Source organism: Nicotiana attenuata, unplaced genomic scaffold (assembly GCF_001879085.1).
Source record: "Nicotiana attenuata strain UT unplaced genomic scaffold, NIATTr2, whole genome shotgun sequence".
Taxonomy (NCBI): domain Eukaryota; kingdom Viridiplantae; phylum Streptophyta; class Magnoliopsida; order Solanales; family Solanaceae; genus Nicotiana; species Nicotiana attenuata.
The window spans coordinates 17,826-89,914 of record NW_017671972.1 but is presented as its reverse complement, the minus strand read 5'-3'; positions in this window follow the sequence as shown (position 1 = coordinate 89,914).

Genomic DNA, 72,089 nt, shown 5'->3' with positions numbered 1-72,089 from the left:
AAGTGTCGCTAATGGCCATTGGCCTTATTACATTTTAAAGCGAAAAAGAAAAGAGACTCCTAACTACTTGGTCCCAGAAGGACCTTCCCCAGACTCGGCATCTTTAGCTCCATCGAACAGCTTCACCAGCTCACGCAGTCCCAGCAACAGATAAGCCCTAGCCAAATGTCCTCCTTCATTTCCCTCAGCATTTTGGCAATTCTCGATCCTCTGGATGAATTTCCCTTCCAACTCTACCAAACCTCGCTCCAAATACCCTAGTTGCTTGTTGGCGCTGACAGCCATATCCTTCCATTCCTTGATCAACTTTTGATTTGCCTCTTGAATTTCCTGATGTTCACTCTCGCACTCCCTGATTCTCTTGCGTAGTTGGTTGTACTTAACCTGTATTTCAGCCCTCTCATCGATGACCCTGTGACCTCGAACAGACCCGGGCTGTCCTAACCCAGCATGATCTTCTTCTAGCCAACTTGGATAGTATGGGGTGTAACCGGCATGGTATCTGTCAGGCTCTATGGAATCCTTTTTCAGGATGATCTTGTTATTCCACATGTGTTGAGCTTGACATTTGTATGGGCTATCGTCGTCTTGGAAATCGGCCCTGAAATGACTCATCTTTTTGACCTTTGGTATGACCTTCTTCCTCCCCGCCTGCCTCGTGACTCGGAGAGGAACATAGGGATAAGTTCCCCTCAGACCAATGAGTATAAGGAATGGAGCGTCCCGAGAGCGGATGATGAACTCTCCAGTGGGGAACCATTCGAACATCCACTGCACCTTGTCTTCTTTCAGATTTTCAAACAACTCTACCCATCCTCGAGTGTCTCCAGGCTGAGCAATTATGTTGGGCATATAGTTCATTCTCTTTGGATGGTGAAAGGCTATATGATCGTTCCACGACCTTCGTGGAAGCTCTTGATGGTATTGACCCCTTTGAAGATGTTCTATAAGCCAGAGTTGGAGTAGTAAGTTGCAACCCTTGAAGTGACTGGCCCCACGTCGACAGTTCTCCAAGGCTCGGTAGATCTCAGCAACAATCATGGGCACTATGCTGAAAGGATGCCCTCCAATCCCTTCCATTAATGTCTTGGTGACCATGGCTAGTCTGGTATGGATCCTAGCCTTCTTCATAGGAAACACTATCATTCCCAAAAAGCAGAACATAAAGATGAAGACCCTCCTATGGATATGCCCCAATGATGTGAGGGCGAATTCGTCTGGGTAGGTGTGGTAGGATTTACTATGGCCATACCTCTCGTATAGAAAGTGGAAAGGGATATAAGAATCCTTCAAACAAGTCAATTCTGGGTTTTTCTTCAGTCCCATCATCTTGAGGAAACCCCTACCCTTGCGGTTTTCTGGCATAAGCAAACCCGGAGTCTCCCAAGGGATACCAGCTAACCCTCCTATTTCTTCGAGCAATGGGGTCATTTCCAGGTCCCCAAATCGAAATACTGATCTATCACTGTCCCAGAATAAGGTCACAGCCTCTATGATTTTGTTGTCAGGCTGGATTTCCAAAAGAGAGGGTAAGTTCCCTAAATATTTGTGGACGAGAGTCCGGTCACTGAAATGAAGGTCTTATCACTAACTTAACAACCTTGGGTGAATCTGGGGATTTCGTGCCTCATTTTCTGCAAAACAAAGTGTTAGACCCTTACCCCACCGGACTCGACTATTTAAACCAATAATTAGCAGAATGACATTTAGTTCTCCAGATAAATGCACAGAATATGGTGTTGTCCGTTTGGGTTCCAAGGAAACCCAGTGGACTTTGAACAAGGCTATCTTAAAGAGTCATTATGTGGACAACATAACTGACTCGACTAGGTTTGACAGTGATGCATGCACGGTTAAATAGAATAAGGTTTCTATGGGGTATTAGACCGGTACCCTTGAGCGGACAACTCAAGAGGGAAAGGCACGAAACCGTCGACTGCATCGCTGATCGACTGATTTTACCGCAAATATGCCTTTGCCAAATTTAGGGGGTGATAATATTGGAAGAGCGCAACAACTCATTATAAGCGTTGCAATGATATTTGTTTGGAACGAGTGGAATATGAGGTTGAAGATGCAATTACAAAAAATGAAACAAATTGTCACGTATTTTCACGTTCATAATGATTACAATAATTGCTCAAAAATAGCAACGGTGTTGAAGGAAAACAGTAAATGAAAGCGTTAAAGAAAGAAAAAGAAAAAAAAAAGGCAAGTCAGTTCCGAATAAAGACGTTAAACAAAGCAATAAAAGAAAACAATAAAGTCACATATAACATGAAGTGGTAAAAGCCTAAAGAATCCCCAGCAGAGTCGCCATGCTGTCGACGCCCCCTTTTTCTCGTGAAATCGTGTCTATGACATTTGGGAAGACAACTCTATTCCCGTTTGGGAATTGGGTTTTTGGATTTGAAGAGTCGCCACCTAATGATTAAGTACATTAGTACACCACAAGTTTTGAGTTGTAAAACCAGAGTTCGGGTAAGGGCTAGAAATTATCTCGAGGGGAAGGTGTTAGGCACCCCTCAAGATCCACTAGTGTGGTTCCCGGCCATGCTATGTTGTGACTTTAAATACAAACGAGCATACAAATAATTCCACGTAAAGATTGCAAGTAGGTATGTATAATGGTTGACAAGCATGCTTGACATTAAGATCTAGGTGGTCTCACAACTTACTTAAAGGAATGTCCAAGTGCAGAAAATTAAAAAAAAGAAGTGAGTGAACATAAATTTTAAAAGAATAGTGGAGGAAGTTGAGGAATAATTGGGTGACTGAAACGAAAGACAGAGTTTTATTGATAATAACAAAGTTATATAAAGGAAAGGGGTCCTAGGTTTGTAAAACACATGGATCATCCAGACAACACCGATGGCCAATCGTACGTTTGGTGTTATCGCGTGATCATCATCTCCATGTCTACCCTTCCCACCCCGTTATGGTGTTAAGCGCGGAATGGTATCGTTACCTACTACATGCTATTACCCGTCCCACCTATCAGTCCCGGAGGCATTTGGGACTACTAATCCTAAAGGGGAGGGAGCTTGGCTTTTTAGAGTTTAAAAGAATAAAAAACTAGGGCGACAGTCAAAACACATAATGCAATAAAAGGGGAACAAGTAGCAATTAAGGGCTCAAACAGGCCTCCTCATTATAAGAAACAAATTGTTTAGCATGTCTTACACATACTTGATTTGGTCTGAACTAAATTAAAGCGTAGGATAGGTTGATTTACCACATATTTCCCAGATAGGGAGTCTGCATTAGTCCTGCTTAGATGTAGTTGTCGAAGACTGACACAGTTGATTAATTACTTAACCTTTTGCCTATGTGTTAAACGGGACCTATAGGCATGATATCAATTAATTCAGGGACGGAGGAATAAACTGATTGCAAAAAAAGAATTGTTGGTTGTAAGCTCCGCGAGTGTTTAAACAAATTAACACTGATTTTAGACTTAGGAGCGAGTGGGCGATTCAGATTTAGTTGATAGCTCCTATAGGCATGCTTTCTAGGTGTTACTGATTTTACCGATGTTATTGTCATGCAGAGATCCTATGGGCAGGTCATCTATATGCAATTGGTTATTTTAAATCCTATAAGCACATTTGCCTAGTTACAGATGCATATGCAAAATGCAGGAAGTCCTATAGGCATATTATCTATATGATATGCAGAGTTTCAGCAACGATTTATGGGCATGGTATTTATACGAAATGCAGAAAACCTATAAGCATGGTATCTATGTGAGATGCAGAGGTTTGAAATTAGTAAGTTCTACAAACATACCATCTATATGAGATGCTGAATTTTGAAAGTAAATACCCTAAAACATGGTATCTATATGAGATGCTGAATTTTGAAAGTAAATATCCCTAAAACATGGTATCTACATGAGATGCTGAATTTTTTAAAGTAAATATCCTAAAACATGGTATCTACCCCTTTGCATGCATTCAATCCCATCCCTTTCACTATACACCCCAGTAGTTATTACAAAAATTATTAGAGAACAAATGGATCAGAGGAAAGAATAAAAATTACCTCAGTGATTACATCTACATCTAATCAGCCTAATCCTGACTCAGAGTCTAATAATATGAGATAAACCAACTTCCAGGATCGGATTTTCCAAAGCCTTCTCTTATTTGGGACGTGTCAAACTTCCAGGGAACTCCAAGAGTTCCAGGCAATGCTCACACCCTAACTATCATTGCAGAAATCAGATTATAATGCAGTGTGGAAGGGCCAGCACTCAAATGTCCAAGTTCAGAGGGAACTCAAGGTCCCAAGGCAAGGCTCGTAGGAGGGGGCAGAACTTAGAGACTAAGAGTGAGTGTAAGTACAATTGAAGTGCAGGAAAAAGCATGTAGGTACTTCAAAATTAACTTTGCAGAGGATTGAAAGCAGGCATGGATACAGGGACTGTAAACAAACAGATTAGAAAGATACTGAAATTAATTTTAGGACATACCAGTTCAAAGAAGCAAGAAAGGAGAAACAGTAGCCTTATGAAAGCCAAAGTGCAGTCAAGAAGCCAGAGTATAAGTTTAGAAGAGAGTTATGATTTTTGTGTGCTTAATCATGTGTGGAGGATTATTCCCATCGTGTGTGCTTTGTGTTAAAGAGTCATGTATTTATAATGCAGAAAAGAAGCAGAAATAGGTAAGAAAATAGTTTGAAAATCAATCACACAAGGTTTACCTTTGAAGGGATTCTGATTTCAAACGGGCAAAGTAAACAAGGATAGAGGTTAATTAAACACTTTTCAAAGTAGTGCAAGAAGGGTAAATACATACTAGATATCTAAGGAAAGGGTTTGACAGTACGCGGTTGTGCAAATTAAGGAAAGGAAATCAATTGACAGCAAAGTAATCATGAGTCAAAAATTTTGCATGAATGAACCAAGTCAGAAAAAAGGTAAAGAGAGGATCTTAATTAAAAAGAAGCAGTAACAATCAATTAACCCCCAAAAAAAAGGATTCTGATTCAACCACAAGTCGGAAAGCCTTTTGAAGAAAGGTTCATCACGTATAAAAACAAGCAGACACGTTTAAACATTGAAAGAACTGTCATGCTATCCAGAAAAAGTCTAGTATAGAAGAGTCCAGAGTCATACACAAAAGGGTTCGAACTCAATACATGGATCCAAAGTGAGTTTGAGAGAGTTTAAGTCTCAAACAGAACCCTAGTCTAAACACACAAGACCAAACTCGCCAAAACCCCAAAATCCTAGGGTTTTGACTTGAATCAGATGCAAAGAAGATAAAATGAGGGAACAAGCAAATACAGTAGAAAGTTCAAAGTAAACAGAGTAAAGAACGTAATTCGAAACATAATGAGAGCAAAAGAAACAGTAGAGGAAAACATGTTTTTGCAGGTATTCTAGAGGAACTTAAAAAAAACAACACTTAATGAACACTGTAGGAAAATACAGTAGGCGAGATCATAGTGGAAGGCAAATAGCCGAACATAGTGGGAAAACATGTGAAAACATAGCATAGAAACATGGTAGAAGGAAGAACAAAATACAGCAAACATAGTAGAAGAACATGTGTAAAAAAAAGAACATAAGAACATAGTAGAGACAAACATACACAAAGAAAGGGAAAAGAAAAGTCGGAAAAACACTGAAGCATTTTTCAGAAACCATAAATCAGAAAGAAGTGACTTTGAAAGTAAAAAAAATTTAAAAGAAAAGTTGGGGAAATCCTTCAAGAACTCAAAATAGAGCATGAATACACACAGATCTGAGGAGAATCGGAGAAAAACCTCGAACAGCTAGGGTTTCAGGTGAACCCTAGAATGAGAAAGGCTTGGAAAAGGTCCGATCTAAGTCGGATAAGGCTGGACACAGGCTCAAGAGGCTATGATATGACGGAGCCAGGCCGGAGATGGCCAAAAATCTCAAGTCGGCGGAGATCTGAGTGGAGACCTTTGAGGTCTAGCCTCAAACCTTCGAGTCCCAGGCATACAGGAGCAATGGGGGGGGGTGAGTATGAGGCTTCCATGGCCTGAGAAGCCATGGATTCGAACGAGAATCGAAGGGATTAGGGTTAGTTTGGGTGGCGGCGACTAGGGTTTGAAGAGAGAATCGGAGAGGAAGGGGATTCAAGGGCGGCGGGTGAGGGAAATGAATTTAGGGTTGGGGTGTTGGTAGATTAAAAATGGAAAGGGTGCGTGTGAGTCATTGATCTTTTAGATCAACGGCTATGATTAAAATAGAATCTGGTCGGGTGCTTTAAACAGGTTAGGGGATTGGGTTGGACTGGTCCGGAATTGGGCCTGGAATTGGGTCAATTAAGGGGATTAATATGGCTATAATTGAAATGCAGATGGGCTATATATTAAATAGCCAATTTTCCCTTTTTAATTTAATTAAAATGGTTAAAATGATTTTAAAAATAAATTGAAAGCACTGAACTAATTTATAATATATAAACATTAATCTAAAAAATACTGGGAGTAATTTATAGTTGTAAAATGCTATTAATCGTAATATAGGCTATAATTGCAATTTTATGCCATTTAGCTTAAAAAATATCAAATAAATTTATAAAAATATGATAAAATCACCTTAATTATATTTTGGTGTAAATATGAGGATGGAAATAAATTACTCACCAAAATAATAGTTTTGGGAATAATTATTGGATTTTGTACAGCTAAAACAAATAATAAAATGATTTTAAAAAGCTTTAAAAATTAGAAAAAATTTCAAATTCTTGGGCATACTTATATATGCATGTATATGCTAGTTTGAGAATATTTTGAGTATAAAAATAGATAGAGAAAAATGGGTATCAACAATCACGCGGGCAAGAAGATCACTGGTAAGAACCATGATTAGAACAGGCTACAATTGGCCAGAAATGGAAAAAGAAGAAGAGAATTTCATGCTAAATGTGATAAGTGCCAATGATATGGAAACAACATGCATAGACCTGGCGAACTATTACATCGGGACATTGCACCATGGCCCTTTATGAAGTGGGGATGATATCGTAGGACCACTACTACAAGCAAAGGGATAGGTAAAATTTCTATTGGTGCTCACTGATTACTTTACTAAATGGGTAGAAGCAGGTGCATTTAAACAGTACGGGAAAAAGAGGCCAGATATTTCATTTGCCGAAATATCATATGTCAGTTCGGTTGTACCAAAAGAAATCGTCTGTGATAACGGCACCACAATTTATAGGCGCTCAAATCAAAGAATTTTTTACAAAGTTGGCAAATCAAAAGATCACGTCCACGCCTTACATCTAGTAGGTAATGGACGGGCTGTCAACAAATAAAGTCATTATCAACAATTTGAAAAAAACGGTTAGAAGTACTAAAGGTAATTGGCCAGAATACTACCTAGTGTTTTATGGACAATCACACAACAACAAAAATAAGCACAGTGAAACACCATTTTCAATTGGTGTACGGGGCTGAAGCTTTAATTCCAGTTGAAATAGGGGAATCAAGCACGAGGTATACGCAGGTGTCGGAAGAAATTAATGAAGAAGAAATGCGCATAAACCTTGACCTACTTGAAGGAAGAAAGAAACTGCATTAATAAGAATAGAAGCACAAAAACAAGTAATTGAACGATATTACAATCGAAAGGCACGATTAAGATACTTCAAGATTGGGGACTTCGTGCTCAAGAACGTCTTTTAATCCACGAAGACGGCCAATACCGGAAAATTATGTCCAACTTGGGAAGGACCTTACAGGATTCATGGTATTGCGGGCAAAGGAGCATACGAGCTAGAGACTATGGACGGTAAGATATTACCTTCACATTGGAATGCCGTTCACCTGAAGAGATACATTTCTAAAAGAAATACCCACGGTCAGGTATCTTCATTTTAAAATTATGTTTTTAATTGTTAAAATTTTTCTAACGATTTTAGATGCTAGGCAAAAAGCTAGCCCGTACTAAATGATGAATCACGCCTTGCAAGGCACATGGAATAAATTGAAATTCCCGGTCTAGGGTTACAACTATTCTAATAGAAATTCAGACGGGTTAGCAGTCTTCATCTAAAAATCGCCTCCGAGTTCCGTGTGTTTTTCCTTTTCAGGGAAAGGACAAATGAGAGGGAACAGTCAAGTGGCTCGATATTTATGTTTTCAATGACTCAAACACGTTGGGGGACTATGTGATATATATATATATATATATATATGTAAAGAAATGCATAAAGAAGACAAAGAAGATTGAGAAGCAATCAAAAATTCAAGAAATCAGCTAGTTCAAAATCACATCACTAAAAGAGTCAAGTGCAGAGCAAAAGCTAATGAAAGATAGCCACGAGCCAAGGCCAGGACAAAACCTTACTATAGTTAGGTTAAAAGCAATGTACCAAAACAGGTTATAAATAAAAACCTTGTATTTAAAGTACATACACTAAAATGGGTTATTACATAAAAATCTGTATTTTGATTCCTTCTTCTAAAAATCTATTATGAGAAAAACAGTTACGAAAAAGTTATAGATGTTATTTAAATACATGTAAAGTGTTGCTTAAAACATGGCAAAGTTCAAATAAAAACTTGTCAAATTATTTCAAGAAACATGTGTATTCCTATTTCTTTAATCGTATGTTAACACCATTATGAAGTTGAGACGTCTTCTTCATTAAGTGTAGAATATAAAAGGGCCCTCTTTTATAATTCATGATTGATTTAAGATATTCATGAGAAAAAGAAAGCATTTTACAAAATAAAAATGCAAGATATTCAGTAAGTCCTTAAAAATAAAGGCGAGAATAAACAAAATAGAAGTTTAGACAGCAACGGAAACTTCATAATATTAAAACAGTTTTGACTAAGTATGGACTTAGTCATAAAACAAAAAGTTGTTTAAACAAAATGCCCCATGAAAGGTCTGGGGACTTAACGTTTTCCACAAAACCCTTAAAAAGACCAAGGGCTACAACCAACCATAAAAATAAAAAGGCAACAAAGGTATTCAAACTTTTCACTGAGAACTTGAAGGAACTGAAACAGGGACATCAACAGTAGCGGGCGGCTCAGCTTGACTCGAAGGAGTGGGGATACCTGTATCATCTTCAACTTGTTCAGAAACTTCAGCCACGGGAGAAGGGAAATCTTGGTTCTGCTGAGTCTTCTCGAGAGCCTCTTTGATGTTGGCTAACTCAGATTCTAAGTTAAAATTCTCCTGGCTAACTTGAACGAGGGTATCATGGCGAGAATCTTAAAACGCCCAACTCACTTCAATGGCAGATTTCTCTTCAAGGACCTCATAGTCTCTTTCCCAATTAGCAACTTCATTTCTTAATTTTTCATTTTCAGCTAAGGCAGATTCCTGAGAAGCTTGGAGAGCAGCTTGAGAACTCTCTAAAAAGCGAACCTTATCAGAAGATTCCCGGAGGTCTTCTTGAGTTTGTGTCAGTGTTTGCACAAGTTCTCCAGCATATGCTTCTTTCTCAGCCAAGAGAGCCTTCAACTCTCTAATCTCCTCACTAGCCTTGGAAAGTTGCTGACAAAAAGAGGTTTCAAGACGTAACTATTCTATACTTGCTTGACTTAAAGAAGCTTTTACAACTGCCAGCTCTGAAGTCAAGACCCTTACCTGCTGCTCCAAGGTGCTTCTACTTTCTTCTAAGGTTTCCACATCAATTCAAAGACTATCACACTGTCCCTTCCAATTATCCGCCTCCATCTGATAGTCACGCATTAATTGCTCTAAAAGGGTAACTCTTTTCATCATCTCTGTGCCAATTAAATTAACCTAAAAGAAAATGGAAGATGAGAATCCTGAAAATAGGAGAAAGATAAAATAAAGTTTGAAAAAGGAGTACCTTAAATGAAGCATGCACTATGTCATTTATCAAGGTCAAAGAACTGTGACTCTCAAGCTTAGCCTTTTCCACTGGACCAATCAAAGGCTTTAGCCACACGTCTGCTTGACCTGATTTCTTTAAAAGGTTACCCTCAGCAGGGACTTCAATGGTGACTTGCTTCGTATCAATATCTCCACTTGAGGAACCAACCTCAGTATGATGAACATGTGGAGGAGGAATCGTTGAAGGAGGAATAGTGGAAGTGGTAAAAACAGCCTGGGGAGGAACAAAAACAACCATGATTGGCAAAGAAGGAGTCATAGGAACGGAAGTGGCAAAAGAAGCCAGGGGTGCTTCATCAGAAACCTGACCAAAATATTCACTACCAAACCCGCAATCAAAAAGCTGCTCCACAGAATCATGAGTAGCAGCGGGAACATCATAAACATCATCATCAGGGATCACCATCTGGGCTTTAATAGACTCGCTGAGAGGAATAGAATGACTGGGGGATGCTTCATCATCAGAGATAATATGTCTACGAGCCCGCGGCCTCGTTATCAATGAACCCTCATCTTCCTCCTCTTTAGAGTCTTAGCCATCAACGACTTTTCTTTTCGATGAAGAACCCAAAATTATTTCCTGGGCCTTTGCCAAAGAGATACGAGAAGCCGCAATCGCCTCGGTAGTAATCCCTCAAATTGTAAATCCTGATAAAAAGAAGGATTAAAATAAGTTCAGGAAAAACAGCAATATGTGAAATAAAAAAAACTCTTACCGTGAGTTTTTACTTTCCAACCAAATCGTTGGGAAAGAGCCTTCCAAGACCTACCTCCATTGGGGTAGCATTCAATATTTTTTCTACCCAAACACGGAAATGGGGAATATCATCCACAATTCCCATGGTTGCTGAAAAGGAAAAGGAAAATTAAAATAAATAGTCATCAAAATTAAAGGGAAAAAAGGTACGAGAAAATTACTCACGTGCAAAATTCCACTTTTCGGAAAAGGGAACGTTTTCCTCACCCACCAAAACAACGGTGGGGGCAGCAACAAACCGGGCATACCAGCCACGGTCTCTGTCATCCTCTGGACTAACCAGAACTCTTTTGCTCCTAGCTACAAAAGTGAAAACGCCATTGCGAAAAAGTCTGGGGGAGTAAAGATGAATTAGATGGGAGAAAGTGAAAGGCACACCAGCCACATTGCTCAAATGCCTCAAACAGGCAATAACCCTCCATACAATAGGGCCTATCTGACCTAAACATATGTCGAAAAAATGACAGAATTCTAGGATGACAGGGTCAATAGCAGGTTTGAATCCCAAGGTAAATAGATATGTATAAACAAAGGAAAATCCCGTCAAATAAGAGGTGATTCTTTGGTCACATTAGGGATTATGATGGGAAAATCCTGACTCCAATGGCAGTCTTTACGAACTAAAGGAATCAGACCTTCAATGATCTGAGTTGGGAAAATATGAGCATGATCTAAGGAAGATACTTGGTTTCTAAGAGACTCTTTATCATTATAGAAGGAAAATTCCGCAAGAACTATCTCCTCCACTAGAGGTTCACGAAGAGGCTCAGGGGATTCCTTACCTCTAGAGGAAGATCTATGTGAAACAGAACCTCTGGTTCTAGAAGAAGGACCAGAACTGGATGAAGACCCTAAATTACGTAGTCTACCACCCCCTCTTCTACTCCTATTAGGAGCAGAAGGAAAGTTGTCAACTATGGAGGCTCTCCTAGGGTTAGGGTTTGGCGAAGCCATGGTAGTACAAGGAAGGTAAAGAACAACAATTGAATATTCTAAGAGTTTTACGAGGAAGATGGAAACAAGAATTGAATATTCTGAAAGCTTTATGAAGAAAAGACAAAGGCACAAAACTAAATTTATACTAGGAAGCAACCGTCATAGGAAAAAGGTACAATGATGGAAAGGTCATAATGAGAAATGTCGCTTCGTGATTAGTGAAGCCGTAAAAAAGCTTTAAAAGGCACTGCAAAGTTGCAGAGCCAATAAGAGGGCGCCACGTGTAACGAGCATTAAATGGAAGTGACAATTGAAGTATCGATTCCATTATAGCATTAATGGCGGTAAATATTCCCGCTTCAATGAAATTCACTTCCCAAATATTCAATTGATGAATAAATGCCAAGTGGGGGGGACTATTTGTATTGGGTAAAACTGAGTTTATGCATATTGAAGTGATGGAAAGATGACATGTCATGACACGTAGGCATGTCAATAAATGGTGATTAAGAAAAGAGGCACGAGTTGCAACAGATACGAGCGGAAGCACAAGAAGAGGCACGAGTTGCAACAGATACGAGCGGAAGCACAAGAAGAGGCAGGAACGAAGATTCAAAAGACTCGTTGCTCGTACCTATTTAAATTTAAAAGCTGAGAAGAATGAACCTGACAACACATGAGAGCCCAGACACAGTATTTAATAAGCATTAAATACTAAAAAACCTTAGAGGATCTGTATTAAATTGCAATGATTATGTAACCTAGCATTTAATGCCTTTAATCGTCCATAATGACCTTATTATGACAAAGGCAAAACGTATAACTTAAAAATAGTTATAAAAGGGAGAAGACTGATCATTGGTAGACACACAGTATCATCTGAATATATTGGTTTACTTTGTTTTCTGCTATCTATTGGTTATCAAAATTCATTTCTTTTATTTATTTTCGATTATCAGTAACCCGAGTTCTTCTAATAATAAAGCTTTGACTGAAATCCCATTTTTCGGTTAAACATCTAGCAGCAATTCTAGACGTTATTTGAGATCATCCGCAATTAATTTGCCCTCAGCTTTGCCTCTTGTTCGCTCAAAAAATGTTACACATCTTACGAGTACAAAACAATATAAATAAATCCCGGGATAATCATAGCAAATCGTAATAATCCGTTGGACCAATTGAAAGACATGAAAATAAGAACTCACGATTAGGGGGAGAAGCATTAGAAACCTTTATTGATAATATTTGTTTGGTCTGCCTCTCCATGGAGAGGTTCAGAGCCTTACAATGGTGTTTTCTCTTCCCATAAGAGGGGTATCTTTTCTCGTTTCTCTCTCCTCTCACTAGTGGTCGAGAAGCAACCCCCTTTCTGGGGTTTCCTCTCTTGGTATTTATAGCTGTGAGCTTCGTGAGCTGGCGATAAGTGGACGTAACCACGTTGAGATCTCGCCTTTTGTATTGGCGCGTAGGCCAAGGCCTTGTCGACCGAGCTAGAGGCGGGTTGAACGTTGTCAATCCTGAGTGTTCGTGCCGTTAATTAATCATGAATTAACTTAAAACGGGATTAGCCTCGTTAATTATCGTGGGATCAGATTTTGACCCATACAGTATATAGACCAAGTCGAACTTAGTATATGCGAACTCAGATTTTGGTTCAACCGTAGTTGAACTTTTTGGCGAAGGCACATAGCCTGAGTCCCGGTTCAACCGTAGTTGAATTTGCTAATGGAGGCGCATAGCCTGTCTTGGTTCAACCGTAGTTGAACTTTTTGGTGAAGGCGCATAGCCTGTCTTGGTTCAACCGTAGTTGATTTTGTTGGCGAAGGCGCATAGCGTGACTTGGTTCAACCGTAGTTGAACTTTTTGGCGAAGGCGCATAGCCTGTCTTGGTTCAACCGTAGTTGAACTTTTTGGCGAAGGCACATAGCCTGAGTCCCGGTTCAACCGTAGTTGAACTCATTGGTGAAGGCGTTTAGCCTGAGTCCCGGTTCAACTGCTGTTGAATTTTGTCGGTCTTGATGACGAAGGCAGAGAGCCCGAATCTCATATGATGGGTATCGAGTATTGGAACTCGTTTTGGATTCGATACTTTGAGCGACTTATCCATTGTCTTCCCAACCAGGGTATATAGGCCGTCTTGAGGCGAATCTCGGCTCGAGATATCTCCGTGCCGGTTTCCGACCGGAGCTCGCATGCCTTACAGAGACCTCCCCTTAGGAGAGGAGGGGGACTGCTTCTTCTTGCTTGCACTATCTGAGGTTGGAGAGAGAGTGAGGACTTAGATCTTGATTTGGGATCTTCGAGCTCCCTTTCGAGTTTGGCGCTTCTTTTCTTTTGGTCCAGGGAAGAACTACGCGATTTTGCTATGAAATCCCCACAGACGGCGCCAAATTGTTCACTCAAAAAATGTTACACATCTTACGAGTACAAAACAATATAAATAAATCCCGGGATAATCATAGCAAATCGTAATAATCCGTTGGACCAATTGAAAGACATGAAAATAAGAACTCACGATTAGGGGGAGAAGCATTAGAAACCTTTATTGATAATATTTGTTTAGTCTGCCTCTCCATGGAGAGGTTCAGAGCCTTACAATGGTGTTTTCTCTTCCCATAAGAGGGGTATCTTTTCTCGTTTCTCTCTCCTCTCACTAGTGGTCGAGAAGCAGCCCCCTTTTGGGGTTTCCTCTCTTGGTATTTATAGCTGTGAGCTTTGTGAGCTGGCGATAAGTGGCCGTAACCACGTTGAGATCTCGCCTTTTGTATTGGCGCGTAGGCCAGGGCCTTGTCGACCGAGCTAGAGGCGGGTTGAACGTTGTCAATCCTGAGTGTTCGTGCCGTTAATTAATCATGAATTAACTTAAAACGGAATTAGCCTCATTAATTATCGTGGGATCAGATTTTGACCCATACAGTATATAGACCAAGAAATTTGTTGTTCTAGTCAAGACAAAGTGCTGTTTTGCTTCGCGTTTCCATGCTATACTTCTCTAGCAAGACAAACATGACAACTATGTAACTTCAAAAAAGAAAAAAAAAATCATATATAGTTGTATAGAAATAGAAAAGTACCTCATTCATCCAACAAAGTATAACATTGTTTTATTTGCAGAGCTAAATAATTGTTCTTTCATTATTTATTGGCATGTCGACCACTGCTAACGTATAGATTAATTCCAATAACAACTTATATTACCAAATATTTAATTTTTGAAACGTCATGTCAATCACCGATTACCAATTTGACGAAGAAAAATACCCTTAACTTAGTTACGGTTTTACTGGTAATTCCTACAAGCAATATGTAGTTGTCATGATTCAACATGAGAAGGGGATTCAATGTTACACAAATAGCTGACCAGATTTTGACCCATACACTTCTAAAATCATATCAAAATGTGTAATTAGCCATGCCTACACTAATTTCTAGTTATTGAACTGATTGTTGTATGAATTTCTTAGACGTAAATATATTCAATTTGAAGTATAAAGCAGTTACTCGGGGAAAAAAGAAGAATAGATATGTACATTATCTCGTTGGTAGCGTAGATATCATGGGGATTTGAGTCTATCGTGATGTAGAAATATTTTAAAGGTCAACTTCGAAAGGTGCACCTGGTGGGGCTTAATATGACCACCAAGTCAAATTATAGCTTCCATTAAAGTTATAACATTGATGTCTGATAGCATTGTTATCGAAACTAGTAAACTATAAACCATGTTTTTCTTTTATTAACACATAAAAAATATGTTCTATCTCAAATAAGCCTGTAATACGCCACGTAGAGACAACTGTCTTCTTGATTTAGTCAGTGTAAGGAACTCTTTTTTTCTTTCCTTTTGGTCCTTAGAGGTTGAGTTAATTGATAAATTCACCCCAATTTAAGGGAAAAGTATATAGCCTATAGTACGTCATAAATCAATTAAGCTTAAGTGATTAGCTTACCTCAATAGCGTGATGGTTGAAACTTGAAAGCAGCGCCCTTAGGTTTTGTGCACTCTCGATTGAAGGTAGATTAAACTTGCTAATCATATAAATGTTAGTTTTGACTTTTGATATTTTTGGTTATATATTTTCTTCATTTGGATAAATCATTTTGGACAGTTTGATGCCCATCAGGACAAAAATAAATTATGGCATATACATTTAGTGTGTCAATACAGTTTCACAGTAGCTAGCATCATAAAATTATTGGAATAATAGGTCGGACCTCTCAATTTGGCATCATTTATCCAATGCATATTTTGAAGTATGTTTGAAAAGTTTAGAGGATTAATGTCTATGTATTCTACCATAAATCAAGTAGAATATCTATATGTCATCATCGAGAAATTTAAATAAGTAAACTATCTCAATTCAAATATCAATTTACTTATTTTTGAAAATTAGAAAGTTAAAAAAACATCTGATTACTTTCAAAAAACATATTAGAAGTTAAAAATAATTAAAAGTGTTTCTGGCGAAAGAAATTTATTTTTGTCCCTGCAAGTAGTAAATAAATCGTTTCGTCCAGGGGCGTACGCAGAAATTTTTATAAGCGGTGTCGACATTTAAAGACATGATCAACTGAACGAATTATTGTAATGATATCATATTAAAATTTAAAAACACAAACTATAATATATGAATAAAACACAATTCATGTACATTACTATAATTCTACTTAACAAGTTTTCAATATTTTAAATGTATTATAATAGTCTTGTTAGAATTAATAATAAATACTTTTTTATATAATGCATCAAACATCACTCAAAAACACGCCATTCATTTGATTTTGTAAATAGCATGCCCAATTTTCAAAATCGCAACTTGCACCTAATAGCTAAAATAATTACCTTAAAAATAATTTATTGTGGCTCAAATATTGTAAGGACATCATGATTTATTGGTTTTATTTTCCTTTTATCTTTTTAGCCGTGATAAAAGAATTCTAAAATTACTAAGGACTATCACAACTGGGATTCAAACTCCAGACCTTTCTAACAAAGGAACACCGCTCAACCAACTGAGCTAGGAGCACTTTTTGTTAGGCAGTGTCACTTTATTTATTTGTATGCATTTATCTTTGCGTATCAACTAGTATTCATATATTTAGTGAAATTTTCCGATCATCCGTGATGACACCGCTTGAGTCAAGGTGCGTCCGCCCCTGGTTTCGTCTATAAACTGAATATGATGTCGGTCAATGAACCTGTTGAGTAGAGCTTATATTGGTTTTGATGATTAACAAACAGTTATGAAAGAATTATATTTTTTGAAGTGCATTGGTCGGAAGTTAATGTTTTTCTTAGTGCAAGAAGGTTTAAGCTGGAAAAACTGATTCCTGTTAATAGTGAGATTCCTTGAAAGTTTTTGTTCGTGGGCTATTGGAAAATATTAGCTAAATGAATTTGTGGTCAGCATGAATTTATGAAATACTTGTATGGAAAAGAAAACACGTAAAGGAGTCTTTTAAGGAAATACAAGAGAATCTTTTTAGGATTTGTTTTCCTTATGGGATAAGTGAATTATTTAAGATATTGGAGCTAAAACTGAAAAAGCATTCGACCAACCTCACTCCTACATAAAGCATCACGTTTCTGCTGTTGAAGTAACTGCTATTTTTGCAGAAATAATGGAATTACTCTTGGCAAATAGCAGTCATAGTAACAAGGTGCTTTGAGAGATTCAAGGTTTTCAATTGAAGGACCAGTTCTTGAAGACGAAGCTACTGAAATTCTTTAATTGTTTACGCTTGAGTCAATTGTTCTAAATTGTAACTTGTATTGCTTACTGGGAAGTGTAATTATAGGTGAACAAATCTAAAGAGCTTGTTTGGCTTTCTAAGCTAGAGTTTATAGACTCAAAAAGGGTAGCTATAATTTGGTTGACTATAGGGGTAAGGCAAGAGGGTTAGTTCCTTTGGTTATTGAGTTATAAGCTAAAATCACTCTATGATGTTTGTGAAGTTTTGAGGCAAATCCTACAATGGTAAGTCGTGGTTTTGATCCCTTGAGCAAGGAGATTTTTCATGTAAAATTATTATGTTATTTAACTTTTGCACTTTACTTTCTATTTGTATCTGAAATACCTAGGTTAAAGAATCGGGTTGTTTAACACATGAAATCGAGAGTAATACAATTCACTTATCCCTCTTGTGTCTTGGTGAATCTTAAAATAACAATTAGTGTTGATAACGTCCAAGACACACCTTAAGATGGCATATGGAACGGTCATTTGCAATATATAATACCCAACAAGAGTCAGGGTCGAACCACAAGAAGTTTAATATGGTGTTAAGGTAAACATTTAATTAAGAAACTTAATATATCTTGGATTAATTTTTAATAAAATATGGTTCAGTAACACTATTAATTATACTAAGATGTGTCAAAGAAACTATTAATTATACTAAGATGTGTCAATTGTAGCTCAAACTTTCTCCAAATAGCAGAAACTATCTCCAACTGCTAATATGAAAAGATGCCCTAAAAAACTATAAAATTCTATTTATAGGACTCCTTTATGCAAAAAATGCCCTTCTAAGGGTTTTGCGATTGCAGTATGAAATTTGCGGTCAGCAAGCCTGAAATTCAACAATTATTACTAGAATCAGGCATTAAATAAGTACTTTGGACTAATGACTATAGCAAAAGATACTAATAAGTGGTTAAATTTTTCACTTATTAACTCCCCCAAATTTAAGCCCTTGCTTGTCCTCAAGAAACTAAATTAGCACCCTCTTTCCAACACTCTTTAGTCCAATAAAGGAGTCAGCCACAAGTTATTTATAACTCATTTAGGACCAACAATTACACATAATACTTATGCATTCTAGACATGGTTTTTAATTTTCAAAAAGATATATTTTGCTCATCTCATGCAATTTTAGTGTGACATTTGAGCCTCAAAGGTTAACTTCATTCGTTATGAATCCTTGTTCATTTATGCTCAGCATAGTGGATCCCTGTCATGACCCGAGATTCCCAGCTTCGGGGCCGTGATGGAGCCTAACATTTCACTTGTAGGCAAAGCAAAGTTAGAGAATCTTTAAGCCAATTTCTTTTTAATTTTAATAAATAAAGCCAATTAAGCCAAAATGAACTAAAACAGAGTGCCGAATAACATAAATGACCATAAGATCTACTACAATCCGGATCTGGAGTCACAACTCACGAGCTTCTTGAATTTCTACAAACAGGGTCTGAAATAAATAAAACTATTCTGAACAAAAAGAAACACTAAAATAGGAAAAATGGAAGGGGACGTCAAGGTCTGCGGACGCCAGCAGATCTACCTGGAGTCTTCAATGAGCAAGTCCAAGCTGCTACGCCTCACAAACAGCTGGGGCCAGTACCAAAGTCTGCACAAGAAGTGTAGAGTGCAGTATGAGTACAACCGACCCCATGTACTATGTAAGTGTCGAGCCTAACCTCGACAAGGTAGTGACGAGGCTATGACAAGACACCCACGTAATATATAACAACAAATAAAGGCTAAACATGTACTATTGGGAAGGGACATGCTGAAGCGGGATACAAGATACGAGAAATACAGCAGGAATGATAACTAGGACAGTCAATAAGCCTTTAACCAGTAAAAACGAGTAATCACAATGAAGAAAATTGCACGGCATCACCCTTCGTACTTTTACTCTCAACCTCACAGTGAAATAATAATATTCCACGGCATCACCCTTCGTGCTTTTACTCTCACTTTCAGTATAAATGAATATATATGTCACGACATCACCCTCCGTGCATAAAATCTCAAAACATGGCATGACATCATTCTTCATGCATTAACTCGCACAATATAGCACGACATTACCTTCGTGCATTAACACTCACATACGACACGACATCACCCTTCGTGCATTAACACTCTCCCTTACCGTATAACAATGAACAAGTACAAATAGGGAGACGGAATAAAAAAGAACACGCCTTACGTAAACAATGATTCCACAATACCAATCTCAACTTTAGAAACAATACTCAATTAACACAAAAGCCCATAAACGCGGTAAGAACGATCAATATATTAAGTAACTAGTCTAAGTATGGATAACATGATCAAAGTAAGCATTGAACTACAAAAATCAAGTCTCACCCGCATGCTTTAACCCAACAACAACCCATAAGTACTCGTCACCTACATATATGTTGTTCCCAACATTTAAACAAGTAGCAAGAAGACAAACAAATCCTAATCCCTCAAGTCAAGGTTAACCACGACACTTACCTCACTCCAAAGATTCACTCAAAGCTCAACCACAACTAACAAGCCTCCGAACCAACAAAGTCTAGCAAAATACCAACCAAACGATTCAACTACCCATGTTGCAAAGGATTCAATTTTTGTCATTATTGAAAAAGTCAGCAAAAGTCAACTCCTGGGCCTGCTTGGTCCAACCCCAAAATTCGGACCAAAACCCGATTACCCATTCACCCCCTAGCCCAGTTATGTAATTTGTTTTGAAATCCGACCTCAATTTGAGGTCTAAATCCCAGTTTTACAAAAATCTCTAATTCTACCCAAACCACCAATTTCCACCATGAAAACTCTAGATTTTAGGTTGAAATCTTAGGAAATGTAATGAAAGATTGAAAGAAAATAGAATAGAATCACCTACCAATGATTTGGGGAAGAAGGGTGGGAAAATTGCCTCTAGGGTTTTCTTGTTTTGAAAATTTGAAGAATGAGAGAAAATCCCATTTTTTTATCTATTTGATCAGTTGCAGACGTCGCAATTGTGACATGGGGTTCGCAATTACGGACCATGCAAATGCGAGAAAACCTTCACAATTGCGAAGACTCAACATTTGTGCTATCATCGCATTTGCAATGATTTGTTTGAAAATACGAACAGTGATTACCCACAATTGCGACCCAAAAGATCGCAAATGCGACCAAGCATCCCCCCAGCCCCACTTCGAAATGCGATGTCTTGTTCGCAAATGCGAACTTGAGGTGCCCCAGCTACTCTTCGCAAATGCGAGGAGATGCTCGCAATGCGAACCTAATAGAGGTCGCAAATGCGAAGCCTGACCTCGAAATTGCGAGGTCTGAGACCTGCACCAGAACAGGAACACGCCGGCACTTCTCCTAAGTCCAAAATTCACTTTATAGCCTATTTGAAACTCACCCGAGCCCTCGGGGCTCCAAACCAAACATAGACACAAGTCCAAAAACATCATAGAAACTTGCTCGCGCTATCAAATCGCCAGAATAACACCTAGAACTACGAATTGAGCACAAAATAAAAGGAAATTTTCAAGAAAACGCATGAACTTCTATTTCAACAACCGAACGTTCGAATCACGTCAAACCAACTCCGTTTCTTACCAAATTCAACAAGCAAGTCACAAATTTAGCAATGGACCTTTACCGGGTTACGGAACCAAAATACGGACCTGATATCAATAAAGTCAAACATTGGTCAAACCTTTAGACTCATTAAGCCTTTAAGCTTTCAAATTTCAACAAAACACGATAACTCAAGCTAGGGACCTCTGAATTCAATTCCGGGCATACGCACAAGTCCCAAATCACGATACGGACCCATCGAGACCGTCGAAACACGGATCCGGGTCTGCTTGCTCAAAGCGTTGACCGAAGTCAACTCAAATGGATTTAAGGCAAATTTTTATATTTTATCAGTTTTTAACATAAAAGCATTCCGAAAAAACACTGTGATTGCGTATGCAAATTGAGGAAGGCTAAATGAGGTATTTGAGGCTTCGAAACACAGAATTAGGTTCTAGAACTCTAAATGACCTATCGGGTCATCACATTCTCCACCTCTAAAACAACCATTCATCCTCTAACGGACATAGAAAAGTACCTAGACTGGTGAAAAGGTGTGGATATATACTCCGCATGTCAGACTCAAACTTCCAAGTAGTTGTCTCGATGGGCTGACCTCTCCACTACACTCGAACTAAAGGATAGCTCTTTGACCTCAACTGACGAACCTGTCGGGCTAGAATAGCCACCGGCTCCTCCTCACAAGTCAAATCATTGTCCAACTGGACAGAGCTGAAATCCAATACATGGGTGGATCACTGTGATACTTCCGGAGCATGGACACATGGAAAACCAGATGAACTGCTGATAAACTAGGTGGCAATACGAGTCTTTAAGCCACCTCACCCACTCTCTAAAGAATCTCTAGGGTCCGATATACCTTGGGCTTAACTTTCCCTTCTTTCCGAACCTCATCACACATTTCATGGGTGAAACCCGGAGCAATACTCTCTCTTCGACCATGAATGCAACATAGCAAACTTTACGGCCGGAATAACTCTTTTTCCTGGACTGAGCTGTGCGAAGTCGATCCGGAATAATGTTTACCTTATCCAAGGCTACCAAATCTATACCCAACAACCGATCCTCCCCTTACTCGGGCCATCCAACTGGCGCTCGGCGCCACCTCCCGTATATGCCTCATACGGAGCAATCTGAATGCTCGACTGGTAGCTGTTGTTGTAGGAAAAGTCTATAAGGTCAAGAACTGATCCCAAGAACCTCCGAAGTCCATAACACAAGCAAAGAGAATATCCTCCAATATATGAATAGTGCGCTCAGACAGTCCATCCATTTGAGGATGAAATGTTATGCTCAACTCAACACGCGTGCCCAACTTACGCTGTACTACCCACCAGAAGTGCGAGGTGAACTGCGTACTTCGATCAGAACTGATAGTCACGGGCACACCGTGAAGACAGACGATCTCGCGGATATAAATCTCAGCCAATCGCTCCAAAGAATAGGTAACTGCCATAGGAATGAAATGTGCTAACTTGGTCAGCTGTCCACAATGACTCAAACCAAATTAAACTTCCTCTAAGTCCGTGGGAGTCCAACAATGAAAACTGTAGTGATACGCTCCCACTTCTACACATGAATCTCTAAATTTTGAAGCAAACCGCGGGGTCTCTGATGCTCATACTTTACTTGTTGACAATTTAGACACCGAGCTACATATGCAACTATGTCCTTCTTCATCCTCCTTCACCAATAATGCTGCCGCAAGTCCTGATACATCTTGGTGGCACCGGAGGAATAGAATACCGGGAACTGTGGGCCTCCTCAAGAATCAACTCACGAAGTCCATCTATATTAGGCACACAAACACCACCCGGCATCCTCAAACCTCCATCATCTCCAACAATAACCTGCTTGGCATCACCGTGCCGCAATGTGTCCCTAAAGACAAGCAAATAAGGGTCATCATACTGCCGCTCCCTGACATGCTCAAATAAGGAATGCCGAGCGACTGTACAAGCTTGAACACGATTGGGCTTAGAAACATCCAACGTCATGAACTGATTGGCCAAAGCTTGAACATCTAATGCAAACGGTCTCTCACCGACTGGAATGTACGCAAGGGTGCCCATACTCACTGACTTTCTACTCAAGGCATCGGCCACCATATTAGCCTTCCCAGGATGATACAAGATGGTGATATCATAGTCTTTCAATAGCTCCAACCACCTCCTCTGCCTCAAATTGAGTTCCTTTTGTTTGAATAAATACTACAAGCTCCGATAATCTATGAATACCTCACACGACACGCCGTAAAGATAGTGCCTCAAAATCTTCAACATATGAACAATGGCTGGCAACTCTAAGTCATGAACATGGTAATTCTTCTCATGAACCTTCAACTGCCGCGACGCATATGTGATCACCCAACCATCCTCCATCAATACCGCACCAAGTCCAATACGAGATGCATCACAATATACCACCGTATAAGATCCTGAACCTGTGGGCAACACCAACACTGGCGCTGTAGTCAAAGCAGTCTTAAGCTTATGAAAGCTCGCCTTACACTCGTCTGACCATCTGAACGAGGCACCCTTCTTGGTCAACCTAGTCAATGGGGCTGCTATAGATAAAAACCCCTCCCCAAGCGGATGGTAATAACCCGCCAAACCCAAAAAACTCCGGATCTCTGTAGCTGAAGTGGGTCTAGGCCAGTTCTGAACTGCCTCAATCTTCTTAGGATCCACCTGAATGCCCTCTACTGATACATCGTGCCCCAAGAGAGTGACTGAGTCCAACCAAAACTCGCATTTTGAAAACATAACATATAATTAGTTGTCTCTCAGAGTCTAAAGTACAATCCGAAGATGCTACTCATGCTCCTCTCGTCTTCGGGAGTAGATCAACATATCATCAGTAAACACACTCACAAAGAAATCTAGATAGGGCTTGAACACCCAGTTCATCAAATCCATAAATGTTGCTGGGGCATTTGTCAGCCCAAATGACATCACCAGAAACTCATAATGTCCATACCGAGTCTGAAAAGCTGTCGTAGGGATATTAGATGCCCTAATCCTTAATTGATGGTAGATAGATCTCAAACCGATCTTTGAAAACACCTTGGCACCCTGAAACTGATCAAATAAGTCATCAATCCTCGATAATGGATACTTGTTCTTGATGGTGACTTTGTTCAACTACCGGTAATCTATGCACATCCTCATCGATCCATATTTTTTCTTCACAAACAACAAAGGCGCATCCCAGGGCGAGACACTAGGTCTAGTGAAGCCCTTATCAAGCAAATCTTGCAAGTTATCCTTTAATTCTTTCAACTGTAGCGAGGCCATACAGTATGGCAGAATAGAAATAGGCTAAGTGCCCAGAGCCAAATCAATACAGAAGTCAATATCTCTGTCGGGTGGCATCCACGGCAGGTCTGCAGGAAACACCTCTGGAAATTCACGAACAACTGGTACTGAATCCATGGAAGGAACCTCCACAGTGGACATAAGCCAAATAAGCTAGACACCCCTCGTTGACCATATGTTGAGCCTTCACATAAGAGATAACCCTACTGGTAGAATGGCAATGAGTCCCTCTCCACTCTAATCGAGGCAACCCTGACAAAGCTAACGTCACCGTCTTGGCGTGACAATACAATATAGCATGATAAGGTGACTGTTGGCCCAAGTTCAGATGAAGTTTTGAAGATTGACAAAATAAACTCAATCATGAACTAGGTCCATCATGTGAGACAGTGTTGATATGCTTACATATGTGACATACGCGTGAAGAAGATAAGTCTCAAGGATCAACAACAATATCTTCTGAATTGATCGAAAAGATTGCATATAGGATAAGGAGTTGAAGTCTCCTTATGAAAAGAGAATTATATCCGGATCAAGGATATGGATTAGGAGTTGGAGTTGTTCTTGGTCTCGAATTGTCAAAGGATCCACAATCCGCGTTCTTATCAAACTCTGATTACTAACTCTATAAATATAACTATTGTTCTCTTTTACAGGTGATTGCACATAAGCAGAAGTTAAGCATATTTGAGAGCAAAAAGATCAAGTCTGATTTGCAAGCAACATATGCGAAATACAAGTGTGTACGTCTGAAGCTACATGAACTAAGATAGAAGAACCAGTTTCATCATTGTCTTTATTCTAGGTCTAGTTCAATTGTAGTAGGTTTTCATATTGGACCTTACAGCTTTCATAGAAGCAATTGTAATAGGTATATTGAGTATTCAGGTTAGAGTTAACTTGAAAGTGTCGCAACAGTTGAGGTTGTGTGCTAGACTGGGATTAGAGTTAATCCTTAGGTTTACAAAGAGTTTTGTAAGTGCAGTTTTTGGCTCAGTGATTTTAGTGGAGTTTGGGAAAATCCTACGGAGTAGTAGGTCATGGTTTTTTCACCTTTTGAGCCAGGTGTTTTCCACGTAAAAATCTCTGTGCACTTTACTTTCAGCATTTATTATTCCGCAAATTGCTGTAGTTAGAACACTTAGAATAACCAGGTTCTTCTAACGCAAAAATTAGGTACCACACAAATCACCCCCCCTCTTGTGTGGTGTTGACGTTAATAACATCATTTGGTATCAGAGCAGGTTATCCTTGAAGAGGTTAACACCTTAGGAAAAGATCAACATGAGTGCACCACCTGGGAACTGGGAAGGGCAATCACTGCCAGGCCTCCTCTCTTCAATGGTCTCTACTACTCCTGGTGGAAAAACAGAATGAGGGACCGTATAATGGGCGAAGACTATGAGCTTTGGGATATCATCACTGATGGTCCTTTAGCCACAACCAAGAAGAATGCTGAAGCAGTGGATGTTCCAAAGACAACAGTAGATTGTACTACTGAAGATCTAAGGAAATGGGAGAAAAATACAAAAGCTAAGAAATGGTTAGTGTGTGGACTTGGTCCTGATGAGTACAGCAGGATTCAAGGCTGTACTACTGCCAAGGAGATTTGGGACACTTTACAAGTGGCTCATGAAGGAACACCTCAGGTGAAGAGGTCAAGAGGAACAGTGCTGTATTCTCAATATGAGCATTTTACTATGAAGGATGGAGAAACTATCCAAGAAATGTATACCAAGTTCACTAAACTGAAAAATGAACTTGAGTCTCTTAGAAGGATTATCCTGGAAGAAGACAAGGTGGAGAAGATTCTAACTAGAGTTTTGCCAATCTCCTGGGAAAGCAAAATCACTGCCATTCAGGAATCCAAGAACATTGCTACTTTGAAGTTGGATGAACTAATTGGAAATCTCACTGCCTATGAATTGAGAAGGCAAACAATGAAGATGGATGCTCCAAAGAAAGAAAGAAGTCTGGCTCTCAGAATTTCAGAAGGATCAGATCTTGAAGATGATGAAATGGCTATGATAACCAGAGATTTCAAGAAATATCTTATGAGAGGAAAGGGTGCTTCAAAAGGAACAACATTCAGCAAACCGAGGGCTCCTGAGAAACAAACCAGTGAGGGGTATTACAAGTGTGGGAAGACTGATCACCACATCAGAAACTGCCCTCAATGGGAGATTGAATGGAAGAAAGAAAGAGGTGAAAGAAGAAACAAGAAGAAGGAACAGGTTCAACAAAAAAGAAACAAAGGTTCAACTAAGGCTATGGTTGCTGCTTGGGGAGAAACATCAGATGAGGACTCTGAAAATGAAGCTGAGGAGGATCAAGCTCTAATGGCCATCGGAGAATCAGAAGATGAACAGGAGGTAAGTATTCTACACCTTAAAGAAAAGATTAAGTTCTTGTCTAAAGAAAAACTGGCTGATCTGCTGATGGATTTCATAGATGAGTCTGAAATAATAAACAGTGAGAAGGATGTTCTGTCTAAGGAATGCGTTATCCTAGAAGAAAAATGTAAAAGGTTAGAGTTTAGGGCTGATGAGAGTGATAACACAAATACTGAGTTGAAGAACCAGGTTCATCAACTTGAAAATAATATTCTAGAACTTAGATCTAAAAATATTAAACTAAAATTAGGGACAGAAAAGAAAAGGGCTCATCAATCATTTCTCACCCTAGAAGAAAATCTAGGAAAAATGAAAGATGAACTGTACAAGAAAGATGAATTGATTAAAGTCCTAAAAGAAGATTTAGGAAAGGTAAAGCATGAACTAGACAGAACATGCAAATGGAACAAGGCTTCCGATGCACTCTCCTGGCTGCAAGAACATCATAGTAGCAACAAGAGAGGACTTGGATTTGGGACACAAGCTCCAAAATGGGATCCCAAAAACAAGTATCTCACACTTCCTGAGAATAAGATCTGCACACACTGTGGTAATACTGGCCATTACAAAAATGAATGTAATGCAAGAGAAAAGGCCAGTCAAAAGAACAAAGCCTTTGTTCAAGAAAAGCACAAACTGCCTGGTTGGGCAAAGAAAAATTTAATTCATCCTTTTGCCCATAGAAAGGGACCCAAACTAGTTTGGGTTCCTAAGACTAACCCATGATTTCTTTTTGCAGGACCAAGTGAAGGGAAGTAGCCAAATATGGTACATGGATAGTGGCTGCTCAAAACATATGACTGGTAACAAGAACCAGTTCCTTTCACTTGAGAACCTAAAAGGAGGTAATGTCTCCTTTGGAAATGGAAAGAAAGGTGAGATCATTGGTGTTGGAAAGGTAGGAAAGACAGACTCTCATTCCATTGAGAATGTCTATTTGATAGATGGCTTAAAATATAGCCTGATAAGTGTGTCACAACTGTGTGACAGAGGTAACCTTGTGGCTTTCACTTCCACAAAATGTTTTGTGATTAGCCTTACTACTGACAAGATTGTTTTGCAGGGAAGGAGAGTTAACAATATTTACATTGTAGATCTGTCAACTCTCTCTGAAAATGAACTAACTTGCTTGAGTGTGTTAATTAATGATCCCCTCCTTTGGCACAAAAGACTTGGCCATGCCAGTCTAAATCAATTGAACAAATTAGTCTCCAAGGACTTGGTGATAGGGTTACCTAATATCAAGTTCAAGGAAGACAAAGTTTGTGAGGCATGTGCAAGGGGGAAGCAGGTAAGGTCATCCTTCAAACCTAAGAAAATGGTAAGTACGTCCAAGACGTTGGAACTGGTTCATATGGATCTTTGTGGTCCAATGAGAACCATGAGCAGAGGTGGTAAAAGATATGTAATGGTGCTTGTTGATGATTATTCTAGATTTACCTGGGTATTGTTTCTAACTTCTAAAGATGAAGCATTTGAAATGTTCACTGCTTTTATTAGAAAAACCCAGAAACAATTAGGAAATCAACTTGCATCCATTAGGTCTGATCATGGAACTGAATTTGAAAATGCAAAGTTTGCTAAATTTTGTGATGAAAATGGAATAGATCATAATTTTTCTGCCCCTAGGACTCCTCAGCAAAATGGGGTAGTTGAAAGGAAGAACAGGACCCTTGAGGATATGGCAAGGACCATGCTACTTTCCAGTAAACTACCTCATAGCTTCTGGGCAGAGGCTATAAACACTGCTTGTTATATAATAAATAGATGCATGACTAGACCTCTTGTAGAGAAAACTCCCTATGAGTTACTTAAAGGGAGAAAACCAAACATATCCCATCTTAGGGCTTTTGGGTGTAAGTGCTATGTGCACAATAATGGCAAAGACTCCCTAGGTAAGTTTGATCCCAGAAGTGATGAGGGAGTATTCTTGGGATATTCTTCACATAGCAAAGCATATAAAGTGTTTAATAAAAGAACTCTATGTGTTGAAGAGAGTGTACATGTTGTGTTTGATGAATCTAACACTCTTTCTGAGAGACAGGAACATGAAGATGAAGCCATTGGACTGGTGAGACAATTGACTGAAGCCACAGCACAAGTCAAAGTGGCATCAAAGGAAGGAGTAGGTGATGGAACAGGTCCTCTCACCCAGGGCAACCTGACAGGGGGAACCAATCTGAAGGATCCTGTACCTGAACCTGTTCCTCTGCAGCATAACTATGAAGGAGAAACTAGCAGGAACCAGATGGTGGGGAAATCTTACAAGTACCTGAGTTCTCACCCCATTGAGAACATCATCAATGATCCAACATCTGGGGTCAAGACAAGATCACAACTGAAGAACCTGTGTGCATTTGATGCTTTTCTGTCCCTCATTGAACCTAAAAATGTGAGTGAAGCTCTACAAGATGCAGATTGGGTCAATGCTATGCAAGATGAGCTCAATCAGTTTGAAAGAAGCCAAGTCTGGCACTTAGTTCCAAAACCAAAAGACAGGTCAGTCATTGGGACAAAATGGGTCTTCAGGAACAAACTAGATGAAGATGGAACAGTTACAAGAAATAAGGCAAGGTTGGTGGTTCAAGGCTATAGTCAAGAGGAAGGCATTGATTATGATGAGACTTTTGCTCCAGTGGCTAGACTTGAAGCAATTAGACTCCTCATAGCCTTTGCAGCACATATGGAATTCACTCTTCATCAAATGGATGTCAAAAGTGCCTTCCTAAATGGCTATCTCAAAGAAGAAGTGTTTGTGAGACAACCTCCAGGATTCGAAAGTAAAGAATGTCCTGATCATGTATACAAGCTAGATAAAGCTCTCTATGGTCTCAAGCAGGCCCCAAGAGCTTGGTATGAAAGATTGTCAAAATTCCTTCTGGAGCATGGGTACAAAAGAGGTAAAATTGACAGCACTTTGTTCCTAAGGGAAAAAGGTAAAGATCTTCTTGTTGTACAAATATATGTTGATGACATAATATTTGGGGCCACTTCTGATAGGTTGAGTAAGGACTTTGCAAAATTAATGGGAAGTGAGTTTGAAATGAGTATGATGGGCGAACTAAATTTCTTCCTAGGCTTGCAGATCAAACAAAGTCCAAATGGAACCATGATTCATCAGCAGAAGTATACAAAAGAACTAATCAAGAAGTTTAAAATGGAAGACTCTAAAGAAATAGATACACCTATTGCAACTGCCACTAAATTAGATGTTGATGAACCTGGTTCATCAGTTGATCAAAAGTTGTATAGGGGTATGATTGGTTCACTCTTGTATCTTACTGCCAGCAGACCTGACATTGTTTTCAGTGTAGGACTTTGTGCTCGTTTTCAAGCTAATCCTAAAGAGTCTCACTTGACTGCTGTCAAGAGGATATTGAGATATCTGAAGGGGACTACTGAATTGTGCCTATGGTACCCTAAAGGTAGTAATTTCGATCTAGTAGGTTATGCTGATGCTGACTATGCAGGTTTCCTAGTGGATAGAAAAAGCACCTCAGGTATGGCTCACTTTCTTGGTTCATGTCTTGTATCATGGGCTACCAAGAAACAAAATTCAGTAGCCCTATCTACTGCTGAAGCTGAGTATGTGGCTGCAGCTTCTTGTTGTGCTCAACTACTGTGGATCAAACAACAATTAGTAGACTTTGGTATAGAAGTGGGATGCATACCAATATTCTGTGATAACACTAGTGCTATAAGTATGACAAAGAACCCTGTTCATCATAAAAGGACCAAGCACATAGATGTTAGACACCACTTCTTAAGAGATAACTATGAGAAAGGGTTAATCTCCATAGAATTTTGTGCTACTGATAAACAAATAGCTGACATCTTCACTAAAGCACTGAGTAGAGAAAACTTTGAAAGGAACAGGTTGGAATTAGGGATGATTAAGATCACCTAAAAGGTCCAGTTCAGAATGCACAATGAAAAAAAAATGATGAAAAAGATAAAAAAAAATTTTTTTTTGGTTAGGAGTTCTTAATTCAATGTAAATATCTAGACTAATTCTTACTCAGTCTCATACTTGATTAGTATACTCCTGTGACATGTGTTTATATGAATCCTTAATCTCTTACAAAGTTTTTCTATTCTGACATTTGAGGCATGATCAAGGGAAGTTTTACTTGAAGAACCTGGTTCATCAGTATATGCTCATAAGAAAGTTCAGGTATGTTTCTATACTTTGCACAATTATAAAGATAAAATTATCAACCATGAGCAGAAGTCCTAATTACACCAAACTTTCATAAATTCTATCCGTTGAGCATTGAACCAGTTTCATTATCCTAGGAGTCTAACTAAAACGGGATTTTTTCCTAAAAACTAGCGTCACTCATTTATCTCTAAAGAGACCGGAACTCTAATTTGATTAGACTTCTTATTGACCTCTGAAAAAGCTGCCGTTACAGGCTTAATCATGATCCCTCTTTAAATACACTCCAAACCCTCTCTCATCACTCATAACCGTCATTTCACTTCTCTAATCCTTCTGATAAACCCTTTTCTTCTCCAAAAATCCCCAAAATATTTCCAGAAATTATCCGCCATGACTAATCCTCAAGACAATCCTGGAACTCCCCCACCTATTTCCTCTAATACCTCATCATCAACACCTCCAGTTGAAAGTCCAAAACCCAGATTTCGCAGGCAAAAGATGTTAGCCAGAAAAACTGTAGCATCCGGCCCTCTCAGAAAAGCCTTGAACGAGAAATTAAAGGCTAGTCAAAGAAAAGAGGCTTCATCTGAAGAATCCCACTCAAGCTCTGAATCTGAAAAGTTCATCTCTGCTAGTGAAGGAGAAGAACCTGGGTCATCTGACAATGACAAGAGTCAAGAAAACCCAAGAGAGGTAAACACCTGTTATGTATTTTCTGATATAGCTGAGAAGGTAGATAATAGGTTTGTGCTTGTGGGTGCTGTGAAAAATGTTGAAGGGGCTGAGACTAGTAGGAGGAGAAAGAAAAAGAAAGGGGAGGTTCTTGCTATATGTGGTGGTGGAGAAGAAGGTGGCTTGAAGTCAGGGGGAAGCGGATCAGGAGAAGCTGCTGAGGGACTTGTTAAGATGAGTGAGCAACAAGAAGAACTTGGTTCTTCTGTGGAGGAGACTTTAGCAGATATTCTAAAGAAAGTAGGGGCCAGTTATGACCCAAAGAAGCGCAAGGCGTCTTCACAAAAGACCCCAGTTGCTGACAAACCATCAAAGAAAAGCAAAGTAACATCTCCCAAGACTGCTGCTACTTCTGTACCTAGGGGAAGAACTACAAGGAGTAAAGTAAGGCAAAGTGAAGCAGAACTACAGGAAGCATTAGAGAAGAGTAAGAAAAAGAAGAAGGAAAAAGGAAAGGAAAAGGTAGTAGAAAGTTCTGAGGCTGCTGTAGAAGAGGAGGAGGAGATGGACCTGGTCCATCAAGAGAGAGGCACAACTGAAGAAGTGGTTCCCACTGTCAAACCAAAAAGAACCAAGACTCCTGCAAAGAAGTCTTCAAAGTCTGTGCCTGCTGAACCTTCTTTGGCTGAAAGAACAAGGTCTGCTGTAAAGGGAAAACAAGTGAAAATTACTGAGGAAGAAGATGAGGAGTGGAGTGAAGAAGAAGAAAAGGAGGACTCTGAACAAGAGCAAGATCGCTTTGTTATTTTTAGCAGGAGGAAGATATTGAAGGGAAGGCTGCTGAAAGACCTGGAGGAGCCAGGCATGGTTAGGCTGGTAGATGCTTTAGCTGCACAGGGCTGGAAGGACATGGTCCTTCAGATGGATGGGAGACTAGCCAGAAGAGAGTTGATTGAATTTATGGCGAATGGCTCTGTGGAAAATGGGCGAGTAACCAGTATAGTGAAAGGTGTGAAGGTGGAGTTTGATGCACCAGAGCTGGGCAGGATTCTAGACATCCCAAGTGAGGGCTATGATGATTACACTAGGCAAAGGTGGCCTTGTCTAGATGATCTGCCCACAGCACTCCAAATTACCAGGAACTTCTGTGACACAAAGGATGCTGAAGAGGTGCCTGAAGCACGATTTGTTCAAAAGAGTGAAATGAAGCCAGAGCATAAAGTGCTCTTTGAGTTTGTGAACAAATGTCTGTTGCCTAGACAAGAGAGGAGGCACACTGCAAATTATATGGACCTGGTTCTCATGGAGTGTCTTGTGAGGGGTAAACAAATCAATTGGCCTGCTTTCATAGTCAAATTGCTGGACAGAGTCATAAATGGTTCAAAGGCTCATGCTACTCCTTATGGATTCATTTTGACAACTGTACTGGACAGGATGAACGTCCCTTTGAAGAAGTGGGAAAATGCCTCCAGTAAGGAGCACTTTGGAATCAAGACTCTCCAGGCCTGTGATTATCTGCTAAGTGTTGCCCCTGTTGAACCTGGTTCATCCGTAAAAACTCCAGTGAATAGCAAAGTTAGAGCGTTGATGCAAGAATGTGGGACCAAAGATGCTGAGATTGCTAGGCTTCAGGCTCGAGTAGCTGAATTGGAAGAAGAAAGGAATGGGCTGAAGGCAGAACTTGCAAAAGAAAAGGAAAAGAGTGAAGGGATGCTACAAACAATGCTCAACCTACTCCAATCCCAACCCTCCAGTTCTTCTAAGCCTTAGCCATCTTTGTCCTAGTTCCGAACCATTTCAGTTACCCCCAGTGACCCAGATTAGGGATTTTTCTTGTTTTTGCTCATGGTTGGTAGTTTTTGTTCTTTCTTTTTGTGGACTGTACTGTAGAAGCAATGCCTTATCAATGACAATTTGCATTTCTCTTGTTTTGTGATGATTCTGCTCTTAATAGTTATTTTTGTCAAGTTGATTTTTGATTATCTAAAGCATGCTTTCACTTGCAGTTGCCCCAGTGGCCATGAGTAATGATTAATATTCTGGGATTCACATATTTATGCAACTTTTCGATGATGCCAAAAGGGGGAAGATATTGTGCTTTAAAAGAAATTGTGTCTATTTTCTGAACAGTGATGTTTATGACCTAATTAAATCTGGCCCTTAATGATAAGTAAAAATTTTCGAGTGATGATATTTTAGCTGAGTTCCACAGGTTCTATAATCAGTAAAAGCACAGAGTTTGTCATCATCAAAAAGGGGGAACTTGTTGGCCCAAGATCAGTTGAAGTTTTGAAGAATGACAAACGAACTCAGTGAAGGACCAGGTTCATCTAAGGAGACACAGTTGTTATGGCCCATACACATGAGATGCACGTGAAGAAGATAAGTCCTTGAGATCAAGCAGCAATATCTTGATGAATATCTTCTGAACTGATCGAAAAGATTGCATATAGGATAAGGAGTTGAAGTCTCCTTATGAAAAGAGAATTATATCCGGATCAAGAATATGGATTAGGAGTTAGAGTTGTTCTTGGACTCGAATTGTCAAAGGATCCACAATTCGAGTTCTTATCAAACTCTGATTACTAACTCTATAAATATAACGATTGTTCTCTTTTACAGGTGATTGCACATAAGAAGAAGTTAAGCATATTTGAGAGCAAAAAGATCAAGTCTGATTTGCAAGCAACATATGCGAGATACAAGTGTGCACGTCTGAAGCTACATGAACTAAGATAGAAGAACCAGTTTCATCATTGTGTTTATTCTAAGTCTAGTTCAATTGTAGTAGGTTTTCATATTGTACCTTTCAGCTTTCATAGAAGCAATTGTAATAGGTATATTGAGTATTCAAGTTAGAGTTAACTTGAAAGTGTCGCAACAGTTGAGGCTGTGTGCTACACTGGGATTAGAGTTAATCCTTAGGTTTACAAAGAGTTTTGTAAATGCAGTTTTTGGCTCAGTGATTTTAGTGGAGTTTGGGAAAATCCTACTGAGTAGTAGGTCGTGGTTTTTTCACCTTTTGAGCCAGGTGTTTTCCACGTAAAAATCTCTGTGCACTTTACTTTCAGCATTTATTATTCCGCAAACTGCTGTAGTTAGAACACTTAGAAGAACCAGGTTCTTCTAACGCGAAAATTAGGTACCACACAAATCACCCCCCCTCTTGTGTGGTATTGACGTTTATAACATCAGTGACAGCCAATCCATACCAAAGATAACATAAAAATCTACCATATCGAGAAGTAGGAGATATACACTAGTCTCAAGACTCCCAATGGTAACCACACACGAACGATAAACATGATATACGATAATAGAATGTCCCACAGGTGTGGACACATACACAGGAACACTCAAGAATCACGAGGCACAACCAAACATGAAGCAAAATAGGATGACACGTAGGAATAAGTAGAACCCGGATTAAATAGAACTGAAGCATCTCTATTGCAAACTGAGTACCTTTGATAACAACATCAGATGACTCAGCCTCAAGCCTGGCCGGAAAAGCATAGCATCGGGGCTGGTCTCCACCACTCTGAACTACATATCTAGGACGGGCCCTAGCTGGATGGCCTCCACCTCTAGTGGCCTGACCTCCACCTTTAGCTACCCGACCCCTACCTCTGGCTGGCTGAGCCGGCAGTGAAGCACCCGGTGTCGGGACCATGGCATGAGAACCCTGATGTAGTGAGCTGCTCAATGCCCGAGGGCAAAATCTAGCAATGTGCCTCGGATCACCACAAGTATAACAGGACCTCGACTACTGTGACTGCTGACCCTAAAATTGACCCTGCCGGCCTGAATAACCACCTTGGAAGCTCTGGAGCGGAGGTACACTAATAGGAGCTGGTGGTGCATTGTTGGCTAGCTGGTCGAAATAAGACATATGAGGGTCACGACCACCTGAAGCAGTGTGTGATGCCTGGAGTGCAAAATGAAATGGCCCGGGAGGGTGGCCTCTACCAAAAGCACCCCTGCCTCCCACACGAGGCACCACTGAACCCCTGAACTCTTGTCAGACCCCTGACCTCCCCCATGTGCAAGAACCATCTCGACACACCTGGTGACATTAGCAGCTGTCTGAAAAGAAATCTCACTCCCGGTCTCCTTGGCCATCTACAACTTGATAGGCTGAGCGAGCCCCTCAATAAACCTCCTCACCCTCTCTCTCTCAGTAGGAAGCAGAAGAATAGCATGACAGGCCAGATACAGAAAATGGGTCTCATACTGAGTGACTGACATATTGCTCTGCTGGAGACGCTCAAATTGCCTGCGGTAATCCTCTCTCAGTGTGACAGGAAGGAACTTCTCGAGAAATATCTTGATGAACTGGTCCCAAGTAAGAGCAGGTGACCCAGCTGGTCTAGTTCATAAAAAATCCTTCAACCATCTCTTGGCGGAACCCATCATCTGAAACACAGCAAAATTGACTCCATTGGTATCAACTATCCCTATGCTCCGTAGCACCTCATGGTATTGGTCGAGATAATCCTGTGGGTCCTCAGAAGGTGCTCCACTAAAGTGAACTGGAAGATCTTTGTGAACTTTTCCAATCTTAATAAGCCCTCAGAAGACATGGCAGGTCCATCACCGGCTTGTGCCGCAACAGCCGACTGAACTGCCCCAACTGACTAGGCTGTTGGAGTCTGATACTAGGGAGCCATCTGCTCCGGATGTGAGTAGTGTCACACCCCTTTTTCTCGCGAAAGTGGGTTTCGACATTTGACAACTCCTTTTGAGAGAAGGGAAAAGGAATTGGTTAAGAGAGTCGCCACCTAATGGATTAAAGTGCGTTAGTGCACCTATAGCAAATAACTCGAATTATACCAGTTTGCATCACCAGAGATTGGGTAAGGGCTTAAATTATCTTGAGGGGAAGGTGTTAGGCACCTCTCGAGGTGCACAACGGTAGGTCCCGGCCGAACTTAACATATGTGAATTAGTCTAAAGAAAGTAGGGAAATATTTTATAGAGATGGGGGGTCCTAAGTATTTTAGCCTATAGGATCACCCGTGCAACATAAATAATACTTCGTAACTCCCCGAGACGAGGGTGTTACTCATATTATTCATCGGGCGCAAACTATCATCTCCTGCTACCCGATTACTATCTTTTAGTTTTTTTTACCTCAAGCGGTCTAATCAGTTCTAACTAGTGTCCTATGTGTGCACTACCCGCCCCTTACCTATGGTCCTGGAGCATTGGGGACTCTATTTAGGATGGTTCTAGACTCAACCTAAGTTGCTCAAAATTGTAAAATACTAGGCGACATACAAAACAATTAGGACTTTTCAAATAGAGCAAATATGGGCTTAAATTAGCCTCCACATGCAAAAAGAAAATGCACACAGACTGAGTCTTATAGGCAGGATATCTAGGTTATTTTGAACAAGTAGGCAATTGTATATACGATAGAGTCCTATAGGCCGGATATCTAGGTGATATTGAAAAAGCAGGCAATCGTATATAATCGGTTTCTGAATATGGGTATTAGAACCTACCCATATATTTGCCTTCTGATTTTAGCTCAGCGTAGTATCTGGGCGTTTTATACAATAATAGCAAGTTATCCGAATATGGCCAGAGTTATTTGTTTAATCTTATAGGCATGTTGTCTAGGTGATTGACAGTGATAACCACAGAAGCACATTCAAAATCATTTAATTGAATCCTATAGGCATGATTTCTAGAATTTAACTGATTTTAACCCTATAGGCAAGATTTCTAAAATTAACCAGTATACAAGCAAGAATGTGCACACATAATTAAGCCAAGTATTGACCCTATGGGCATGGTTGCTAACACACAATTACTGGACAAATTGATACACCTAAAGGCAGAATTTCTACCAGATCACAATGTTAGTCCTATAGGCAGGATTTCTAGCATGTAAATACAATATAGAACCTATAGGCAGGATTTCTAACATACAACAACATAATATGGAATTTATTAGCAGAATCAATAGCACAAATAAAGATCCTATAGGCAGGATTTCTACCCGACTTTGCAAATAAAAATAAGAAACCCTTCCTAATTTTACGAAATACCCCAGAATTGTTATTACAAAATTATTATAGACCAGGTTAATAATGAATTACAGAATAAATAAAACTATAGAGAGCCTACAACAGGCCCAAATACACATGGACAATCCAGGCCTTTAACCCATAACATCTCCAAGGCTCATTTTCATAGGTACACAATAATCAGTGGTGAATGATTCACCCATAGCATACAAAACCCAAATCTCTAGTGTGTTAGAGTTTCCAAAGGCTTCGAGAACCCAGGGAAGTGCTCACACTAGAGAATAATTGCACAGGAGTAGTTCAAAGGAGATTGGGGACCAAACCCTAGTGTGTCAGGGTTCACAAGGATCTCATCTTAACCCCGACCAGTGCTCACACAGAGGAGGTCAAGGACAGCAACTAAAGGACCTAAGAATGGGGATTCAGGACTGTCGCGCCCTCTTTTTCCCCTTTTGATGGGGAAGTCCTTGTTTCGACATTCATGGGTTAATAACTCATTTCCTATTGGAAATTGGGTATTTGAAGAGTTCGCCACCTAACGATGGTGCGTTTAGGCACCTAGAGCGATTAACTCTTGGACTAGTTTGTATTTACCAGAATTAGGGTAAGGGCTCGAAATAACCTTGAGGACACCCTCTCGGGTCCACAACTGTGGCGAACTTATACTTACGAATTAGTCCTTTAACAATAAATAGCTGAAAGCAAATAATTGCAAATAAAGCATGTTGGGCATTGTATAACTCAAATAATAAGACAAGAATTTAAACAAGTTGTGTGCATTTAAAGGAAAGTAAAGTTTTTAAGTAAATAGGATTTGGGAGAGAGGGGTCCTAGGTTGGTTAGCCTATAGGATCATATCAGTACAATGCCCGGTAATCACTCCCTGGAAAGAGGCTATGCGTGGCATTAGCGCACCGGTCATCATATCCATATCTACCCTTCCCACCCCTTAATGGTTATTAACGCGAGTGTTGGGTAGCAATCTCTATTGCGTGCTGTTACCCGTCCCTTCTTGATGATCCTGGAGGAATATTAGGACCTCTACTTATAGGTGGTTCTAGACAGACCCTTAAGGTTTTAAAGGAGAAAATACTAAGGCGTCAAGTAAGAACACATAGGACTTTGGCAACTAAAAGCATGAAATAGCAGATAGGGGCTCAAGTTCACCTCCACAGATAATGTATGTAAAACAACACAACTCTAACATAAATAAAGGCCATATTGTTAATCAGTATCCTAGGACATGATATCTAAGAGTATATCAGAACCGACGAGACATGTAGTTTATAAACTCAGGAGTAGAAGCCCTATCAATTTGCCTATCGATTTTTTTAAGCCTGTTAGAATGACATTAAGCAGTAAATACAAAGAGGCAGTTTCCAGTTTTATAAGAGATTTCATTACCTAAGGCTTGCCTAGGCGTAAGGTGATGCACAACAATTATCAGAGTTATTAAAACCATTTAGAAGTTATTTTACCTAAAGCATGTTGTTCTACGTGTTGCAAAGATATATAGGATTATGACCGGTTTTACATAAGCAGGATAATCAAACACGAGACTGTTTTTATGTCCTTTTTTCATGCGTCAGTAGTTCAACTAGGTGTGACTGAGCGAGTGTGAGCGTGATCCTAAAAACAGGGTATCTAATATGCACATAAAATGCAGAACGATTTATATGCAAAATTCCAAAAGCAGGATTTCCAAATGCACAACATGATTGCAGAATTTCCTAAAGCAGGATTTCTAAATGCATAAAGGTTACAGAATTGTAGAGCATGCAGTCAAGCGTACAAGAGTAGCAGTTTTGTTTTAATGCCATTTTATCCTAGAAACAGGATTTCTAAAGGATGGCAAGAATATCAAAATGAGATGCTGAAACAGTAAACCTAAGAACATGATGTCTAATGCATGACATGCTTAGAATGTATTGGTCCTAGACATGGATTCTAATGCGCATATAGGAAATGTAAACCCAAGGCATGGCTTCTACCCATTGATATTGATAACATATGTAACAACCCTCCCCTTTTCACTAGCCAACCCCAATGTCTGTTTACAAATAATTATTGCAAACCAGATGAACAAATTACATACTGTAGATAAAAAAAAAAAGAAGTTACACTAGGGAGCCTGAAGCAGGCCCAAGTGGTTTCCCCAAACCACCAATAGCCTCAAATGCCAATTTCAAAGACAATATCATTGTCTAGGTGCGTCAAAGTTCCCTAAGGATCTCAAGGATCCCAGGCAGTGCTCACACCTAGACTTGGTAACCAAATTGACTAAGTGCAGTATGGAAGGGCTAGCCTCAGTGTGCCGGAGTTCAGAGGGTTCTCATAAAGATCCCAAGGCAGTACACACACTGGAGGGAGAAGAACCTAGGGACTTAGGAACAGAGTGAGAGTGCTTGACATAGTTTTGAAAGGGTTTTAGTAACAAAACAGTGTTAAGAGAGACTTGCTTGAAACAGTTTTGTGGAGTAAAAGAGAGAGTCATGTAGTAAAACAACTTTGAAAAAAGAGAGTTACATAATTAGACAACAGCAGATCAAACATGGAGCCAAACCAACTCAGCAATACTTAAGGAACACAAAACAGAAGGAACTAACCTACACACATGGGTAATAGGGATTGGGGAAACATAGAGCACATGATGGTAAACACACAATAGGCAGAGGTCCACATAGATACAGAATCAGAAGCTCTTAAGTGGTTCGTGGGATTGGGGTACAACATGAACCTTTAGGATTAACACAGAACCAAATAACTTTAGGGTACAAATTATTTTGCCAAAGAGGGATTCATACTAAAACTAGTTAGACATAAAGGGGATTGAGTCACATTGACTACAAAAGATAAACATGCTGATCGTAAGTGGTAGTATATGACTAACACCAAGAGATTAATTACATGTTGAACAGCAGAAACATAAGTAGAAACAAAGTAGGAACATGATGAACTAAAGAAGGAAAAGAAACATATTGTTTTTGAGACTTAAATTGAAATCAGGACATACTAGTAAAGAAGACAGTAAAAACAAAAGTGAAGGGGCAGGAGAGCACAATAGTCAGCCTTGGCTTGCAGCTGGCTAACTCAGAATAATAGCAGGTAACCAAAGAAAAAGAGCAGAAAGCTTTTGAGTGTGTGGGAGAGATTTTTGAACCAAAAGTGTCGTCTTTGTGTTAATGAGAGAGTATGTATATATAGTAGTTCGAAACTAGGCAAAATATGGCAAGAATCACAACAGCACAATAATTATGGAACTCAGAACCAATTAGAGCAAAGTTAGTACAAGTACTCCCTTAATTGTAGAGAATCAGTTCAAACAGTAAGAACAAGTAACAAATAAGGAAAGAAATCAATTTACAACCAATAAGGAATGATTTCAAATATAGTAAGTATAGGGTAAACAATTAGGGCTAAGTTTAGAAAAACTCTCATTAAGGAGATAGTCAGTAAGAATAAAGTACCAGCGCAGACAAAGTAGGCGAAACTATCAAATTGAATAGAAAGGGTAGGAATCGAAGGTTTAAAGGAAGGTCTTCTAATCAAACCATGAAACAGGGGATCCAGAACCAATCAAAGAGAAAGTCATGAGTCAGGTTTTAGCATATAAATAGAGTAAGATAGGAATAGTCAGACACAGGAAGCAAAGAGGCAAGTCTTGAACAGTCAAGATGAACACAAACACATAGAGATGATATAAGTTAGGCATAAGAAACTTAATAGAAACACATTCAAGGGGAGATAGTCACAAAAACTCAAACGAGAATAGGCCAGTCGCAGAAATCAAACGAAGAAACTAGAAAATTGGGGCTCTCAACGTAGGCGAGTTAAAGATGTGATAAACTCATAGAATCAGTAAACATAATGCAAGAAATAGAAGTTTAAAAACAAAGAACCAGTTAAACAAAGTTGTAAAGAAGTTTCGAAACCCTAATTTTTAGAAGAAGGTGATAAACACTCGAAATCAATGATTCTCCTGAAGAGTTCTAAGGACAGTGTAAAACATTAAAGAAACAAACTCAAATCGTCCTCGATCTTGTACAAATCTAGGAGATATAAGCAGAAATTAGGGTTTCAGAGGGAACCCATAGAGAGATGAAAGAACCTGTCTAGAATCCCTAGGATCGTAACAAATACCGCACGATTTTGCCTGAAATCACACTGAAGTAGCCAAGAACAGACAAGTGACGAACCCTAGATGCAAGTCGGCATGGCCCTGGGCCCTTGAAGACCTTAGACATGATATCTAATATTGTTGATTTTAATCCCTATAGACATGATATCTAATTGAATGTGGAATGGAAATAGGCAGGATTTTACTTGGGAATTCCTATAGGCATGATTTCTATACATTATATTGAACATGATATCTGCTTATAGCCGTTTAGATCCTAAAGCATGGTGTCTAAGTGTGGTAACAAACGCGCATTATTTTAAACAAGTCCTATGGGCAGGTTATCTAAATGTAGAGTCAAACATGCAGAATTTATTAGAGGACAGATCCTATAGGCATGGTGTCTAAATGTAAAGTTGAACATGCAGAATTTAAAGTAAATCCTATAGACATGATGTCTAAATGCAGAGCTGAGCGTGCAGAATAAAAGAAAAACAAGTCCTATAGGCATGTTTTCTACCCTTCTAACAGACGAACATGCATAATTACCCTTCCCTTTTCCACTAGCCATCCCCGAGTGTTTATTACAAATTATTACAAACCAAAATAATGAATTGCATCAGAAGAAATGTAAAAGAATATGTTACAACCAGAGGACTCCTGATTCTTGACTTCCTCTCTGAGTTAGGGAATAAACCACCTCAAAACGCCATTTCTTTCAAAGTCTTTCCCAGACCTGGGTGTGTCAAAGTTTCCTATAGGTCTCAAAGGACCCCGGGCAGTTTTTACACCCATGTTTGTAGAACCAGATAGAGATGAGTGCAGTGTGGAAGGGCCAGCCCTTATGTGTCCAAGTTTAGAGGGAGCTCATGGGTCCTAAGGCAAGGCTCACACAAGAGGGGCAGAACTTAAGTATAAGAATATGGTTGAAGTGTAGGAATAGATATTTAAAACTGAGTGGAGAATAGAGAGGGGTAGGGTGATGGGAAATAGTAGTAGTAAAACACAGAATCAACATTTCCATACAAAGGGGTCAGGGGTTTGGGAATACATTGCAAAGAGCATATATCCTTGGGCAGGAATCAGGTTTGGGCATGCACATCAATAGATGGTGCTGACATGCCCATAAATCAACCAAAAAACACAACATATAGAGGGGATATGGGGGTTTATGACTACCCGGGGGGGGGGGGGTAGGTTTGGGTCATGCACAGCAGTATCCAATGTTGTCATGCCCCAAACCAACCAAAGATACCAAACACATAGGGGATATGGGGGTTTAGGACTCAGTCATAATAATTAACTGACAGAATTCATACATAATAAAGCATTGATTCAGAATAGAAAAGGCAGATTACAACATGCTTAGTTATGGAACTTGATTAAACACGAGCAGGAAACAAGCAAGGGTGAAGGAAACAGTAAAGAAACATGTTGTTGTTGATGCTGAAATTTAGTTAGAACATACAAGTAAAGATGCAAATGCAGAAAGAAAAAAAAGTAAGCAAGCTTCCCACAACCTAGCCTTGGCTTTCAGCCGTCTAGGTAAGGCAGTAACACAAGTAGCAACAGAGAAAACAGAGAGTTTTAGTGGAATGTGTGTTCTGAACTCAAGTATTTTTTTTCCTTGTGTTTGTTGTTCTTGAAAGAAGAGGGGTGCAGGGTATATATAACCTTTTGGAAACATGTGAGAAATAAGGTAATAAGTAAAGTTCAATACAAATATGGAAACAATCAACAGTCAGAATCAATCAACCAAGTGATTCCCCTTTAATTGAGGAATCACTTGTTTAACGGGGCTAACAGATTCAAAATAAGGAAAGAAAATCAATTTGTAGGCAGACTGATTATCACCATAATAGAAGTAGTAAAAAAATTAAGTAAGCAATCGAGTCTAAGTACAGAAATATACTTATTTTGGGAAAAGATTCAACAAGGCAAAATAAGGACAGGGATCAATTAACTTTAATAGGCGAGTGAAATTAGAGTTCACAAAAGAAATGTTTTGAAATCAGTCCCAAGATTGAAGATCAATCAAAGAAGGAACCTCAGCATATAAATAGAGTGAAAAACACTAGACATGCGAGGCCAAACCTATTGGCAAAAGAAACAACATGCAATAGTAGCACAAAGTTCAGTAGATAGCAAACACTCGAAGCACAATAATCAAGTAGGTCAAGTCACATTGAATCAATAGTGAAGAGAAACAGAGTATGAAAGGCATGCAAAGGGTCTCACAGTAGCAGATGAGAAAACCCTTTTGAAAAGATAGGTTTCAAGCTTTGTCGAGTTTTAAAGATAGTAAAAACCCAAAATCAGAGGACTCACATAAAGAAAAGAAGTTCTGAAATAAGGAACTTTCAAATCGAGTCAGGTATTCACACGAACAGTTCCAAATCCAAAGACATAGGTTTTCTTCAACAATAGTCAAGCTTAAAAGATGATAAACCAAAAATCGAACAAATACTAGCAAACAGTTTAAGAAATCGAATGATCCCAAAAGAAATTAGGGTTGTAACAACAATCGAGTTTAAAGATGATAAACAGACAAATCAAACAGCTACTTGCAAACAGTCTCAGAAACTCGAATGAACCCAAAATAGGTTAGGGCTTTCAACATGCTAAACTCAGATAGGAGAACGACATGAGCAAACATCACAAACACGTTAAAATCAGAGAAGAGGTTTCAAATAATTTAAAAGAAGAACCCTAATCGGAAAAGATGAAGAATCTCTTTGAAAGAAAAGTTAAAGAAGCTTCGAGAAGATGCTTAAAATTTCATGGCAATCATATATCTAAATGAAACGAGAAAAGCCTTGAAAGTTACCAATCTAAACAGGTGAGTCAAAGGTCTGAATCGAATGGCCATGGCTGGCCGGAGAAAGGTCATCGAGCAAGGACTGGACCAAATCCCTTCAGAGTCTGGTCACGAGACCACAGAACCAAACACGTAGAAGCCATGGAAGGCTGGTATAGGTCTTAGATGACCTCGGAAGGCCATGGATGAGGGTGGATTAGGGTTGCGGCGGCTAGGGTTTAGGGGTGTTGCAGAGAGTGTTTGAGAGGGAAGGGGTTCTAAGGCGGCGGCGGATTGTGAGAAATGATAGGGTTTAGGGGGTCGTTTAAAATTAATTAAGGCAAGGGTGATTATTGGCCGTTGATCTGAATGATTAACGGCTTGGATTAAAATGGGCAAGTGGGGCGGGTTATGAAACTGGGTTTGGGTCAGCCTAATTGAAATTTGGTCGGGGTTCAATTGGGTTCAATTGGGGTCAGAATTGGGCTATAATTGAAATGAAATTGGGCTAACATTTAAATAGCCAATTTTCCCTATTTAATTTATAAAAAATAATAAATTAATTTCTGGAAATAAATTAATGGTACTAAAATGATTTATAACACACAATTGACTATTTAAAAATACATGACTTAATTTTTATGAATATAAACGTAATTAATCCTAAAAGAGACTAATGTTGGAATTATACAATTTTAGCCTTAAAAAAACTACATAATTTTGTAAAGATATGCAAAAAATCCCTTAGCTATATTTTAGAATAAACATAAAAGCTCAACAAATGAATCACCAAAAAAGAAAAATTTAGAAATAATTATTGGATTTTTATGGATAAAAATAGGGGGATAAATTTATTTAAAATTAAGGAAAAATAATGAAACGCTTGGATATACTTATATATGCATACATATTCCATATATATATATATATATATATATATATATATATATATATATATATATATATATATATATATATATATATATATCAACAGCTGCCCCTCTTTACTCGGGAAGGATGAAAGAGTTGTCGGGTAAAGATATGATGTCCAAATTTTGACCGAACGAAACGGTTTGAAGAAGATAGGCCGCTCCCTGGCTTATGAGCTGCCTAAATATCCCTGGTCTTACAGAAATCAGGCCATATGTAGTTCATGATTCGTTGGCGGAGTATGCCGACGGGCACTTTCCAAGGACGGACGCAATGTTTCGGTTAGGACGAACGAATGGCCTACGGGAATGGTTGGGCTGCGGGCACTGGAGCGGGAATGCTCCTGCCAGGATGGCTGTTGCTTGCCGGTTTACATGCAAATAAGTAATACAAGCATATGTTGTGTGTAAATTTAGACATGTGCAAATTCCCGTCGGACCATGAATGTTGTCTTCGGACGGTTAGGATGGCGTCTTTAGACCATGGTGTCCTGGGCCATGAAGCATGTAATAAAGGATTCGCAAGCTATGAAATGATGTTCTCGGGCTATGAAAAATGGTTCCTCCGAACCATGATGCCTTTGAATAATTATATGCAAAAGATTAAAAGGGATCCTCATGCCATGACATGGTGTTCTCGGGCTATGAGCATGGTGCCTCGAACGATGACGCCTTTGGATAAGTTGGCGATTTTCCAGCCCATCAAGGATGCAGTAGCATGTGGCGATCTTTCATCTGTGCAATGTGTCGGTCTTTCAGCCGTGTAATGTGGCAGTTTCTCAGCCGTGCAATGTGGCGATCTTTCAGCCGTGCAATGTGGCGATCTTTCAGCCGTGCAATGTGGCGATCTTTCAGTCGTGCAATGTGGCGATCTTTCAGCCGTGCAATGTGAATGCAGATAGAGGTAGAGCTTAACCTCGAATGCAAAATGGTAGCCTTATACAAGTTGGAAGGCAAAATAGTAGCCTTATGCAAGTTGGAAGGCAGAATGTTAGTCTTATGCAGATTGGAAGGCAGAATGGTAGCGTTATGCAAGTTGGAAGGCGGAATGTTAGCCTTATGTAGATTGGAAGGCAGAATGTTAGCCTTATGTAAGATGGAAGGCACAATGGTAGCCTTATGCAATGCAGATGCAGGTAGAGGTAGAGCTTAACCTCGGAAGGCAGAATGGTAACCTTATGCAAAAGATAAAATAGCAAATGATAGTGGAGTTTCTTAGATGATAGCAGATTGCGGCGTGGTGATTACTGGGAGCATTGTGACCTACAGAACATTACAGGTGCGTGCTGATAGCATGGGTTGGTAAGTGCGATGGTTCGGAGAATCGTATTCTTGAACAATGTTTGCTCTGTGAGCGTACGGTGTGTTCAATGATTTCGTAATCCTGGTGCCTGCATCCAAAGAAAAATCATGAGTTTTGTAAAGGGGATGGTTAGTTCGTATCCCCGATGGCTTTGCTTGACTCGTTCGGCTTTGATCTGGTGATACTATCTGTGTCATTGGGGTAGCGTTTCTAAACAAAGCAGTTTCAATAATTGACATGCATGACTTTGTAAAAGTATGATATAAATGTATAATTAAAAAATAGTTTTTAGATGAACCGCCGATTGTGACGCAATTCAGGACATTGCAACCTCTTTCGCTACGGAATTTTGAGGGTCCTCCTCAAAATTCTGCCCCAGTTTGATGGGTTGACTCCTCTGACTGTTGCTCGTGCGACGATCGGGTGAAATTACTTCGTAATTTTTAGGGTCCTCCTCAAAATTCTGCCCCAGTTTCCAATTGCAGGGGGAAATGAAAATTTTATTGAATTGTGACCGAACCCATAGGGCTTCCTACGTATCCCCTCTTAAACGGGAATCAGGTCAGGTGTAGTTCAATTTACATCATATAGGGAAAACATAAATATTACACATAGTAACGTTTGACTGCATCTGAATTAATCGTCTTTGGCCAGATTTCTCCGTCCATTTCTGCAAGTATGAGGGCCCCCCCTATCAGAACTCCGAACCATGTATGGACCCTGCCAGTTGGGGGAGAACTTCCCTTTGGCTTCACCCTGATGCGAAAAATTTTTCATTAATACCAGCTATCCCAGTGTGAACTGTCTCGGCTTGACTCTCTTGTTGAAGGCTCTGGACATTGTGTTCTGATAGAGTTGACCATGGCAAACTGCGTTCATTCTCTTTCAATCTATAAGAGCTAGCTGCTCGTTATGACTCTTCACCCACTCTGCATCGTTGAGCTCAGCTTCCTGTATGATCCTCAAGGAAGGAATTTCTACTTCGGCGGGAATGACGGGTTCAGTACCATAAACCAGCATACAGGGGGTTTCCCCAGTTGATGTGCGGACTGTGGTGCGATACCCTAATAGAGCAAATGATAGCTTCTCGTGCCACTGGTTATGCTTCTCTATCATTTTCCTCAATATTTTCTTTATATTCTTATTGGCGGTGGGAGTTCTTGAATTGCTTTGACCTTTGATGGATCCAATTCTATTCCACGACGACTCACAATGAACCCCAGCAATTTGCCAGTGGGTACTCCAAATGCACACTTTGCGGGATTCAGTTTCAGGTTGTACCTCCTGTCGAAGCCCCCTTTTTCTAAAGTGAAATCGGGTTTACGATATTCGGGAAGACAACTCTATTCCCGTTTGGGAATTGGGTTTTTTGGATTTGAAGAGTTGCCACCTAATGATTAAGTGCATTAGGACACTAAGGGTTTCTAATTTGAATACCAGAGTTCGGGTAAGGGCTAGAAATTATCTCGAGGGGAAGGTGTTAGGCACCCCTCAAGATCCACTAGTGTGGTTCCCAACCATGCTATGTTTTGACTTTAGAAATAATCAATCAAGGCTCAAATAAGGACTTGCAATTAAATTGAAACTTGTGAAAGTAAGTAGAAAGAGAGCAGAGATTTGAAAGGTCTAAACAATTCTAAAGAGAGCAAACAAAGACAAACAAAGGAAAAAGGATCCTAGGTTAATGATTAATATGGATCACTTCAATGCAATACCCAGCAATCACTCCTCAAAGAGGGGTCGCACGTGATATTAGCACATCGGTCATCATATCCATATTCTTCCCTTTCCCACCCCATAAAGGTTATTTAAATGTGTGGATTGGTCACGAATGCTTATTGCATTTTATTACCCGTCCCGTCCTATAAGTCCTAGAGGGTATTTAGGACCACTATTCCTACAAGGTAAGGTCTAGGCTGAACCCTTAGGTTTAAAGGACAAAATGCTAGGAGACATACATAACAAGTAGGTCTACACATAAAGGAACCATACAAAGGCAAATAAGAGGCTCACAGATCCCTCACAAGTAAACATGTAATTAGCACGTCTCAAACACATTTAAGGTCTTAAAAGAACGTGAGTTTAAAGATCAGTATTAGCAGAAGGTTTAACCACAACTGAGTGATCCAAATTGTGTTTGACTTGAAGAAATACAACTAAGAAAATAGTTGACTAAGTAAAGGTGAGGGAACTGTTAAAACATCGTTAAAAAAGGATTTGAAAATACAATAGTTTAAGTAAACAAGTATCAAAACAACGTGGTCCTGGGCGGAAAGGTACTAGTAATTTAAAAGCTTAATAGAGCACGAATCAGGAAATTAGTGAGAGCATATAAATACGAAACAGGTTTCCAAATAAAGAGATTTTCAGTAAAAGAGTGGACTTCAGAGAGACGGATAAAAGAATTGGGAAAGTTAAAAGATTGAGTAGCTTGAAACTAGTAAAACAAAATCAATCATCTTTATTATTATTGGGCCTAATGCTTGCCTAGGCAATGTATGTATTGCCTTCTTGTCTTAAAGAAAAGTTATGAACATGCATATTGATTCCAGTTTTAAAGAGAAGACGCAGTCAAACAAACTTGTGTTGTTAAATTAAATAGCTAGTGAGGCGTTTAGCAATTGCAACCCTAAATAACATGATGTCTAATGCACATAAAGCTCCTAAAGCATAGTCTGTAAATGCGGTAGTAGTTTCATAACAGTTATTTGTTGATTACTAACTGATCACAAAGTGAGTATAATAATCTGAAAATAAAGAGCCTAAAACAGGATATCTAGGTGTAAGATGCATGTCCTACGCATGGCTTCTATTGCACAAATTGGTAAGTAAAGCTCTTTAGACATGTTTTCTACCCATTAATTAAACTAAGCATGCATAATCCCTCCCAATTTCACTATAACCCCAATCATTTGTTTACAAACCATGATAGCTGAATTGCATAATAAAATATAAAATAAGAAGCTACTCTATAGGGAGCCTTCAACCAGGCCCAATCTTCCAACCTCACTTCTTTCGAGTTTCACAGCCTTGACCTTGGTTTGGGTGCGGCAAAGCTCCCTAAGGGCCCAATGGGGGTCCTTGGCCAATAGCAGCACCCAAGCATTGCAAAAATGTTTGAACAAGTGCAGTGTGGAATTACCAGCCTTGTGCATCAAAGTTCAATGGGTACTCAAAGGTACCCAAGGCAATGCTTACACGAAGGGGGTAGAACCTAAACTCTAGGAGTAATGAGAGTATGTGATAGAGTTTTTAAAGAAATTGAGTTGAAAAACAGTTTAAAAATGATCCATATAGAACCAGTTTTGAAAGAAAACAATGTGACAATTCTGACAACCTCAGAACCAAAATACCACATATAGTTCAGGGAAGTAAACACAAACAGGGAAAAAGGGGAATGGGGACAAATAGTTCACATGTAGGAACACAGACAACATTTCAGGACACTTAGACAGTCACACCAGGTTTCAACCAAAAAGGCTCAAGATTACATGCTGACAATGTACTAGGGCTAGGGGGTAGGGGAGAACATGCATTAAGCAAATCAGTAGGCATGCTGAATTATGAGAAGGATAGTCATATTAATGAACTAACACAGGGGCATGTTAGTTGTAATAAAAACAGCAGAACCATAAGTAAAAGCATAGAAGAAACAAAAGAAAGTGCAGTATGTATAATAAAAAATATTGTTTTGGAAGCTGTAGATCAAATAGAGGGCATACCAGTCGAGGATGAGATAATATAGAGCAGTAGTGTGCAGGGAAGTGAGCAGTAGTATGCAGACCAAGCAAGTAGTAATGTATAGAGCAGTACAATAGTAGAGCAGCCCCAAAATCACTCGGTCATGGCTTTCGGCAGACTAAATAATCAGTAGTCAATAGGGAAAGTGAGAGAGGATGTGTAGAAAACAAGAGAGAACACTGAGTATGCTTATGTGTGTAAGAGAGAGTTCAGAACAATGAACCTTTTTGTTCTTGTGTATGATGTGCAATGTATCAGTGTGTATCAGTGTGTAATGCAAAAGAGAATGGGGGTACTTATAGCTCTCAAATTAAGTGAAAATAAGGTAATACGTATAGACTGATGATAGTTATGGAAATAATACCAATTAGAATCAATTAATAACTCGGACTCCCTTCAATTAAGGACTCATAGTTCAAACGGGTACAAATTGTATCAAAATAGGAAAATTATTATTGCAAGACTGGTATTTCCATAATAGGAGTAGTAAAAGTATATGGAATATTTCAAGTAAGGAAAGTATAAGGACAGCATATTGTGCACACAAATTAGTTCAAAGAATCACGGATGAAATTGGAAATCACAGGGAATCAGTACTAAGTAAGGAGAGCATTTCACAAATAAGGATGTGATTCAAAAATCAGTGTAAAACTTCTAAGGAAAACATATACAAATTCAGGGATTAGGAGAGATGCATCAGCAGAATATTTGGTAAACGATGAACAATTAGACCTATAAAACACATTAGGCATGAAAATCAGAGAACCTAAGCAAGAAATCACAGAATCAATAGAAGGCTGGAACCCTAATAGCAAAATTAAAGCATGGAACTCGGAGAGTAACCAGAAGATCACACCAACAAGCACATAACACAAACATAAACACATAATACTCAAAAAATCAGAAGATATAGTGATTTCGAAAGAGTTCAGGAAACCCTAGTTTTAAAAGAAGAACAAAACGTTGAAAACTTGAACAATGGACAAGATCTAGTAGGGAGTAGTGTAAAACACAAAAGAATATGTTAAAAATCGTTTAAAAAGACAAGGTATTAAGAAAATTAGGGTTTCATGATAAACCAGTGAGAGGTAAGGAACCTGGCCATGAAACTCGTTAATAATGATGCTTGCAGCACCATCGAACCATAAACCATCGGAGAAAGGTCGGAGACAAACCAGGCAGAGCTTTCGATGACCATTTTTCAAGGTGGAGGCTTCTGGAGTCTCGAAAATGGAGGGAATCAACAAGACAAGGTTTCACTGCAGCTGGTGGTCGAGAGAAGTGAGGCTGGAGGTGGCCGGAGAGGCGGTCGATTCATCGGAGACGAGAGAGAGAACCAAAATGTTCTAGAGAGAAGGGAGAGCAAGAGTCAGTGTAGAGAGAGAGAGAGACTGTCTCTAAAATGAGGGGTTTGGGGGGGGGGGGGGGGTTTGTTAGATTTAATTTTGGAAATAAAACCTGGGCCATTGATCACACTTGATCAACGGCTCAGATTAGATTAAAGCTGGACCGGGTCATTAAATCGGGTACGGGTTGGGTGATTTGAGGACTAGGTCGGGGGTTTTGGGTTGAAATTGGGGGTTCAATTTGTGGTTAAAATTGGAATGTAAATGGGTTATAATTGAAATGAACGAGGCTAAATGTTAAACATCCATTTCTTCCCTTTTTATTTTAATTAAAATAGTTTTAAAAACCAATTAAAAGCACTAAATTGAGTAATATCATTTAAATGTTAATTAAAAAATACTGGGAGCGATTTTGTAATTATAAAATACTATTAATCGAAAAATAGGCTATAATTGCAATTATAGCAATTTAGCTTTAAAAATATCAAATAAATTATATAAAATATGCAAAAAATCACCTTAATTATATCTGGGTGTAAATATGAGAATAAGATAAATTATTCACAAAAATGATAGTCTCGAAATAATTATTGAATTTTGTACTATTAAAATAGGCAATAAAGTGATTTTAAAAAATCTTTAAAATAAGGAAAAATACCAAAACTCTTGGGTATGCTTATATATGCATGTACATACTATTTTGAGAATATTTTGAGTTTATATAAAAATACATAGGGAAAAATTGGGTATCAACAGCTGCCCCTCTTTACCCGGGAAGGATGAAAGAGTTATCAGGTAAAGATAGGATGGCCAATTTTGACCGAAAGAGGTGATTTGCGAAGAATTTCGATCGAGCTCTGGTTTCTGAGCTGCCTACCTATCCCTGGTTTTACAGGAATCAGGTCATAATGTAGTTTGGGATACACCGACGGAGTATGCCGATGGAGGTTTTTGAAGAGACGGATCGCAATATTTAGGTTGGAAAGGGTGGTCAGGGACTGATGGGCTGCGAGAACCGGAGCGGGATCGCTCTTGCTGTAATGGCCGTTGCCAGCTGATGTACCTGCAATTGAGTAATACAAGCATATCGTGCAGAATTTAAACGTGATGCAAGTTCCCGTTGGACCGTGAATGTTGTCTTTGGACAGTTAGGATGACGTCCTCAGTCCATGACGTCCTGGGCCATGAAGCGCATAATAAAGGATTCGCAGGCTATGAAATGATGCTTTCGGGCTATGACAATGGTGCCTCCGAACCATGATGCCTTTTAATGATGATGTGCAGAATATAAAGCGGGGTCCTCGGGCCATGGCATGGCATTCTCGGGCTATGAAAATGGTGCATCCAAACAATGACGCCTTTGGACAATTTGGCGATATTTCAACCCATGAAATGCAAGATTTGGCGATATTTCAGCCGTTGAAATGCAGGATTTGGCGATATTTCAGCCGATGAAATGCAGGATTTGGCGATATTTCAGCCGATGAATGATTAAATATAAACTGGCGATCTTTCAGCCGATATAGAGATTTAAATGAAGTTGGCGATATTTCAGCCATGCAATGATTTGAATAAAGTTGGCAATATTTCAGCCATGCAGAGATTTAAATAAAGTTGGCGATATTTCAGCCATGCAGGAGGAGACAAAGCTTAGTCTCGGAAGGCAGAAATGTAGCCTTATGCAATGCAAGAAAAATGCAGGATGGAGGTAGAGCTCAACCTCGGAAGGCAGAAAGGTAGCCTTATGCAATGCAGAGAATGCAGATGGAGACAGTGCTTAGTCTCGGAAGGCATAAGAGTAGCCTTATGCAATGCAAGAGAAATGCAGATGGAGACAATGCTTAGTCTCGAAAGGCAGAAGAGTAGACATATGCAATGCAAGAAAATGCAGATGGAGACAATGCTTAGTCTCGAAAGGTAGAAAAGTAGCCTTATGCAGTGTGCGAAAAATAGAGGTGAAGAGTAACAAAATTTCTTAGCTGAGAGACGATAGCTGCTAGTTGATTGTCACTGTGGTTGCTGGGGATGTTGCGTGCGAGTAGCACTTGAAAATGGGTGATGATTCTGGGAGTTGTATTCTTGAAAAGTATAAGTTTGTAACCGTATCCGATGATTCTGTGTCTTGGGGTACCTGTATTCAAAGAAAGATCATGTGTTTTGTCAAGGGGGAAGGATAGTTCGTCTTCCCGCGGACCGCGCTCGTCCTACTCGTCTCTTGCTTTCATTGGGGTAGCGTTGCTGACAAAGCTGTTCTGATAGTATTTATGCATGATTTAGTAAAATAATAAAATATTATGTAAATACGTAAATAAAATGCTTTTAGATGAACCGACAACTGCGACACGGTTCAAGATATCGCAACCTCTTTTGCTCCGGAATTTTGAGGGTCCTCCTCAAAATTCTGCCCCAGTTTACTAGGGCGGTGCGCGGTGATTGGCGGAGATCAACTTCGCAATTTTGGGGGTCCTCCTCAAAATTCTGCCCCAGTTTCCAATGTCGGGGGAAATGAAAATCTTGTTGAATTGTGACCGAACCCATAGGGCTGCCTACGTATCCCCTCTTAAACGGGAATCAGGTCAGGTGTAGTTCAAATTACATCATGCAGAAATCATAATGTCATAATGATTACACATAATAGCGATTGACTGCATCTCAATTAATTGGCTTTGGCCAGACTTCTCCATCCATCTCTGCGAGTATGAGGGTTCCCCCGATTAGAACCCGGTGAACCATGTACGGATCTTGCCAGTTGGGAGAGAATTTCCCTTTGGCTTCATCTTGATGCGGAAAAATCATTTTCAGTACCAACTGCCGTGGCGCGAACTGTCTTGGTCTGACCCTCTTGTTGAAAGCTCTGGTCATTCTATTCTGATAAAGCTAACCATGGCAAATTGCATTCAGTCTTTTTCCGGCTATAAGGGCTAATTGCTCGTAGCGACTTTTTACCCATTCTGCATCTTCAAGTTCTGCTTCCTGCATAATTCTCAGGGAGGGAATTTCTACCTCGGCTGGGATGACTGCCTCGGTACCGTAAACCAACATATAAGGTGTCGCCCCAGTCGATGTGCGGACTGTGGTACGGTATCCCAATAGAGCAAATGATAGCTTCTCCTGCCACTGCTTGTGTTTTTCTATCATTTTCCTTAGTATTTTTTTGATGTTCTTGTTGGCTGCTTCTACAGCTCCATTCATCTGAGGTCTGCAGGCTGTAGAATTCTTGTGCTTGATCCTGAAGGTTTCATACATTGCTTTCATCAGGTCGCTATTGAGATTGGAACCATTATCAGTGATAATTGACTCTAGGACGCCGAATCGGCAAATGATACGATCGCAGACAAAGTCTGCCGCGACCTTCTTGGTCACTGCCTTATATGATGCTGCTTCGACCCATTTGGTGAAGTAATCAATTGCCACTAGGATGAACCTGTGCCCGTTTGATGCGGCAGGCTCGATAGGTCCGATGACATCCATTCCCCAAGCGTCGAACGACCATGGTGAGCTTGTTGCGTTGAGCTCGTTAGGAGGCACGTTTATCATGTCTGCATGGATTTGGCAACGATGACATTTCCGAACATACTGGATGCAGTCTGTCTCCATAGTCATCCAGAAATAACCAGCTCGGTGTATTTTCTAAGCTAAGACAAAACCATTCATATGCGGACCACAGGTCCCTGCATGAACTTCTTCCAACAACCTGGATGCTTCCTTTGCTTCGACACATCTTAGTAGTCCCAAATCGGGAGTCCTCCTATACAGGATTCCTCCACTGTGAAAGAAGTGATTGGATAACCTTCGCAGTGTGCACTTTTGAGTAGTGTTTGCAAGTTCTGGATACTCTCATGTTGACAGATACTTCTTAATGTCATGAAACCATGGTTTTCCATCTGCTTATTCCTCGACATGAGCACAATAGGCGGGTTGATCTTAGATTTTTATTGGGATGGGATCAATGAAGTTCTTATCCATATGTTGAATCATGGATGATAGAGTGGCCAATGCATCGGCGAACTCATTCTGTACTCTGGGAACATGCCGGAATTCTGTCTTTGTAAACCTCTTCCTCAACTCTTGTACATGATGCAAATATGGTAGTATTTTGGAGTTCTTGGTTGCCCACTCTTCTCGAACCTGAAGTATGAGCAAGTCTGAATCCCCGATCACTAGTAACTCCTGAACGTTCATGTCAATGGCCAGCTTGAGCCCCAAGATGCAGGCTTCGTGCTCGGCCATGTTGTTAGTGCACGGGAACCTGAGTTTGGCGGACACCGGATAATGTTGGCCTGTTTCTGATACTAGAACTGCTCCTATGCCAACTCCCTTAAAGTTTGCTGCTCCATCGAAAAACATTCTCCAGCCATCATAATATTCTGCAATGTCTTCTCCTACAAAGGAGACCTCTTCATCAGGAAAACACGTCATTAGAGGCTCGTATTCTCCGCCCACGGGGTTTTCGGCAAGATAATTGGCTAGTGCTTGTCCTTTGATCGCTTTTTGAGTCACGTAGACAATATCACACTCACTCAACAATATTTGTCATTTGTCCAGTTTGCCCATGGGCATGGGCTTCTGAAAGATGTACATTAGCAGATCCATTCTCGATATGAGATAGGTGGTGTAGGCACATAAATAATGCCTCAACTTTTGAGCTACCCAAGTTCTAGTAGGGAATACCGGGCCTCGTACGGGGTGAAATTCTTACTGAGATAGTAGATGGCTTGCTCTTTTCTCCCCGTTTCATCATGTTGTCCCAAAACACAACCAAATGCTCCATCCAGTACTGCAAGGTAGAGCAATAGCGGTCTGCCTGGTTCGGGCGGGACCAGAACTAGTGGCGTTGACAGGTATTCCTTGATTTTGTCGAAAGCTTTCTGACAATCATCAGTCCATTTAGTGGCGACGTCCTTCTTCAACATCTTAAAGATTGGTTCGCAACTGACTGTTGACTGGGCTATGAATCGACTGATGTAGTTAAGTCTCCCCAAGAAACTCATAACCTCTTTCTTGTTCTTTGGCGGTGGCAAGTCTTGAATGGCCTTAACCTTTAATGGATCTAGTTCTATTCCTCGTCGACTTACGATGAACCCAAGCAGTTTTCCGGCAGGAACCCCGAATACACATTTGGCGGGATTCAGTTTCAAGTTGTACCTTCTAAATCTGTTCAAGAACTTCCTCGGGTCTTCCATGTGGTCAGTGGCTTTCTTGGATTTGATGATGACATTGTCTACATACACCTCGATCTCTTTGTGCATCATGTCATGGAAAATAGTAGTCATGGCCCTCATGTAGGTGGCCCCAGCATTCTTTAATCCGAACGGCATCATCTTGTAACAATACATCCCCCACGGCTTAATGAAAGCCGTTTTCTCCGCGTCTTTTCCGCCTATCCATATCTGATGATACCCAGCAAAACAATCGACAATTGACTACAACTCGTGCTTGGTGCAGTTATCAATCAGGATGTGTATGTTTGGCAAGGGGAAGTCGTCTTTCGGACTGGCCCGGTTGAGGTCCTGGTAGTCGACACAGACTCTGACCTTCCCATCCTTCTTTGGCACTGGCACAATGTTGGTCAACCATGTTGGATACTCCACTACTCTGAGGACCTTGACTTTGACTTGTTTGGTAACTTCCTCCTTGATTTTCAAACTCATGTCGGCTTGAACTTTCTGAGCTTCTGCTTTACCAGCGGACATGTCGGATCTGTTGGCAGTTTGTGAGCTACAATAGATGCACTGAGACCGGTCATATCATCATACGACCAGGCAAATATGTCCTCAGATTCTTTTAAGAACTCTGTGTACTCTTCCTTTTCTGACGATGATAGGTGAACACTGATGCGCGTTTCCTTGACATTCTCTGTATCCCCCAAGTTGATGACCTTAGTCTCGTCTAGGTTAGACTTAGGTCTATTTTCACAGTCCTTGACCTCTTTAACGATCTCTTCTGGTATTTTATCTTCTTCTGAGTCTGTATCCGCTTGTTGTGTTACCTCTTCGCATGTCACATTCATCGATTCATCAAGATGAGTAATAGTAATGCCGTGTAAAGTAAAGTAAATGGCAGAGAAAAGAGATAATAAGAGCGAGATTTATAAAAACTTAAATGCTTTAATAAATGCTAAATGAATTGTTTTGAACATCGGAGCTCTTTTTTCAAAATTAAAGATAATACTGAAGGGAAATCAACTAGCGAAAAATAAAAGATAATGCATAATGCTTTGTTCAGCCTTGCTACCCCGAAGCTCTCCGGGCCCTGGTGGTTCTGACAGACCAATTGCTGAGGCGCTCTCCTCGGGTCACTGCCTGTATAGAAGGGCCTTCCTCCCCTTCCTCCTCGAGAATGACGTGACAGTCCATATTGTCATCTTCCAAGAACAGGTTGTTCATTGCTGCTAATGCTTCATCTTCTGCCGACCCATATATGATGTCGGCCGGCTGGAAAGTCTGTTCTAGGCGGGGTATAGGGTGCTCCAGCGGATAGTAAGGGCCGCGACATGGTGGCGAGCAGTTCCTGAATTCTTGCCAAGTGTATCCATACCCTAACCCGAAAGTGGTGCCATGCTTCTTCAGTTTGATAGGCTTGGTAATTCCCTGGAGGTTCTTTCCGAGCCCTTTGCCAGGTTCATACCCGCTCCAGTTTAGTATACTCTCTATCTTGTTATCCCACCACTTATCTTTGTCCACGGCATTGACTCGCTCAATCTGGTGGTAAGTGTCTCCTCCTAGCTTCCTTCTTCCTTCAATTGCTAGGATGGTTTGGCGACTGTATATGGGGTTACTCCCGTCACCATGAATAATCACCTCTTGGTGATTCCACTCGAACTTCACTGCCTGGTGCAGGGTTGAGGCTACGACTCCAGCGGCGTGGATCCAAGGTCGTCCCAGTAGTAAGTTGTAGGATGCTGGGATGTCTATTACTTGAAAATCAACATCGAACCAAGTTGCCCCATTTGCAAACATTAACTGATTTCCCCAATAGTGGACCTTTGGGAGCCATTAAAAGCTTTGACGTTGATAGCCCCATCCTTGATTTCATGCAGACTCTTCCCTAATGTTCTGGGGGTCACCAATGGACAAATGTTGAGGCTGGATCCTCCGTCAATGAAAGTCCTGGTGATGAAATAGTCTTCACATTGCACAGTGATGTGCAATGCTTTGTTGTGTCCTAAACCTTCAGGGGGTAACTCATCCTCGTGGAAAGTGATCTTATGACTCTCCAATACCTGCCCGACCATGTTTGCCATTTCTCCTCCTGTTATATTGCTGGGTACATACGCCTCGCTTAGTATCTTCATCAGAGCGTTCCTGTGTGTCTCGGAGCTCTGCAGTAGAGCTAGGATGGAGATCTGCGCCGGTGTTTTATTTAATTGGTCGACAACTGAGTATTCTTTTGCCTGTATCTTCCGCCAGAGATCATCGGGCCCAGTTTCGTAGGCCGTCCAGAGGCCTGCTTACTTGATTTAACTAAGTGCTCCGGAGTACAAACCCTGCCGGTCCTGGTCATACCCTGTGCTGCGATTGCTTCTCCGGACCTGGTCTTTTCCTTCCTTCTTGCCTCGGCGGTGTAATCCCATGGTATGGCCTGTGTATGGAACGGCGTTACGGCTGACATTGCTACAGGAATGGGCACTCTTGCTTTGGGAGGTAATACAGCAACTTCAAATGGTACTTTTGGAGATCCAAACTCCACCTCAATTGGCTCTGCGGTCTTTGTGGATGATGGTGTTTCAAACTCGAGAGGCACAGACATGTTTACTTCAGCATCCCAGAGGGCTGGGTCTGGACTACAATTGGATTCAGTGTGACGGCTGGTTTCTTAGGCTCATCACCATCGGCAATTAATCCAATTGACCCCTTGGGGTCCCAATCGTCTTCCACTTCAATCATATGCACACCACCACCCTTATGATCAGGCAAGGGATTGTTTCGAACGTTAGGAGCAGGTGCCTTGGCCACTATGATTTTGTTGTCAATTAGAGCTTGGATTTTTTCTTTTAGAGATCGGCACTCATTAATGGTATGCCCTTTCATGACGGAATGGTATGCACAAGTTTTATTTGGGTTGACCCACTAGGAAGGATTATCTGGAGTTACGGCGAGGATTAGGGTGACATAACCAGCAGCTTTGAACCTTTCATATAGCTGGTCGATTGGCTCAGCGATGGCGGTGTATTGCTTGGGAGGTTTGCGGTCAAAGTTAGGGCGTGGCCTGGGGAAGTTTTGGCGGGCGGGAGGTGATTGGTAGTGGGCATTATAGGCTTGGTAGACGGGTGCAGTTTGGGAATATCTTGGTGAGGTAGGTTGATATGTGGGGGAGGGGGATGATTGGTAAGCAGGTGATGGAGTTTGGTGAAAGGGTGGAGGTGCTTGGTAATTGAGAATAGGCTGGTATGTGATGGGGGGTACTGGGTAGGCTTGGTATTTTATTGGGGACTTGGTTTGCCGTGCAACCATCACGGCACTCACATCCTTTTTCTTAGATGCACCACCAGATTGCAGGGCTCTGTTGGTAGGTGCAGTGCTTCAAAATTAGTGACCATTCCGCTCTTAATGCCCTCTTCAATCCTTTCTCACAACTTGATGATATCGGAGAATTTCTGGCCCTCTATCAATATTAACCTCTCATAATACTGCGGATCTTGCGCTCGGACGAGAAATTGGTTCATCTGCTCTTCCTCTAAGGCCGGCCTGACCTTAGCAGCCTCAGATCTCCATCGAGTAGCATACTCGCGGAATGTCTCAGTAGGTTTCTTTTTTAGATTCCGGATGTAGAAGACATCTGGTGCATTTTCTGTATTGAATCTGAACCTATCCATGAAATCGGACGCCATTCCTACCCAGTTTATCCACTTCTTGGGATCTTGGCTGATGTACCAAGACAGCGCATCGCCTTTCAAACTTCTCATGAAGAGTTTCATGCGAATCTTCTCATCTCTTCCTACATCGACCACCTTATCACAGTAGGTCCTCAAATGCACCCTGGGATCTCCTGTGCCATCAAACATTTCGAACTTGGGAGGTTTGTACCCCTCGGTAAGTTCAACATCTGGCTGGACGCAAAGATCCTCATAATTCATCCCTTCAATGCCTTTGTTTCCTTCAACACTTTGTACTCGACTGATCAATCTCTTGAGCTCGGCAACCAAGCTCTTGATGAGAGAATCTTTGTCATCAGATTCTGGTGTGTTTGTAATGGGTTTGGTGTAGTGTGGCAAGGTTTCCACATATATGGGAGTGTGGTGGGGATGATCATTTGATGGTTCAGGAATGAGGAGTGAAGTGTTGTTGGGATGTGTGTTGCAACGAGTAGCAGGCTGTTTCTGTGGCTTTGGGATGCGGTGTTGAGCATTGGGAAAGTTGATGTCTGGAGTAGTGAGGGAGAATGACAGACTTGCCATGTTCCGAACTTGGTCTAGTTCTTCTTGAAATTTCAGTAACTTCTGTTCGAGCTGAGCGGCACTTTCTTTGGATACCTGAATACCCTGAGGAACCTCTACCCTTTCAGCCGAATTCTCCTTTCTAGCGTTGTTCAAATCTTCCATTTTTGCTTTGCCCCTGTTTTTGATAGGACTTGCAGGAGGAGGAGGTGGAGGGCCCTTAGATATTGTGGATTAGGATGACGATGCCAGAATGCACGAACTAACCTTTTAGGGAGGGGAATAAAAATAAAAGTAAAAACAACAAAAAGGTAACAAGTTAGTACGAATTCTATGAAAGAAATATTGCAGTATTTAAACACATAGTACGAGAATATAAATCGTGTCCTAAATTGAGTGCCTCGTTGTGCCCGAGGGAGGCCTAGCGTCAAGTTGATTTGGAGAACTTATAATGCTAAATGCCTCATTTTGGTGATAAAAATGAGACGAATCCCAAAATGACACTAAAATTGCATAGAGTAAAAATGTCACTAATGGCCGTTGGCCTTATTACATTTTAAAGAAAAAAGAAAAGAATCCTATCTATTTGGTCCCAGAAGGACCTTCCCCAGACTCGGCATCTTTGGCTCCATCGAACAGCGTCACCGGCTCACGTAATCCCTACAGCAGATAAGCCCTAGCCAAATGTCCTCCTTCATTTCCTTTGGCGTTTTGGCAATTCTCGATCCTCCGAATGATCTTCCCTTCCAGCTCTACTAACCCTCGCTCTAAATGCCCTAGGCGCTTGTTGGCTCTTACAGCCATATCCTTCCATTTCTCGATCAACTTTTGATTTGCCTCTTGAATCTCCTGATGCTCACTCTCGCATTCCCTAATCCTCTTGCGCAACTGGTTGTACTTAACCTGTATCTCAGCCCTTTCGTCGATGACCCTGTGACCTTGAACATATCCGGGTTGTCCTAACCCAGCATGATCTTCTTCTAGCCAACCTAGTTAGTATAAGGTGTAACTGGCATGGTACCTGTCAGGTTCTATGGAATCCCTCTCCAGGACGACCTTGCTATTCCACATTTGTTGAGCTTGACATTTGTATGGGCTATCGTCATCTTGGAAATCAGCCCTGAAATGACTCATCTTTTCTACCTTTGGTACGACTTGCTTTCTCCCTGCTTGCCTCGTGACCCGAAGAGGGACATAGGAATAAGTTCCCCTCAGACCAATGAGTATGAGAAATAGAGCGTCCCGAGAGCGGATGATGAATTCTCCAGTGGGGAACCGTTCAAACATCCACTGTACCTTGTCTTCTTTCAAGTTTTCAAACAATTCTACCCATCCTTGAGCATCCCCTGGCCGAGCAAACATGTCAGACATGTAGTTCATTCTATTGGGATGGTGAAAGGCTATATGATCATTCCACGGCCTTCACGGAAGCTCTTGGCAGTATCGACCCTTTTGGAGATGTTCTATGAGCCATAGTTGGAGTAGTAAGTTACAGCCCTCAAAGTGATTGGCCCCTTGCTGACATTTTTCTAGGGCTCGGTATATCTCTACGACAATCATTGGTACTATGCTAAAAGGCTGCCCGCCAATCCCTTCCATTAGAGTCTTGGTAACCATGGCCAGTCTTGTATGGATCCTAGCCTTCTCCATGGGAAATACTATCATCCCCAAAAAGCAGAATATGAAGATGAAGACTCTTCTGTGGATATGCCCCAATGAGGTGAGGGCAAATTCATCTGGGTAGGTGCGGTAGGACTTGCTATGGCCGTACCTCTCGTACAGGTAGTCGAAGGGAATATAGGAATCCTTCAAACAAGTCAAATCTGAGTTTTTCTTCAACCCCATCATTTTGAAGAAACCTTTACCCTTGCGATTTTCTGGCATGAGCAAACCTGGAGTCTCCCAAGGAATACCAGCTAACCCTCCTATTTATTCGAGCAGCGGGGTCATTTCAAGGTCCCCAAATCGAAATACCGATCTATCACTGTCCCAGAATAAGGTAGCAGCCTCTATAATTTTGTTGTCCGGCTAAATTTGCAAAAGAGAGGGTAAGTTTCCCAAATACTTGCGGACGAGAGTCCAGTCACTGGAATGAAGGTATTCCCACCATCTTAGCAACCTCGGGTGAATATTGGTTACCATTCCGAATCTGGGGACGTCGTGCCTCATTTTCTGCAAAACAAAGCGTTAGTCCCTTACCCCTACCGAACTCGACTATTTAAATCAATAATTGGCATAAACAACATTTAGTTCTCCAAATAAATGCACAGAGTATGGTGTTGTCCGTTTGGGTCCCAAGGGAACCCAGTGGACTTTGGATAAGGCTATCCTAAGGAGTCATTATGTGGACAGCATAACTGACTCGACTAGGTTTGGACAGTGATGCACGAACAGTTAAACAGGATAAGGTTTCTATGGGGTGCTAGACCGGTACCCTTGAGCGGACAACTCAAGAGGGAAAGGCACGGAACCGTCGACTGCACCGCTGATCGACTAGTTTTACCGCAAATACGCCTTCGCCAAAATTTAGGGGGTAATAATATTGGAAGAGCGCAACCACTCATCAAGCGTTGCTATGGTATTTGTTTGGCACGAGTGGAATATGATGTTGAAGATGCAATTACAAAAAATGAAATAGATTGTCACGTATTTTCACGTTACTAATGGTTACAATAATTGCTCGAAAATTACAACGGTATTGAAAGGAAGCAGTAAATGAAAGCGTTAAAGAAAAAGGAAACAAAAAGACAAGTCAGTTTCGAATAAAGGCATTAAACAAAGCAATTAAAGAAAACAATAAAGTCACATATAACATGAAGTGGAAAAAGCCAAAAGATTCCCCAGCAGAGTTGCCACGCTGTCGACGCCCCCTTTTTCTAAAGCGAAATCGGGTTTACGACATTCGGGAAGACAACTCTATTCCCGTTTGGGAATTGGTTTTTTGGATTTGAAGAGTCGCCATCTAATGATTAATTTCATTAGGACACTAAGGGTTTTGAATTTGAAAACCAGAGTTCGGGTAAGGGCTAGAAATTATCTCGAGGGGAAGGTGTTAGGCACCCCTCAAGATCCACTAGTGTGGTTCCCGGCCATGCTATGTTGTGACTTTAGAAATAATCAATCAAGGCTCAAATAAGGACTTGCAATTAAATTGAAACTCGTGAAAGTAAGTAGAAAGAGAGCAGAGATTTGAAAGGTCTAAACAATTCTAAAGAGAGCAAACAAAGACAAACAAAGGAAAAGGGATCCTAGGTTAATGATTAATATGGATCACTTCAATGCAATACCCAGCAATCACTCCTCAAAGAGGGGTCGCACGTGATATTAGCGCATCGGTCATCATATCCATATTCTTCCCTTTCCCACCCTGTAAAGGTTATTTAAATGTGTGGATTGGTCACGAATGCTTATTGCGTGCTATTACCCGTCCCGTCGTATAAGTCTTAGAGGGTATTTAGGACAACTATTCCTACAAGGTAAGGTCTAGGCTGAACCCTTAGGTTTAAAGGACAAAATGCTAGGAGACATACATAACAAGTAGGTCTACACATAAAGGAACCATACAAAGGCAAATAAGAGGCTCACAGATCCCTCACAAGTAAACATGTAATTAGCACATCTCAAACACATTTAAGGTCGTAAAAGAACGCGAGTTTAAAGATCAGTATTAGCAGAAGGTTTAACCACAACTGAGTGATCCAAAGAGTGTTTGACTTGAAGAAATACAACTAAGAAAACAGTTGAGTAAGGTGAGGGAACTATTAAAACATCGTTAAAAAAGGATTTGAAAATACAATAGTTTAAGTAAACAAGTATCAAAACAACGTGGTCCTGGGCGGAAAGGTACCAGTAATTTAAAAGCTTAATAGAGCACGAATCATGAAATTAGTGAGAGCATATAAATACGAAACAGGTTTCCAGATAAAGAGATTTTCAGTAAAAGAGTGGACTTCAGAGAGACGGATAAAAGAATTGGGAAAGTTAAAAGGTTGTAGCTTGAAACTAGTAAAACAAAATCAATCATCTCTATTATTATTGGGCCTAAAGCTTGCCTAGGCAATGTATGTATTTCCTTCTTGTCTTAAAGAAAAGTTGTGAACATGCATATTGATTCCAGTTTTAAAGAGAAGACGCAGTCAAACAAACTTGTGTTGTTAAATTAAACAGCTAGTGAGGCGTTCAGCAATTGCAACCCTAAATAACATGATGTCTAATCCACATAAAGCTCCTAAAGCATGGTCTCTAAATGCGGTAGTAGTTTCATAATAGTTATTTATTGATTACTAACCGATCACAAAGTGAGTATAACAATCTGAAAATAAAGAGCCTAAAACAGGATATCTAGGTGTAAGATGCATGTCCTACGCATGGCTTCTATTGCACAAATTGGTAAGTAAAGCCCTATAGACATGTTTTCTACCCATTGATTAAACTAAGCATGCATAATCTCTCCCAATTTCACTATAACCCCAATCAGTTGTTTACAAACCATGATAACTGAATTACATAATGAAAAATAAAATAAGAAGCTACTCTATAGGGAGCCTTCAACCAGGCCCAATCTTCCAACCTCACTTCTTTCGAGTTTCACAGCCTTGACCATGGCTTGGGTGCGGCAAAGCTCCCTAAGGGCCCAATGGGGGTCCTTGGCCAATACCAGCACCCAAGCATTACAAAAATGTTTGAACAAGTGCAGTGTGGAATCACCAGCCTTGTGCATCAAAGTTCAATGGGTACTCAAAGGTACCCAAGGCAATGCTTACACGAAGGGGGTAGAACCTAAACTCTAGGAGTAGTGAGAGTGTGTGATAGAGTTTTAAAAGAAATTGAGTTGAAAAACAGTTTCAAAATGATCCATATAGAACCAGTTTTGAAAGAAAACAATGTGACAATTCTCACAACCTCAGAACCAAAATACCACATATAGTTCAGGGAAGTAAACACAAACAGGGAAAAAGGGGAATGGGGATAAATAGTTCACATGTAGGAACACAGACAACATTTCAGGACACTTAGACAGTCACACCAGGTTTCAACCAAAAGGGCTCAGGATTACATGCTGACAATGTACTAGGGCTAGGGGGTAGGGGAGAACATGCATTAAGCAAATCAGTAGGCATGCTGAATTAAGAGAAGGATAGTCACATTAATGAACTAACACAGGGGCATGTTAGTTGCAATAAAAACAACAGAACCATAAGTAAAAGCATAGAAGAAACAAAATAAAGTGCAGTATGTATAAAAAAACATATTGTTTTGGAAGCTGTAGATCAAATAGAGGGCATACCAGTCGAGGATGAGATAATATAGAGCAGTAGTGTGCAGGGAAGTGAGTAGTAGTATGCAGACCAATCAAGTAGCAATGTATAGAGCAGTAGAATAGTAGAGCAGCCCCACTCGTTCTTGGCTTTCAGCCGACTGAATAATCAGTAGTCAATAGGGAAAGTGAGAGAGGATGTGTTGAAAACAAGAGAGACACNCTGGCCTCTGGTGCTCATACTTAACCTGCTGGCAATTTAGGAACCTAGCTACATACTCAACTATGTCTTTCTTCATCCGCCGCCACCAATAATGATGTCTCAGGTCGCGATACATCTTCGTAGCACCTAGATGAATGGAATACTGAGAACTGTGTGCCTCGTCTAGAATCCTCTCCCTCAGGTCATCGACATTAGGAACACATAGACGACCCTGGAGTTGTAGAACACTATCCTCGCCAATAGAAACCTCCTTGGCACCCCCTATAGTACCGTCTCTCTGAGGACCATCAAATGCAGGTCATAAAATTGTCGAGCCTTGATGTGCTCCAATTGTGAAGATTGGGCAACAACACATGCAAGAACTCGGCTGGGCTCTGAAATATCCAACCTCACAAGTCTGTTAGCCAAGGAATAATGTCCAAAGCTAGTGGCCTCTCCTCTGCTGAAATGAATGCCAAGCTACCCATACTATCTGCCTTTCTGCTCAAGGAATCTGCGACTGCATTCGCCTTGCCTAGATGGTAAAGAATGGTAATGTCATAATCCCTCAGTAACTCAAGCCATCTGCGTTGTCTCAAATTGAGATCCCTTTGCTTGAACAAATGTTGCAAGCTGCGAAGATCCGTGTATGATTTCCTTATGTTATTTTGGAACCTTATGCGAGAAATCATATCATCTCTAACTCTTCATTACTCTCTTAAACTGACCTTTTAGTATCTGGAAACCACAGGCTGGAAAAATCTGCCAACCGCGAACACCACTGTCATTTCTGATACAGAATTACAACGATTCCAGCCCTCTATATGATTATTTGGTATTACTTTCGTAACCTTCTGTACTTGGGCTATCTCATACCCTTCTTCACCTATGTTACCCTTACTNGGGGGTACTTATAGCTCTCAAATTAAGTGAAAATAAGGTAATACGTATAGACTGATGATTGTTATGGAAATAATACCAATTAGAATCAATTAATAACTCGGACTCCCTTCAATTAAGGAGTCATAGTTCAAACGGGTACAAATTGTATCAAAATAAGGAAAATTATTATTGCAAGACTGGTATTTCCATAATAGGAGTAGTAAAAGTATACGGAATATTTCAAGTAAGGAAAGTATAAGGACATCATATTGTGCACACAAATTAGTTCAAAGAATCACGAATGAAATTGGAAATCACAGGGAATTAGTACTAAGTAAGGAGAGCATTTCACAAATAAGGAAGTGATTAAAAAATCAGTGTAAAACTTCTAAGGAAAACATATACAAATTCAGGGATTCGATGAGATGCATAAAATCAACAGAATACTTGGTAAACGATGAACAATTAGACCTATAAAACACAACAGGCATGAAAATCAGAGAACCCTAAGCAAGAAATCACAGAATCAATAGAAGGCTGGAACCCTAATAGCAAAATTAAAGCATGGAACTCGGAGAGTAACCAGAAGATTACACCAACAAGCACATAACACAAACATAAACACATAATACTCAAAAAATCAGAAGATATAGTGATTTCGAAAGGGTTCAGGAAACCCTAGTTTTAAACAAAACGTTGAAAACTTGAACAATCGAAAAGATCTAGTAGAGAGTAGTGTAAAACACAAAAGAATAAGTTAAAAATTGTTTAAGAAGACAAGGTTTTAAGAAAATTAGGGTTTCATGATAAACTAGTAAGAGGTAAGGAACCTGGCTGTGAACTCGTTAATAATGATGCTCGCAGCACCATCGAACCATAAACCATCGGAGAAAGGTCGGCGACAAACCAGGCAGAGCTTTCGATGACCATTTTGCAAGGTGGAGGCTTCTGGAGTCTTGAAAATGGAGGGAATCAACAAGACAAGGTTTCACGGCGGCTGGTGGTCGAGAGAAGTGAGGCTGGAGGTGGCCGGAGAGGCGGTGGATTAATCGAAGACGAGAGAGAGAACCAGAAAGTTCTAGAGAGAAGAGAGAGCAAGAGTCAGTGTAGAGAGAGAGAGAGAGAGAGAGACCGTCTCTGAATGAGGGGTTTGGGGGGGTTTGTTGAATTTAATTTTGGAAATAAAACCTCGGCCGTTGATCTCATTTGATTAACGGCTCAAATTAGATTGAAGGTGGACCGTGTCATTAAATCGGATATGGGTCGGGTGATTTGAGGACTGGGTCGGGGGTTTTGGGGTTGAAATTGGGGGTTCAATTTGTGGTTAAAATTTGAATGTAAAGGGGTTATAATTGAAATGAACGAGGCTAAATGTTAAACAACCACTTCTTCCCTTTTTATTTTAATAAAAATAGTTAAAATAGTTTTAAAAACCAATTAAAAGCACTAAATTGAGTAATAACATATAAATGTTAATTTAAAATACTGGGAGCGATTTTGTAATTATAAAATACTATTAATCGGAAAATAGGCTATAATTGCAATTATAGCAATTTAGCTTTAAAAATACCAAATAAATTATATTAAATATGCAAAAAATCACCTTAATTATATTTGGGTGTAAATATGAGAATAAGATAAATTATTCACCAAAATGATAGTCTGGAAATAATTATTGAATTTTGTACTATTAAATAGACAACAAAGTGATTTTAAAAAATCTTTAAAATAAGGAAAAACACCAAAACTCTTGGGTATGCTTATATATGCATGTACATATTATTTTGAGAATATTTTGAGTATATATAAAAATACATAGGGAAAGATTGGGTATCAACACCTCCGCAAATTGAAGAACTTCCTCAAATCCTCCATGTGATCAGTGGCCTTCTTGGGCTTGATGATACCATCATCCACATATACCTCAATTTCTTTATGTATCATGTCGTGAAAAATAGTATTCATGGCCCTTATGTAGGTGGCGCCTGCATTCTTCAGGCCGAACGGCATCATCTTATAACAATACATTCTCCACGGCGTAATGAAAGCCGTTTTCTCAGCATCTTCTTCATCCATCCAGATCTGATGATAACCACCGAAACAATCTACAAATGATTGCAACTCATGCTTGGCGCAATTGTCAATCAGGATGTGTATATTTCGCAAGGGGAAGTCGTCTTTCGGACTGGCCCGGTTGAGATCCATGTAATCGACACAGACTCTTACCTTCCCGTCCTTCTTTGGTACTGGTACAATGTTGGCTAACCATGTCGGGTACTCAACTACCGTGAGAACCTTAGCTTTGACTTGCTTACTGACTTCTTCCTTGATTTTCAAACTCATATAAGGCTTGAACTTCCCGAGCTTCTGCTTTTCCGGCGAACATGTTGGATCAGTTAACAGTTTATGGGCCACAATAGATGTACTCAGACCATTCATGTTATCATACAACCAGGCGAATATGTCCTCATATTCCCTTAGAAACTCTGTGTATTCCTTCTTTTCTGATGGCGATAAATGAACGCTGATTCCCGTTTCCTTGACATTTTCTGCATCTCCCAGGTTAGCAATTTCTGTCTCGTCCAAGTTGGACTTAGGTCTTTTCTCAAAGTTCTCAACTTCTTTGACAATCTCCTCTGGTATGTCATCTTCCTCTGAATCAATATATGTTTGTTGTGTTGTCTCATTGCATGTCAAAGTCATTGGTTCATCAAGATAAGTAATAGTAATGTTGTATAAGTAAAGTAATGAGAGAAAAATAATAGTGAGTGTTGATTTATAAGAAAAAATCGAAATGCTTTGATAAATTTCATAACTGTTTCGAACATTGAAGATCTTATTGCGGGAAATAAAAATGCGAACAATAAAAATCATCTAGCAGAAAATAGAAACAATGCATGATGCTTGTTTTAGCCTTGCTACCCTAAGGCTCGCCGGGCTCTGGTGGTCCTGATGGTCTAATTGTTGAGGTATTCTCCTCTACTCACAGCTTGTATGGAAGGACCTTCCTCCCCCTCCTCCTCGAGAACAACACAGAAGTCCATGTCATTGTCCTCTAGGAACAAGTTCTTTACCGCAATGAGTGCTTCTTCTTCGTCTGTCCCGTAAACAATGTCACCCTGTTGGAAAGTCTGCTCCAAAGGCGGTATTGGCCGTTCCAGTGGATAGTAAGGACCACGCCATGGTGGCGACCAGTTGTTAAATTCTTCCCAAGTGTACTCGTATCCCAGATCAAAAGTAGTGCCGTGTTTCATAAGTTTTATGGGTTTAGCAATCCCTTGGAGGTTCTTGCCGAGCCCCTTGCCAGGTTGGTACCCACTCCAATTCAATATACTCTCGATCTTGTTGTCCCACCATTTATCTTTGTCTACAGCATTGAATCACTCGATGTGGTGGTAGGTCTCTCTGCCTAGCTTTCTTCTTCTTCCTATCGCCGGAATGGTTTGACGACTGTATATAGGATTGTTACCGTCACCGTGAATGATCACTTCCTGGTGATTCCATTAAACTTTTACGGCCTGATGCAGCGTTAAAGCCACAGTCCCCGCAGCATTAATCCAGGGATGCCCTAACAGCAGGTTGTAGGATGCTGGCACATCTATCACTTGAAAGTCGACCTCGAACCAAGTTGGTCCCATCTGCAGACACATGCTAGTCTCACCGATGGTGGACCTCCGAGACCCGTCAAAAGCTTTCACATTGATTTCTCCTTCTTTTATCTCGTGCAGTCCTTTACCCGGTTTCTTGAGTGTTATCAATGGACATATATTAAGGCTGGAACCCCCATGGAGGAGGAGGTGACTGATAAGTTGGTGTTGGGGCTTGGTAGGAGGGTGCCTGGTAGTTTGGAGCTGACTGATATGTGAGTGGAGGAATAGGGTAGGTTTGGTATTTGAGGGGAGACTTGGTCCTTTGTGCAACCATCACGGCCCCCACGTCCCTCTTTTTAGACATACCACCAGACTGTAAGGCCTTATTTGTGGCTTGCAAGGCCTCGAAGTTTTTAACCATACCGCTTTTGGTACCTTCTTCAATTCATTCCCCTAGATTGATAATGTCGAAAAACTTATGATTTTCAAACATCATTAGGCGTTCATAATACAGCGGGTCATGAGCCCGAACAAAGAATTTGTTCATCTGTTCCTCCTCTAAGGGTGGTTTGACCTTAGCAGCTTTCGACCTCCAGTGAGTGGCATACTCGCGAAACGTTTCTGTAGGCTTCTTCTTCAGATTCTGAATGTAGAATACATCCGATGCATTTTCTGTGTTAAATATGAACCTGTCCATGAAATAAGTGGCCATACCTACCCAACTTGACCATTTCTTAGGATCCTAGCTGATAGTGCGTCTCCTTTCAGACTCCTCATGAATAGTTTCATGCGAATCCTTTCGTCTTTTCCTACCCCGACCAGCTTGTCGCAGAATGTTCTCAAATGGATCCTTGGATCACCTGTACCGTCAAACCTCTCGAACTTTGGAGGTTTGTACCCCTCTGGCAGTTCGACATCTGGTTTTATGCAGAGATCTTCATAGTTCAACCCTTTGATACATTTACTTCCTTTGACGCCTTGGATTCGGCTAGTTAGTTTCTTAAGCTCTTCAGCCAAGTTTCTAATGAGAAGATCCTTTTCATCGGACTCAGGGGTGCAAGATATAGGTTGGGTGGAGAGTGGCACGGTCTCCACGTAGA